Source organism: Malus domestica, chromosome 07, assembly GCF_042453785.1.
Source record: "Malus domestica chromosome 07, GDT2T_hap1".
NCBI lineage: Eukaryota > Viridiplantae > Streptophyta > Magnoliopsida > Rosales > Rosaceae > Malus > Malus domestica.
In genome coordinates this window covers 35,482,982-35,548,009 of record NC_091667.1, presented here as the reverse complement: position 1 = coordinate 35,548,009, position 65,028 = coordinate 35,482,982, and the positions used below count along the sequence as shown (strand labels likewise).

At 35.4% G+C, this 65,028-nt stretch overlaps 2 protein-coding genes and 2 long non-coding RNA genes across 7 annotated transcripts; 1 reads left to right on the top strand and 3 right to left on the bottom strand.

Annotated features, from left to right (window-relative positions):
• Positions 1-16,827: 16,827 nt before the first annotated feature.
• On the bottom strand, positions 16,828-20,851 carry LOC114826186 (uncharacterized). The gene is made up of 3 exons (XR_003775095.2): positions 20,640-20,851; positions 19,714-19,849; positions 16,828-19,603 (listed from the first exon to the last, which is right to left on the bottom strand). It is a non-coding gene; the product is annotated as an uncharacterized lncRNA (long non-coding RNA).
• Positions 20,852-24,336: 3,485 nt separating this feature from the next.
• LOC139197843 (uncharacterized) lies at positions 24,337-26,139 on the bottom strand. Its single transcript, XM_070825838.1, has one exon. The coding sequence runs from the start codon at positions 26,137-26,139 to the stop codon at positions 24,337-24,339; it is 1,803 nt and encodes a 600-aa protein (XP_070681939.1).
• A 15,376-nt stretch (positions 26,140-41,515) lies between these two features.
• On the bottom strand, positions 41,516-42,716 carry LOC139197902 (uncharacterized). The gene is made up of 2 exons (XR_011583282.1): positions 42,323-42,716; positions 41,516-42,228 (listed from the first exon to the last, which is right to left on the bottom strand). It is a non-coding gene; the product is annotated as an uncharacterized lncRNA (long non-coding RNA).
• Positions 42,717-49,341: 6,625 nt separating this feature from the next.
• LOC114819291 (cyclic nucleotide-gated ion channel 1-like) lies at positions 49,342-56,620 on the top strand. Of its 4 annotated transcripts, none has more exons than XM_029106218.2 (8): positions 49,342-49,512; positions 49,670-49,715; positions 50,357-50,822; positions 50,920-51,117; positions 54,790-55,094; positions 55,197-55,308; positions 55,436-55,699; positions 55,802-56,620. In XM_029106218.2, exons 2-8 carry the CDS (start codon positions 49,675-49,677, stop codon positions 56,261-56,263), a joined length of 1,848 nt encoding a protein of 615 aa, XP_028962051.2. In that variant the 5' UTR covers positions 49,342-49,512; positions 49,670-49,674; the 3' UTR covers positions 56,264-56,620. The 4 variants fall into 4 exon arrangements, with proteins under 4 accessions (XP_028962051.2, XP_028962050.2, XP_070681116.1 ...); XM_070825015.1 differs by having other exon boundaries at positions 49,393-49,524; positions 49,673-49,715; XM_070825014.1 differs by having other exon boundaries at positions 49,393-49,524.
• Positions 56,621-65,028: the final 8,408 nt, after the last annotated feature.

Sequence of the window (65,028 nt, the reverse complement as noted above, 5' to 3'; positions counted from 1 at the left end):
TGTTTGTTCCTAATGTTTTTACTTGATTTATTTACTATTATACAAAATCCACCTCGTGAAGATCTCTTTAGTTTAAGGAGAATCAAGTTTTTTTATTTGAAATGGTAAAAATCATTCCTTCTACTCATTGACATCATGTAACAAAATATATCCTTGAAGAGTTAACTAATGCTCCTAACAATTTCTTTCCATGTCCTTCTAGCTCATTAAGCACAACTCCATGCTCATTTACATTATGCACAACTTCATACATATGCCAAAGAGAAGAAACTACAACTTAAGCGAGAAAATTTAGATATTAAAGTAAATATTTAAATTTATAAAAATAAAATAAACAAAATCATTTTAGTGTGTCTATGAAATAAAAAAGCAATTTAATTTTTTCTTACTATTATATACTATATCAAATTTTATTAAAAAAAGTATATAAAATATTTGATTTGGGACAAGGGCATTTTAGTAATCATACTGGTTTATATTATGATTCTGTTGAATTAGTAAACAGCTTTATGAAATTCTATTCTGATTCCAAATAGTTTTAGTAAACAATTTCAACAGGAATCTGATTCTGATTCCGCCTTATTTCAATTCCTCCTCAATTCAATTTCTCTCAATTTGATTACGGATTAGTAAACGTGCCCTGAGGAGAGGCTGGGTTTGAATGGGGAAACACATAGAGATAGAAGGAAGCGAATGGGGAGAGAGTGAGGCGTAAAAATTGAGGAACACATTTTTTTTATGTTGTTTAAAACATTATTTTAAACAAAGGGCACAAAAAATCTACTTTTACTTTAAATATATTAAATTATAGGGCACAATAACATTTATGGTGTCATTGCAAATTAATAAAAAAAAATCCATTGCTGACATTAAAGGCACAAAAGTCATGGTTTTGTGCCCAATAATGTGTTTGTGTCTATTTTTTTTAACATTGTGCACAATATATGGTGCCCATTAGGAATGAACCCTATTGGCGTTCAAACACACACAAAGACCTCATTTGTGTCCCTAATTTTGTGCCAAAGGCCAGTTTTCTTGTAGTGCTATATATATAGATAGATATATAGATATATATATATATATATATATATATATATATATATTGTTGTACGGAAGAGTCAAATATGAAACCAATAAGCTATAACGGCAAAATATGACAAGACAAATAATCCAAAAAACACAAGGATTTATACTGGTTCAGCATAAGCCTACATCCAGTTCCGAGACGGCGAGGAAATTCCACTAATATCAAAAGGAGATTACAAATAGAGTTTTAACTCTCAAACCCAAATCCCATATACAACCAATAGCTCTCACTCAAACTAAGAACCAAATGGAGAAGAAGAAACACATATCAAAATCCTTCTCTCCCAAAAGCTACACAAGTAGCACCAACATCTTTGATTGAGTGATTACTAATAAAATGAGATTATTACAAATGGTGGGAATGAGCAACTCATATTCAAATGGGAGAGCCGAATGCTCTCCCTGGTTTTTCTCATCTGCCGCTCCCCTTCTCTCGGCTTCTCCTCAAACATATACCAGCTGCTGCCTTGAAAATACCAAAAGAAAAGCTCTTGACTTTTCTTCCCTAAGCCAACATCAAACAAATTTCATCATTGCTGCCTTTTCTCTTTTTTGCTTGCTTTCGGCTGCACTTTCTTTTCTGCTACCTTTCTGCTGCTTTTCTGCAGCTTACCTTCTGACCAAAAGGCATGAATTTCCTTATATAAGGCTGGTGCCTTTTTAATTAAACCCTAGCTGCCATGTGGCTTTCAAATGGGTAACAAAAGGCCAAACATATTTAGGCTTGAGACAAAAAACTAAAGGCCCAAGAAGTATTGAGCCACAAAATCCAACATATATATCTGTATATCTATATATCTATATATCTATCTATATATATAGATTTGCATCAATCAATCAGTTGCACAATAGACTTATCTCAAATAACAAAATTACAAAATGGAATAAATGTGATAATAGCGGAAAATACGATTTATCGAAAGAGCTGATGAGTTGATGAGTTGTAGAAGAAAGCAAACTGTTACTCAGCATATTCGAACTGTTTAGCAGCAGAGTTGGGCGGGAATGATTTTCAAAAGTCTGTGGCTTATCAAGATGCCATGGATCTTAGGGTGGGGTTATGAAGTCAATAACGAGTCGGATCATATTACCTATTAATTTTAACGGGTCGAGTTTGGGTAGGATCATATCATCTTTTTATTTTAACGAGTTTGACACGATCTGACCCCATTAAGATATTCATATGTTAAGAAAACAATACGAACACGGCAAATACGACACATTCACCAAGTCTAAGACAAGCACCTAGGTTTGTCTAGAAGCCCTTTATTTTTTTAAAACACGTAAAGATTAATCGTGACGGTGATCAACCGCCTTAAATGGAGCCTAAGCTGCGCTAGATGGAAAGAACACAAAATGCAACAAAATTTCTGGGACTGTTTCATTGTTTGATTGCTCACAAAAGCCAAGCAATTTTCTACACGAGGGACAAAAACATCAAATTAACATAAAAAATATTGATAATACGCTGGATTTTTTTTTTTCCGAAACTAATACGCTGGTTTGGTTTCACTTTTTTTTTATTTTTAATTTTTGTATTCGCTCCGAATATTAAAAATTGAAAGAGGTGTGAGAGAGATAAAAATAGGTATGTGTACTGGTTGCCCTAGGGGTTCTGTTATTTAAGCTTTCTTTTTCTAAAAAAAATGTCTCTTGGTTTGGAGGAATTTTCCATGGCTGTGATCCAACGGAGTTAAGTCCTCTTCCGCCGACAGGTCAGTGAGAAGAGGTGGGGAAAACAACAGAAATGCAACTATTTCACCGAATTCTAAGTGACGCAGACAGTCGTGCGCAATGGTGAACCAAAAAATTTGGTATCATTAAATTACGTGGCATAATTGAGAGCCATCAGATGTATTTCAGAGGCTAGGATTAAAAGCCTGGTATAGTGTTGCAGAGGGAAAAAAACATGCAGAGAATCCATATTCATAAAATAATTATTTTTGTGGATCCCACATACATGTCATAAATTTGTTTTTAAAGAGGAAAAAACTATCAATAAAATTCTAAATAAGGAAACCCTTGTTATGAATGTACTCGAAAAAAGAACTACATTGTGTACTGATAAGATTAAAAAATAATACTTACTAAAAATATACGATCCTTTCTTTACACTGTCATTTGTTGGGTATATTTTTGCTCATCATTCTCAAGTGGTTGTAATACTCACCATTCAATTTATTATTATTAAATGACTTTAAATTTTTAAGATTTGTGTCTATACATTACACAAATTTCAAAATTTAAATTATTAAATATTAATAAATAAGATGATGAATATCACCATTACTTGTAAGTGATTGAGAAAAATATTCCTTCATTAGCCAACTACTCCAACTTTTGTTTTTTGTCCAAAAGTGGAATATAGAAAAAAGGGCAGCCCCAGAAAATGGCTACAAACAAAGCAAGAAAAAAGATCAAACAGTGGTTAAAGAGGGTTAGAGATCCAAAAGGTATCGTACGGCTATATCCAACTTAGACCATCTCTAATTTTTGGGCTAAAAACTAAATTTTTTAGCTCGGAAAATTTAGATTTTAACCCAGAAACAGCTTTTCAGCTCCAACCCTTCTGGCCTAAAATTTTAGATCCATATTATTAAAGAATGAACTTAGGCTAATTTTTTTCTTAAATTTACTTATTTTTTTAAATAAAAATTATGTAGACTATCATAAATTAATTTTATGAACATTTTAATCTAAAAATATTTAAATTCTGATAAATATTGAGGAATCACCAAATCGATACATGAAACTCATGCAACACTATGGAAGAATATGAAAATCATGATAGAGATGTATAAACACAAAATACATAAAATACACATGACACACAGAACACATGTGAAGCACATACAAAACACATGTGAAGGACATGAATTGAGAGTGGAAGAATTGTCCTACTGCTTGGGCTTGCCAATTCAAGGGTCATCATAACAAGCCAACTATCGTGCTCGAGGCTGTGGCGTCTTACGACACATGGATTTGGCATGCATTCTTCGGCGCTTCTTGATCAAACAACGATATCAACGTTCTTTGGTCTTCTCCTCTATTCGATGATGTTGTCAATGGATGGGCACCCGAATTTCGGTACAAGGTAAATGGTAATAGGTATGAGCTAGGTTACTACCTAACTGATGGTATTTATCCTAGTTGGTATACCTTTGTCAAAAGTTTTTCTCATCCTGATAATGCAAAGAAGAAATTATTTTCGCATAGGCAAGAGTCTTACAGGAAAGATGTGGATAGAGCGTTCGGGATCCTACAAGCTCGATGGGCAATTATTATAGGGCCTACATGACTTTGGCATACCGAATACCTCCATTCAATCATGATGACGTGCATAATTTTGCACAACATGACTGTGGAAGATGAGTACATCGAAATTGAAGAAGATTCAAACGAATATGTGGATGATGACCAACCAATACATGCGAGAGCTATGACAAGAGATGTTGAATATATCGCTACAACCACATATGAGACCCAACAGGATAGGATCACATTGAGTGAGTATATGAGACGTTTAAATAGAATCCAAGCTCCTCGAGGTCATAACACACTTTGCAAGGATTTGGTTGAGCATGTATGGCACCAAGAAGGTGAACATTGATGATGTTGGTGTATTAATGTGTTCTTATGTTAAATTTAAGTGTGCTATGTTGTTATTTTATGTAATAATTTTAAGTGTACTATGTTGCTATTTTCTAGTAATAAATTGAAGTGTCTTCTTGTGCAAAGTCTTTTGTCTAGTACGTTGTCAAAATTATTGAATGCTGTTTGAATTATTGAAGGCATCTATTGTACATCAAAGTGTGCAATAATAAGCGCAATAATTAATAAGCCATAAATTTAATACACACGACAATTAATAAAGTACATAAACTTAATACAAAACTTAATACAAATGACAATTCATAAACCATATAAACCACATAAACTTAATACAATTGATAATTCATAAACTACATAAACTTAATAATGATATCCACCATCTTGACTTGATGGTGGACTTTGTGGTGGACTTGGGATATAGGGTTGAGATGATTCATCATCTTGAAATATACTCCTTGTGGCATACTTTTGCAAAATTTCCTTTTACTTACCACGTAAGAACTTCTTCATCTCTGGAGTGTATTTGTTGAGGTCATCCATCATGAAATTAATTTCGAACCCATCTTGCTCCCTATCCCCTTTTTCTTTCATTTGCAAACGTATTTGGGCCACTTCTTCTTGGTGAGCATTATGGGCTTCGCTCAATCTTGCAAATTCTGTAGCAATGTGTGCACTCATCGAATCTTGGGACTTCCCTTTTCTTTCTGCTTCATTTTGCTTATCTCTTCCCGGGGGTCTTGCAAACAAAGGAGTCATCGACACCTACATTGACACCTTCATTGATACCTTCATCTCTATCATTTGTCGGTGGGGCTTCACGTTGAAATAATCTTCCCCATTGTTTGTCTGCATCTGTTGCCCAGCTCGGACAATCCTTGAGGACGTCCCAAGCATGCTGCAACTTAAAAGGTTGTTTTTTTTTTGTTACTCTTGTCTTGTAAATTTCCATTGCTTTGTCACCCTATGCAAAAAATACATAAAAACAATTAGTTGCAAAATAATATTATGTACATGACAAATAAAATATCAACAAAAAAACTCACAATTTATACAGCGCTCTTTCCACTAGTCATGCCAACCACGGCTCTCTCCAAACTTCATTTCCATAAAGTGCATGCTTTATTGATAGTCTTCCATCGATCGTAAACACCACCACCTTCCCTCTAGCCGCTTTTGCAGTTTTCATGGAACTTTTCAATGATTTTATCCCACAAAACCTTTTTATTTTGATTCGTGCCAACTGCATCATCTTTGCTAACAGAAACCCATGCCAAGCATAAAGCAACATCTTCCTCACATGTCCAATTATGACCTCTAATATGCTCTCTTGCCATGTTGAACAATTTGGAAATGGAAAGAAATGGTAGAAAGAAAAATTAGAAGAATTGTAGGAGAAAAGTGAGTTTTGGGTGTATGTTTGAACAAATACATAGGTATTTATAGAGTTTTTGGGTGAATTTTGAGTTAAATATTTTTTAATTATTTTAGCCGTTGGATTTAAATTTGAGATGTTAGATCTTTTTTTTTTACTGTTAGATTTGATCATATTCGATCTCAGCCGTTGGATTCAATGTATTTTAAAATTACATTTTTTTAAAAAACAAAATTTGAATATGGACTGTTGGATCAACCAACGGTCCAAAACTCTCAGCCGTCGGATGATAAAAAGAGCCGTTAGGCTCATGATGGTGGCCGACAGCGACCCTGACAATGGGTCTCACCCTGTCGGGTGCTGAAGGCCTCAGCCTGCGTGGGGTGAGTTGGATGAGTGATCGAGCCAAAAGTGGGCTGGGTTTGGGCGAGTCCACGCGTTTATGGGCTAATTCTTGTGGTGGGGGGGGTATTTGGCTTTGGTTTGAGATTTGGCTTTTAGCCCAAAGATTTGGGTTGGGTTGGGTTGGGTTTGGGGGTGGGGGGGGGGGGGGAGGAAATAAATGGGGAAATTTGGCAAATAGCCCAAGGTTGGGTTTGGTCTTAAGGGTGGGAAATCTTAAATTTTAGCCCCGTATTTTCAACTATTCATCTTTACGTATGAGGTTAGGCACTTTTTTCCTTTAACGATAAGAAACCTATAATTTTTATCTCCAGCTTTATAATTTGTTAAATTTTTGTACTTTGTTCAAATTTTTATATTAGCACCCCACATATAGTTGAATACATATCACATAAAATTTATTATTAAATGACATATAGTTTTATATGAAATGACTAACTAGATCACAAAAACCAAATTAGTTGAAGTAAAACAACCAAATTGGTTGAAGGAATAAATTTCAAGAGCTAAAAGCTTTAAAAAATAACACTTTCACAATAATTCGAATCAAACCAATTCGGGAGGGTCTTTCAGTTAAAACCGCTGAAATGTCTGCAACAAGGGAAGGTTTGATGTTTACCTTTAATTTGGGTCTTAGAGATATTGTTCTCAAGCACGACGCAAAGGGAGTAGTGGTGGCTGATATTATGTCTATGGAGGAGTGTCGGGGTTCAGAGGGTTGTATCATGGAGAATATACAATGTTGGAAAAACTTTTCGAATGTTTGTTCATGAGCTTTGAATGCAATAACTCAGCATGCAGTTCGTGCTGATGATTTTAAATCTGGGATTGAAGAGGAGCCTAGTTGGCTCTCTCCTCTTTTATTGTCTGAGTTGCTTTGTTGATTTTTCATGTTAATGAAAGTCATATTTTCATAAAAAATAAAATAAAATAAAAGAAAATAAAAGATCTATAAATATAAACGCAAAAATGGATTGAAGGTGGACCAAGCTAGACTTGTACTGGTTTACTTGTCCTACAACTAACCTACGCAGCAGCCCAATTTTCCATAATCATATTACGTTTCTCCCATATTCTAACAACATGAAAGAAGTTTGGAATAACCACACAATTTCATCCATCCCTTGAAAACGTAACTCGAACGTTTTCAATGATGAAGATTAAGTATGTCGTGAATCAAGATCAATAAAAAGAAACTATGAAATTGATGGAAGACTAAACCTTCGAATCGACAAAACTAAATGTGCAGAAATTTGAATAGAGAATATAAAAAGGAAATCATAAATTTCACAAAGAGTGTGGGTGTAAGGGTAGTATTGGAAAATAAGTGAGGTGTATGAAAATAAATTTAATTTAAAATGTAAATGTGAGGTGCATTAAGCATGTAGGATAGAGTCAACAAAATGTAGTGTGTGTATAAAACAACTCTTTTTTTTGCTAATAATTTTGAAATCAGTTTTTGTATAATCTATCTTGTTTAATTTTTTGTGAACAATTTGATGTTAAAAAATTTGAATTCTGAACAAAAGCAATTGTTGAGAAAATTGAAATTTTTTTTTTTTATGGATTAGTGAACAAATGGATGGGTATTTATAGAGTTTGGGCGAGTTTTGGTGTTGGATGTGATTTGGATCAATTAATGATGTTATTTTGACCGTTGGATTTAAATTTAAGCTGCTGGATTGTTTTTTAATATCGTTAAAAATGATTAAATTGAATTTAAGCCTTCGAACTTAAAAGGGATGCAGCTGGTGTGCCACACCGGATCACAACCAAGGAGGAGCTACAGCCTTTGATTATCAACGGCGCGCCAATGTAAACTGTAGAACCCCTGCATGTCGTGCACTCGCCTGCAGACAATTCCTCTGTCCTGGGTTGCTGACTCGCGGGCTCCTTGCGTGGGCTGGTCTGGCCTTTGTTGCTGGTCATAACATGGGCTCCTGTCCACTTGCAACCTTATCCACGGGGAGGGAACCAATCCCAAAATCCTATTTCCAACCCAAAAATACACTTTTGGAGAGATCCATAGCTTGGAGATAACCGAACAAGACAAAAAGAGCAACTTCTGTCCAAAACCTAGACAATCCCCTAACCCGGTAAAACAAAAACAAAAACAAAAAAACACTGACCACCCGAACTTAATCCCAACAGCATCATCTCCGGATTTTTTGGTGAGAATTTTGGAGGTTTGTGAATTGTGTTTACTTACCGTACATTCTATAGTCAGTTTTTGTCAAGTACTGTTTATGTTTATTTTAAATAAAAATATTTAAATTGATTTCTAACCGTATAATATACAATGAACGAACACAATTTAAAAATTCTCGAAATCCTCACAAAAAGAATCCGACGAAGATCCGATATCAACTTAATCAAACACTTTTGTTTCATTTTCCACGTTGGTGGGTCACTCTGAACCCCTCAAATAATTAACCGATAAACCTGCATCTTCCACTTTGGTGGGTCACCCTGGACCTCTCAAATAATTAACAAATATATCTTCATGCTTTTCATTGTGCAGCTTTACTATTTGGTTCCAAGAAGTGATGAAACAAAAAGTTGAGAGTTGAACAATGTTTTTACGTTATCTTTAAGAAGATGATATGTAATTTTTTTTCTTTAAAATATATCTACATTACAAAGTAAAAGAATGAGTTAATTTTCACAATGAGTTAGTTATAATAATTTAGTTCAAGTTTGCCTTTGGCAATAACTAAACCTATAATCTCTCACTTAAAAATAAAGAGTGAGTTAAGTCTCACAATAAATTAACTGTAATAATTTGGTTCAAATTTTTCTTTAGCAAGAACTAAATTTAAAACCTCTCACTTAGCAATAAAAAAATAGATCTAGACCGTAATATTAAGTAGTGAACATATGTATTCTTAAAGAAGAAATTGGGTTCCCATCTTTTTTTTTTCAACTCCATTGATTGAAACCTTATTTCTTTTCAATTTTTAATCAAGGTCCCTTGGTTTTTTTAATAAACATTATTAATTATTTTAATAATATTTTTTTTACATATCAAGATAATTAAATTTTATTTTTAAATTATTCATTTAGTGTTAGAAACGTTATATTTGATATATTTATATTCATGGCTAAATTTTGAATCATATATTTTTATTTTTAGTTTGTACCCATTTTAATTTGCAACCTTTTTTTTTAAATTGTGCCACTTTTCTATTCAGTTTTGGTTTGTACCCATATATTAATTTCTTTTCGTGTTCATATTTTTCAAACTTTTATTTGTACTCATATTTTTTTGACATTTTATTTTTACCCATAATTTATTAATAATATACCCATTTGTCTTTAAAAAGTACCACTTTGTTATATGTAAAATGTACCCATTGTTTATTTTATATGAAATGTACCCATTATATAAAACGTATCACCTTTTTTTGTACAAAATGTACCAACTTTTTGTATGTAAAATGTCATTAATATAAGTAATGACAAATCATGGGTTTTATTTATGTATAATTTTTTTTTATATTTTCAACAAATTAATGATTTTATTTAAAATCTCATTAATATAAATAACTACAAATATCAATTGTAATTTAAAAAATTAGGTTAGTTTTATTAGCATCCCACATTAAAGTTTAATATTAAATGACATACGTATCCTATTATGTAATGACAATTTGGATCTTAATAGGTTTAGAAAAAATAAGAAATTTCTTAATACACCCAAATCACTTTTAACGTATTATTTATCTTTTTCAACTATCAAAGCTCCTCTCACTTCCACCATCCACTGTTAAACAAAACTCTAACGGATGTTTAAAAACCTTCACTGCACTTTCGTATATGCCCATGCCTCTTTACCCAAACCCTTTCTCTTATTATGGGTTATTAAACTTTATGAAAGTATCATATTTATCTTCTCGAACATATGTTAACGAGCATCTAACTATGAATCAAGATAAATTTTTTTCAATTTTTTTATAGAAGGCCCTTCTTTCTTCACAAATACCTGCATTCCCCAGGAAACCATACTACCCAATATTTATTTAAGGATGCGACTTGGAGTGCTACGAGTACTCGCAGAAATAGTCGCTAAAACAACCAAGTGGAGTTTAGAGATTCTGGAAGGAGCAATGGAGGACATGGTTTCCCAGTTCTCTGCGGAACAGGCCTTCACAAGTGAGGAGCAACAGGTGATTGTGGTTGATAAAAAGAAGGATTTACTGCTAGGAACTTCCAAATTTTTCTTAATGGGAAGGGTGCTAACGCGGAAAACTTTGAACAATGAGAGATTTTAGAAACAAATGAGTATTATAAGATTGAAGAATGTTGGAAGTATAGAAAATGTGGGGTGTATGTAGAAAATGTAATGTGTATGTTGAGAATGTGGAGTTTGAGGGTATTAGGGGGTATTAGGGTGTTAATATAATAAACCAAATATTATAATAACATACGTAGGAATGTATTATTGCATTAATTTCAAGGATTTTAATAAAAAATCGAAAACCAATAAGGTTTCAATTAAAGAATGTTGATAAATAGGGACGGAATCCAAAGTCACCCATTCTTAAATTACTATAAATATACAATAACGGGATTAAAAAAAATCATATGTTACCTATTATAAGTATTCTAATTTTCTCCCCTTCAGTCTTGTTCCCTCCTTTTATTATGAGCCGTTCAAAGCATTTTCAAGCTAATTCAAGGTTCAAGATTATGCTATAACTTACCATGAAAAAAAACCCACTAATAAGAAGGTAGGACCCACACTTTGATGAGAGGAGTTAATTAGTTATATAGTGTGTGTTTGATTTCAACCGATCCCTCTCTTTGCCGTTGTAAAAGTAAAAGAACCAGAAAAGTTTTCCTTTTACCTTTTTTTTTTTTTTTTGAGAACTAGGAGAAAAAACATCACAGGGCTAAGAAGCCAAACATAAGCAAGAAATCCTACACCGAGGCAAACCTAATGAAACTAAACACAAAGCAAGGCAGTGAGCAGGGATACAAACCATAAACACTTGAACTAAGTAGAAGTGTTACCCTAAACCCACCACAACTAGCTAATGAAGACATGGGAGACCATCACTATAAACATGAACTAACGAAGATGGGGGTCTGTCAACCCACACAAAATCACACATCTCTGTAAAACCAGCTGACGCAATAACATCTGCTGCCATATTGGCTGATCTTGGCACCCAAGACCAACGACAGTTCTAGAAAGCCTCACCCAACCTATGAGCCCTAGCCAAAATGGGGAAAGCCTCCCAATTGCCATTTTCAAGAGAACCATTTAAACAAGAAATAGCCTGAAGAGAATCAAATTCAATGATAACAGAGCTGAAACCCAACGAGGCACCCAATTCACATCCTCTAAGAATCGCAATTGACTCAGCCACTAAAGAAGACGGAGCCAAAAGAGAGGACCTCACCGCTGCCTTAAAAAGCCTGTTTTCCTGTCTAGCAACCACCCCCGCAAAACCCATCCGAGAACACTTAGACCAGCTAGCATCCACATTTATCTTAACAAAATGAGAAGAAGAAGGACACCACCTGACACTATCGGCCTCCTGAAGACCCATCACCGGTCGAGCAACACCAAGATTCGATACAACATGCAAAAAATTCCCGAAAGTTGTCGACAGAGCAAAAACAACCTTAAAGGGGTTGATAGATACATGATTAAACAAATAATCACATCAAGCTTTCCAAATGAACCAGCAAGTAAAAGCTACATAAGATTGGAACCACATTCTCTCAGCTGAAGATCCCAGTTTAGAAGACAACACAGCTTGCAACCACATAGTCCACGAATCGATACCGGCTGTGTCAACTTTATAATTAAGAGCACCACCATACCAAACAGCCTCCACCCAAGGACAGCGAAGAAAGACATGCTCCACAGATTCATCAGCACACCGACAAAGGGGATAGGAAGGTGAAGGGGATAATCTCCTTTTAAAAAGAGCCACACAAATAGGCAAGCCAAGATGCAACGATAACCATAAGAAATGCCCACTACTACAAAAGGGACTTATAGTGTCAGTGGATGGTGTCGGTTTAATATAATGTAGTGGCGCATAAGACAGTTGCGACACTAATGGAACATGACGTCGGATTTACTGTCGCTTATAAGCGTCATAAAATGTCTACGTCACTTTTAAACCGACGTAGACATTTAATGTCGCTTATAACCGACATATATTTTAATAATTTTAAATACTGGCGTCGCTTTAAACAAAACAGTGTCGTTTTTAAGCGACATAAAGTATTTGTGTCGCTTATAGGCGACACTAATTATATATATTAATTTAATAATTTAATAAATTTTATAATTTTAGAACCCTAAAAAAATACTATAATAATTATATATATTAATTTAACAATTTTATACCCTTAAAAACTATAATTATATATATATTAAATTAAATATTAAAAATTGGTGACCAATGGATTGGCTTGAATATACAAACCATTCAATTTCTTAAGTGTTATACGTACAAAATAAATAAATTTAAATCTACTTAATAAATATATATATACACACACCATTGAACTTGATGGGATACGAATCCTACGAAATTGATTTCAACGATCCAATCGTCAAACTTGCTTATATACGCTTCGAGATCGCATCAGCAAAAAATCACAAAAAACAAACATTCAGAGATCAAGTATCGGGACAAAACTTTTTGACGGTTATCAAAGAAAAATCATGATTTAACGGTTATTTTAACTCCGATTTTAATGATTTTTTACAGCTACACTCCTTAACGCTATATGAATACAATGAATGAACTCGATCTTCAATTTCAAATATTTATACTAGTGGATACCAATAAATCTTATGTTATACTTAATGAAAGTATGAATAAACTCTTAAGGGATAGTGAATCTATTGTTTTGATGGGATACACATTCTACAAAACTAGTTTCAACGATCCAACCGTCAAACATGTTTGTATATACTTCGAGATTGCATAGGCCAAAATTTGCAAAAAACAAACATTCAGAGATCAAGTAACGGAATAAAACTTTTCGACGGTTATCAACGAAAAATCACTATTTAATGGTTATTTTAACTCCGATTTTGATGATTTTTTACAGCTATACTCCTTGACCCTATATGAATATAATGAATGAACTCGATCTTCAATTTCAAATATTTACACTAGTGGATACCAATAAATCTTATGTTATACTTAATAAAGTATGAATAAACTCTTAAGTGTTAGTGAATCTATTCTTTTGATGGGATACGCATTCTACGAAACTAGTTTCAACAATCCAACCGTCAAACATGTTTGTATATACTTCGAGATCGCATAGGCCAAAAATTGCAAAAAACAAACATTCAGAGATCAAGTAACGAGACAAAACGTTTAGACGGTTATCAACGAAAAATCACGATTTAACGGTTATTTTAACTCCGATTTTGATGATTTTTTACAGCTACACTCCTTGACCCTATATGAATACAAAGAATGAACTCGATCTTCAACTTAAAATATTTACACTAGTGGATACCACAAAATCTTATGTTATACTTAATGAAAGTATGAATAAGCTCGTAGTGTTAGTGAATCTATTTTTTTGATGAGATTCGCATTCTACGAAACTAGTTTCAACAATCCAACCGTCAAACATGTTTGTATATACTTCGAGATTGCATACGCCAAAAATTACAAAAAACAAACATTCAAAGATCAAGTAACGGGACAAAACTTTTCGACGGTTATCAACGAAAAATCACGATTTAACGGTTATTTTAACTCTGATTTTGATGTTTTTTTACAGCTACACTCATTGACCCTATATGAATACAATGAATGAATTCAATCTTCAATTTAAAATATTTACACTAGTGGATACCACAAAATCTTATGTTATACTTAATGAAAGTATAAATAAACTTTAAGTGTTAGTGAAATGCTAAGAACCGTTAATGAAAGTATAAATATTTTAAAATGACGATCAAATTAGTTCATTGTATTCATATAGGATCAAGGAGTGTAGCTATAAAAAATAATCAAAAGCGGAGTTCAAAGAACCGTTAAATCGTGATTTTTCGTTTTATAACCGTCGGAAAGTTTTGTCCCTTTACTTGATCTCTGAATGTTTGTTTTTTGCGATTTTTGGCATATGCGATCTCGAAGCATATACAAAAAAGTTTGACGGTTGGATTGTGGAAATTAGTTTCGTAGGATGCGTATCCCATCAAAATGATAGATTTATTAACACAATAGAATCATTAAAATGTTATATGAGATACCCAAAAAAAAAAAAGACTCGTTATCTAACTCCGATTTTGATGACTTTTGACATCTACACTCCTTGACTCTATATGAATACAATGAATGAATTCGATTTCAATTTAAAACCAATATTAATTATTTTATAAATTTTAAGTATTAATTGGACTATGTTTCAATTAGTATGTGATGATATTTTATAATAAAATTATATTTATGTTTTTTATTACGTTTTTTATTTAAGTTAAATTTTATTTATTAAAATCTTAAAATGTTATATGAGATAATTTGAAACGGATGGATAAACATTAGGCGGGAAATAGATGGATAATTTGAAATATTAGGTGGGAAATTTTTCGCTGGAAATGTATTCTCAGACTTAGTGTCGGTTTTAACCGACGTTATCATCTTTTAATTCGACGCAAGTTTCATTAAACCGACACTACATGAATTTTAAAAAGTGTGTCAGAAGTTGGTGTCGGTTAAGACCGACACCAACATTAATTTAAACTGACGTAGTATTTTCAATAAAGAGTGTCAGAAAGTTGTCAGGTTGGCGTCGGTTAAAAGCGACGCCATGTAAAGTGTGTCAGGTTAGCGTCGGTTTAACGCGACGCCATGTAAAGTGTGTCAGGTTAGCATCGGTTAAAAGCGACACCATATAAAGTGTGTCAGGTTGGCGTCGGTTCATGTACATTTAATCCGACGTCAGTCAATTAATGTCGATTTAAACCGACGCCAACTAAGTACCTATATTTAAACCCCTCAAGTACCCATATTTAAACCCCTCTCTTACCCATTCATCCGTGCTTCTTTTCTCCCCCAATTTAAGTCTTTCTTCTTCTCCTTCCCCATTTCATCCTTACATCCATTTCTTCCTCCTTTTCTGTTTTCCTCTTATCCTTCCCAATTTTCTATGGATCACCATTTTGAAGATCAACATTATGAGGAACTCCAATTTGAAGAGGAAGAGCTCGAAGGTGGTTCATTTTTAAATTATTATGATTATTAATTTTAGTTTTAGTTTTGTATTCTAACTGGTTTCATGCTTAAATTGAAAATTTATTTTTGTTTCTTTGTTTTTAATTGTTTTTTCTGTATTTACAAGGATCAACTCAATGAAGATGATGACCCTCAATTTCGAATTGGAAAGAACAACCTTGTTCGTTTGATTCGTCTGGAAAATGCATTAGTGATAATTCTAGTGCTTTTTCGAAACATGTAGCGGCAGAGATTAGAGATTATAGAAATATCCCAATGGAGGCATACTGAAATAAAGAAAAAACAAAGGTAAATGTTTCATGATTTATTTTATTAAACCTTGAAATTTGTCTAATAATTTTTTTTTATTTTTCAGGAGATTGCAGAAAAACTTCGGGAATAATTTTTATGGGTTGTAAACTATGAACCATACAATCGGTTCAAAACCTTTTGCAAAGGTTCGGGAAGAATTTTTATGGGTTGTACATTTTTAGGAATTGTAATTAATTTTAAATTTAATATATATTTGGTAGAAATTTTATTTTTAATATGAAGTTTGCTTAAAACTGTTTGTTTTTTCATTGACATATGGTGAGATTTATTTTTATATAATTTTTAATTATTATTAATTAAAAACGGGAAAATATATTTTTTATTATTAATATATTTGGTGTCGCTTATGAACGACAGTAGCGGGACTATTTAATTTTTTTAACTCAGATGATGTCGGTTTAAACCGACAGTGGACGTGATTTTTTAATTTTTAATTTTTACTTAACGTCGGTTTAGACTGACAGTAGGTGTGATTTTTTAATTTTTAATTTTTACTTAGCGTCGCTTTTAAGCGCCATCATGTCAAATGTTAATGTCGCTTAAAAGTGACGTCAGATATTATGTCGCTTTTAAGCGACGCTATTGTTTATTTTTTTTATAATACTTTACTTCTTGGTGTCGGATTAAGGGGAATAAGCGACGTCATTGCCCTTTTGTGACGGTAGTATTGGTGTCGGTTCCTCAATCCGACATTGCTTTATTTAATGTCGGATTTTTACCAAATATCCGACGTTAACTAGTGTTTATTGTCGGTTTTAAAACGCCAGTAATATGCCCTTTTGTAGTAGTGGCCGAATTTTTGGAGGCACCTCCAACTTCCAAATAATAGCCCACAATTTTTTTGGAATCGAATGAACTACAGGCAGACGATGATCCCTGACATCTAAAGATTGAATTTGAAGCCACCTATAACCCGATTTAACAGAATATTTACCATTCCAGCTAGCAGCCCAAACAAGTCGGTATTTCCTCCTCGAGTCTCCAATAAGTGTTTCTTGAATAGCCCTTTGATTCACCATAGAGAGAAGCGGTCTCAAAAAATCAATATCCCATTGCCGGGAAGAAGAGTCAATGAGGGAGCTAACTCGTAAATTTTTTGTAACTTCAACCACACCAAGCGGCATAGGGTGCCGCGACTGTAATAATGGCAGCCACCTGTCCACCTAAGCCCTCACATCTTCCCCACCCATAATCTGCCAATGGGAACCGTTGGCAAGAAGCTCCCTGCCCGAGAGAAGACTGGACCAAGCCCACGACGCCCTTGCTCTTTTTTTAACCTCCCAAAAAGAACAATGCGGGAAGTACTGGGCCTTAATAACCCGAGCCCACAACAAATTCGGCTCCGTAATTAACCTACATCACTGCTTAGCTAGTAATGCATCATTAAAATCTTGAAAATTCCTGAAACCCATGCCACCCATATCCTAAGAAAGGCCAAAGACCTCATTGGACACCCAGTGAATCTTTCGGTCTTCCCCGTGGCTTACCCACCAAAACCTCGCAACCATGGCATCCAATTCCTATCAAACAACAGCAGGAAATTTAAAAATGCTCATAGGATAAGCAGGAATAGCTTGGACCACAGCCTTAATCAAAACTTCTCTTCCCACCCGCGACAAAGCACTCTGTTTCCACCCTTGGAGCTTTCCCAAGATTCTCCCCTTCACATAAGCAAGGCCACACTTCTCCCTTTCACATAAGCAATTATTTACATCTGCTCTCAGAAAAAGAAGAGTATTGTCCGCAAAAAACATGTAAGAAATGATAGGCCCCGAGACACCGAGCCGCATTCCTTCCAACCTTTTATCATCAACCGCTTCATGAATCATGCTCGAAAGAACCTCCCCAAGTAAAATAAACATATACAGAGATAATGGGTCTCCCTGCCTGAGACCCCTAGAAGGAGCAAACTTGTCACCTGGCTGCCCATTGATAAGGACCACAAATTTAACAGAAGAAACACATCCCATAACAAGCTTTCTCCACATACTACAGAAACCCATTCTCTTCATAACCGCATCGAGAAAATCTCATTCCACCCTATCATAGGCTTTCTGCATATCCAATTTAATACCCATTTCAAACTTACATTTCGATGTCCTCCATTTCAAAAAAGTGGAACATTTCATGAGCAATCCCAATATTATCTTGAATTTGTCGCCCCGCCACAAAAGCATTTTGGGAGGGAGAGATGATCTTTGGTAAAATAACCTTCAAACGGTTCACCAAAACCTTTAACAACACTTTGTAGGAGTAATTACAAAGACTACTAGGCCGGAACTGCGAAACCGACTCCGCGTGAGGAACCTTGGGGATCAAGACAATATGAGTAGAATTAAGAGTAGACGGACTACTCGTGCCCTGCATCAACTCCCTCACCAAAGCACTAACATCCCCTATAAACATGATCCCAATAAGATTGATAAAATATACCTTGAAATCCATCCGGTCCAGGAGCTTTAGACCGCCCATTTTGAAAACCGCGGCCTTAATTTCATCCTTAGTAACCGGCATTAATAGCTCCTGATTCATATCCCCAGTCACATACGGGCTAATACAGCCCAACATTGATCCCCAATTCCTAGCTTATCCTGATGTAAAAGTTTGCATAAAATGATCTTCCACCAACTTTCGAACACGACAAGGTTGCTCCACCCAATTCCCAAGCTCATCATTTATTTTGATAATCTGGTTTCGCCGTCTTCGATGCAAAGTTGAATTATGAAAGAATTTGGTGTTAGCATCCTCATCGCGAAGCCACTTAACTCTAGATCGCTGCATCCAGTAACTTTCCTCTTGAGCCCACAGATCATCAACAAACCGAGATTTCTGCTTAATATCTTCAATATTAGAGCGCCAATCTATTTAAAGCTCCTGCAACTGGTGAAGAAGTTCCTGAATCTGATGACCCCTCTTCTTGAATTTATTACGGTTCCACCGTATAAGACTGGATTTACAATCGTTAATTTTCTTCGTCCACCTCACCAAGATCTCACCAGGTTCTGGCCGATTCCAGCAAGAGCTCACAAACTGATTACACTCCTCCTCCTTAGCCCAGAATGCCTCAAATTTGAACGCCCTGCGTCCCCGCACACTCCCCGAATCAGATTGAATAATAATAGGACAATGATTAGACCCCAAAATCGTCCCATGCGTAACCATGGAATTAGGCCACATATACTGCCATAACCCGTTGATCAGAGCCCTATCAATCCGTTCCTCCACCAAATCTCCATGGCGCATACCACGCCAAGTGAAAGCATGACCATTAAAATCCAAATCCCACATATTAGTAGCATAAATAAATTCCTCCAGATACCTTGGCCTATTGTATAAGACCTCCACACCCCCTGACTTTTCATGATCCCAAAGAAACTCATTGAAGTCCCCGGTAGGGGTGGTTCGGTATGGGTTCCCATACCGAAACCCTTGTCCCGATTCCCAAACCGAAATTTTCGGGAATCCCAATTTCAATACCGATCCCAAACCAAATTTTCGGGAATCCCAATTTTCGGGAATCCCGAATTAGTTTCAGGATTTCGGGACAAATCGGGAATCCCAAAATAGTAGTTGAAAAACTTGGATCAACACCCTGCATTCACGAAATTTTAAGATGAAAATGTCAATGATGGAAGTTGGAACCATGAATAGATGTTACGACATTTTGATAGCAAATATAACACGAAAGTGACAGAAACTCACTCCACTGCGAACTTTCTTCACCAACTTAACTCCACCATCACGAAGCTTGCCATCTGGTGTAAAGAAAAGCCTCCATTGCTGAGCTGAAAGAGCATGTTTTCTTTTCCTGCGGGACCAAGGTGACTTAAGACGAACCCTGAAAATGAAACAATGAGTACAATTAGTAATGGTTAGATTAAGGAAGCATCAGCTATACAAAAAATATCAGTGTATAAATGAATGAAAATGTTAGGCCAATAAAAACATCTCAAAGTTTGAACCTTTCATATAAAAGAAAGGGTCTGGCAGTAGACGAAAACCAAATTAGACCGCTTCAAAATTCTGGATATTCTACATAAGCATGCACTCGAAGGGCCAAGTCAAAGCAAATTATCAACAATGATTAAAGTTAAACTGTAGATAAACGCAATAGCTTTGCAGCTTAATTAATTGACTTTGAATATCCAAAACACTTCAATCCATCTATCTGTTGAGAAGATTAGTAAAAATTAACATCAATTCGGGTTTATCAATCTTTGACTCATTAAACCACAGCATTGTTGCTCAATGGCAGCTTAATATACAAAATTCAAACACTTACAATATTAAAACATAAAGATCCTAACTTTACTAGAACCATGAGACCAAAACAACACAAATCTTCCAGAAGCAAATCGATGCGCAAAAGAAACAACCAATGCAGCTTGCCCAATACATCGAACCCACAATTTTTTAAGCAACTGAAAGAGTAACAATTTACAAGGAGGACCAAAATGCGAATGAAGAAGGTGACCCGAAAGAAGGGATCGAAGCGAAAACGCCATTAAAACAGTGGAACTGAGCTAAAATTGGTACTAAAAACATGAACTTGAAGCTTCCCGAGATCGGGATCTAAGAGAGGAAATTACCGAAAACAAAACTTTAGAGAGAGAGAGAGAGAGACTCACCGATCAAAGGAAGAACAATGAGCTGGTGAGGAAGAGGACACGAATAACAGAACCGAACACAAATGAATCCACGAAGACGACGACGATGACAGCGAAGACGGAGAATGAGATGACGTTGGTGAGGGACGACGTTGGTGAGGGCCGGAGGCTCAGGGGCTGCGCTTCGAAACAAATGAACGGAGGAACTACAAAAGTGAAATGTGATCTGACCTAAAAACAAATCAACGACACAGATTAAATCCAAAACAATGAACGGTTGAAATAATTCTCTTATAATTAAAAAATTATATATATAATTTTTTTTTTCGGTTCGGTATGGGAATACCGAAAAAATGAAATGCAATACTGAATCCCATACCGAAACTTTCGGTTTGGTTTGGGATTACATCCCGAAAATTTTGGGAATTTTGGTTTGGGATCGGGATTTTTTTGGTTTGGTTTGGGATTTTTGGGATTTTTTCCAGCCCTAGTCCCCGGCACACAGCCACGGAATATCAGATGGCGTAAAAAACTTCGTCATCCATTCCCAAAAAGCAGCTTTTTCCTCCCTGTACGAAGTTCCATAAACCCTAGTGATCCGGACCCAACTATGGTCTCCAACATTTCGCGAGATAACATCAATAATATGCTTAGACGAAAACAGAATTTGCACCTCCACAGAATCATCCCACCACAAACTTAGACCACATGCCCTTCCAATCGCAGAAACATTGAAACCATTCAAGAAACCCATACGTTGCCTAACCCCATTTAATCTTTGATCTTTCATTTTAGTTTCAGATAAAAAGATCATAGAGGGTCGCTTATTTCGGATAAGACCATGAAGGGCCCTTACTGCCGTGTCTGACCCTAGACCACGGCAGTTCCAAAACACCAAAATCATGGCGATCTTGCGGCTGTTGAGGGCCAGCCGCCACCATCCCGAGCCAGGTTGCCCGCACACTTATCCAAGACACTACTCTCTTCCTCTGCTGAGACTGCCTCCACAAGATCTCTCATATCACGGACTTCTATAGGAACTTCGTGTAACTTCTCGTCATCATAAATAACCCTATCAACCCTGAGACATCTTTCTGTAATGCTCATACCCCGCACCAATTCCACCATCTTACCTTTTCTATCCTCAGCCTTGTCATTTCCCCTAGTCTTTTTTTTCGGGGATGGGATTAAGTCCATACTCGGAGACTCCACTCCTCTCTTGAAACCACCAGCCTCTTTAAGCATAAGGCTTGGAATCATCCTTGAGTTACTAACCTCATTCCCTCTAAACCCCTCTAAAATAACACCTGGTAAATGAGCAGAAAATTCCTCACTGACCTCCCGAATCTGAACTGATTGTCTTCCTTCTCCACCCTGAAATACCGCCTGATTAAAATCTTGCGGGAAACCCCCACCTCCACAATCCCACCTGATCTGACGACTGATTTGAGGCACTACCACCTGAAATTGACTAGAAGGAAAGTTTTGGCGCTGTAATCTGTGCCATTTCTTCTTGTCACGAATTCGAGAACTGTGTTCCCCCTCACTGACAATAACCCCAGTTGCTTCATTCTCATGTTGAGCCTCACTGTGGTTCAGACGTTGCATCATCGACATGGGACTATCATTTCCCCGTACCATTCCAACCTTCCTCCTTTCACCTGCTCTCACACGCATCGGACGCATGGGCTCCACAAAATCAAGCACTAGGGGAGCTTTTATCCAATCTCCATAACTATCTGCCCCTCCCAAGTTCACTGCAAAAGAACACTCCGTATTAACATGACCAATACGCCTACAATGATAGCAAAAGTCTTGGAGCCTCTTGTATCTGAACTCTACCCAAGTTTCACGGTTCATCGCCCTTTTCAGCCAACATCCAATAACTAGCGGGTTCTCCGTATTTACTAATACTTTAACCCTTAAGAAGCCACGAGCTTTGGCTAGATCCTCCATCTCCAAAAAAGCTCCAGCATTCCTAGTAAGGCAAGTAACATTCTCCTTGGTAACCAAACATAACGAGACACCACAGATTTGAACCCAAAAAGGAACAGTCTTCATGTCGACTTCCTCCAAAGCAAGGTCTGGGGGCCATGTCTTCACTACAAAATTCTTCTTTATGACTGCCCAAGGCACCTGCTCAAGGATTTTGTTCGCCATACTTTGATCCTACACCGAAATAATAAACAAGTTCTCTCGAACCCATTTAATTCCCACTTCACCCATATCCTTCCAAACCGTGTTGAGAATGTTTCTAATGCTTTATCTATTCAGCGTTCTGTGTGCCAGAGCCATACCAACCATTTTAACACAAAGCTCTATAGCTGACAAATCCAGCAAACGATCCAGATGAACTACAAGCTCATCCACACCCTGATTCTCCATAATTATCTAACTCATCTCTTTCGAAAGCCCCGGTGATATCGCAGAGTACTTAATATGCACAGAAAAAACCTTTGGAAAACCAGCAAGTAACAGTCTCATACCTTTAACCAGTCGCAATTCTCCTTTAAAAACCAATGGAAGCACAATAAAATTTGCAATAAAAGCATATACTTGAACGTACCTACCACTTGGAGGCAAAAGGAACTGCGATCCTTTAAAGCTGCCAACCAAACCCTCAATAGACCCATAAATACAATTCATGCATTCAATTCGTTGAGAACTAATTATACCCATAGGTTATCCATCCTCAATAAACCCACGATTTTCTCGGACTACCTTTTCCACATCGAATAAGGAAGTACAGAGGAATAAAACCACAACCCCCAAACTGAATGACCAATACAACCCTAACCCCCAAATAAAAGAATGGGAGGAATAAATGCCCTGCCCACTCTCCTCCATACCAACCCCACCACACCCAGAAGAAACACAAACCCCAATCGAAGAAAACGAAGAAGAAATTAAAGCTACACCTACCCCACTCAGAGAAAACGCCCAAAATTGAGATCCACAACCACAGATGACGAACACCAATAAGGATAGAAGAGCGTAGACCCGCACCCAGTGGCGGATCCAGGAATCTTACCCCAAGGGGTCGCAGTGTAAAAGTTCAAATAAAAATTTAGGATGGAAAAACATATTGAAAATGAAATCATAGTACTTTCATTCATAATTCATAATGGAAACAATATTACAAACTATAATTGTCCACGACGAGGTTTCATATTTTGAAAACGAAGCATTATAGCTTCATTTTCAATACAAGCAAAAATATCTCTCTCAATATAAACAAGCAAGCTATCACTCAACCATTGATCTCCCATTTTGTTCCTAAGTGGACCCTTAACAATATTCATGACAGAAAATGCTCTCTCCACTGAAGCAGTTGCAACTGGTAAAACTAAAGACAATGTAATGAGCAAATATACATAATTGAATACTTGATGCATCCTTGTCTCCACCATTTTTTTTGCAAGATCACCAATCCCTTCCAATTGAGAGAAATCACTACTGGAACACACATAATGAATATAAATCTCAAGTTGATCTTCAAGTGCCAAACGATCTTCATCCGAAAAGTCTTGAGGATAAAATTGAGCAAGACGAAGTAACTTTGGTTGATCAAAAGCTACAAATGAATCTTTCGGACTCAAACATGCCATACAAATAAGCAACTCGGTATTTACCTCATTAAAGCGATCCTCTAACTCCGTAATTTGCTCATCAATAACATAAATAAAGAACTCCACACGATAATGATGACGATTTGTCTTTATTGGAGCATAACGCATTGACCTCCCTGGAAGTATAAATGCCTCTTCCATGTTAGGAACATCAATATGATGTTTTTCACAAAAGAAGATACTTCATCAACCAATGCATCGAACCCATTATTCCTCATCCAATATAGCTTTTCCTTGCATGATTTCACTAAAGCCATTGCATTCACAATTTCTTGATCTTTCCTTTGCAATGCTTGTGACAAATCATTTGTGAGTCCCAATATGACTTTCATCAAGAAAAGGTGAAACACAAACTCAAAAGTAAGTATCACTCTTATTAACGTATTTGCTTCACCCGCACTTTCATTGGGATTATTATCAATAACCATTTGAAGCACATGAACCACGGATGACAACATAGAAATGATGCTAATCAAGGTACCATAGTGTGAGTTCCATTGTGTGTCACCGGCACGTTTGAGACTTGTTTCTTGATTTAAGCCTCGCCCCGTTATAAGACAATCATTTTCAAAAGCTATCACAAGCTCTTCTTGAAGTTGCCCTCTAAGTGAATCACGCCGCTTACAAGATGCTCCAACATGATTAACCACATTATTAGCCGTTGCAAAAAAAGAAGCAATGTCTATATTATTCTTTGCTACGGCAACAAGAGCTAGTTGAAGTTGATGAGCAAAGCAATGAACATAATATGCACAAGGTTGTTCTCTCAATATCTTTGTTTTAAGGTCATTCAACTCACCTCTCATATTGCTAGCACCATCATAACCTTGTCCTCGTAGCTTGGAAATGCTCAAACCGTAGCGAGAAAACAATGTGTCAATAGCATCCTTTAGTGAACTTGAAGTAGTGTCGGTAACATGTTGGATACCCACAAATCTTTCAATTACATGCCCGTTGTCATCCACATAACGCAACACCATAGCCATTTGCTCTTTCACAGACACATCACGTGCTTCATCCACCAATATTGAAAAGAATATATCTTTTAGACCATCCATGATAGCATCAAGTGTTTCAAGGGCACATGAATTCACAATTTCTTTTTGAATGGAAGGAGCTAGTAATTTGAGATTCCCCGGAGCATTTTCCATCACAACTTCTCTAACTTTATCATTATTATCTGCAAGGAATTGCAATAACTCCAAGTAATTTCCCCTATTGCTTGAAGTGGCACTTTCATCATGGCCACGAAAAGGAAGACCTTGTCGCAATAAAAACTTAGTGCACTTGATTGAAGCAATCAAGCATGTGCGATAAGCCTTACGAGTTTGGTCAGAGTGTTTGCTCACTGCCGTTTCAATATGTGTAGCTTGATTCATCAAATTTGTAGCAGCTTCTCTAGCCTTATTATGAACACTCCCAACCGGGCCAACATGCATCTTAAATCTTTCTCTCCCTTTCTTCCAATTCTTAAATCCATCTCCAGTGAAAGCTTCACTACCCACTTGTTCAAAATTGGTTTTAAAGAGATAGCAATAGAGACAAAATGCCGCATCTTTAGATACACTATACTCCAACCAATCAAACTCATCAAACCATTGGGGAATGAAGCGTCGATTAATTCCCGACATATTAGTTATTGGGAAATTATGACCTCTAGGTTGACAAGGTCCTTTTTGTAGATATAATCTTCGGACCTCATCTCTCATATTAGCGTCATAATCTATTATTCGAGTTCTTAATCCAGGATCCGCTTGAAGATTACCCAAAACATCATCTAACTGACTTTGTCTTGAACTTGGAGTTCTTGAACTACCAACAGTATTTGAACTATCAACATTATTCGAACTACCCGAACCCGATGATGACTTTCTCTTAAAAAACTGTTCCATAATAATGCTTGCTACATATACAAAATATTCAAAATAAATACTCACAATATAAACAAACCATAAACATAATCAAAATAAATATGAATTGGATTTTCAATTAAATTAAATATCTCATCTTGCATTCTAATTTCTACATATACAAAATAATGAAAATAAAAACTCACAATATAAACAAACCATCAATATAATCAAAATAAATATGAATTGAATTTCAATTAAATTAAATATATTCTACATATACAAAATATTCAAAATAAATACTCACACAATATAAACAAACCATAAACATAATCAAAATAAATATGAATTGGATTTCAATTAAATTAAATATCTCATCTTGCATTCTACATCTACAAAATAATGAAAATAAAAAATCACAATATAAACAAACCATCAATAAAAACAAACCAATAAAAACTCACAATATAAACAAATCATCAATATAAACAAACCATCAATAAAAACTCACAATAAAAACTCACAAAATAAATATGAATTGAATTTCAATTAATTAAATATATTCTACATATACAAAATATTCAAAATAAATACTCACATCACAATATAAAAACCAAGGGAGGAGATGGAGTTGGAGCCGCCAGCAGAGGAGCATCAAGGGAGGAGATGGAGTTCACGTTGAGGGTTTGGGGGCAGTAGCAGCAAGGGAAGAGAGGAATTGAGGATTTGGGGGTATTGAGTTAGGGTTGAAGGATGAAAAATTGGGGCTTTTAATTGTATAGGGGTCGGGTAGGAAAGGCTGGGATGGGGGGGCACGGTGGGAATTTTTTTTTTTTCCGGCCTGGCCCAAAACGACGCCGTTTTGGCCAGGTCATTTAAAAAAAATTCCTGGGCCAAAACGACGCCGTTTTGCCCGTATGTTTTGAAAAAAAAGAAGCGCGCAGCTTCTTCTTCCTCTTCCTGCAGTGCCGAGCTTCGTTCAGGAGTTTTGTCGAACACTTGGCGTGCGACTTCGATCCCGACGACCCCAGCTCCAAGAGGTCGCGTATGGGAGCTTCAAGGTTGTTTCCATGGTTTCCAAGGGGTCGTGCGACCTCGACGACCCCACTGTGGATCCGCCCCTGCCCGCACCCACACGAAGACATGCACAACAGCGGATTCTCAGTGAGGAGAAAAAACTCTCACTTCGGAGAGAAAAAGATACTCCATTATTATTTTATTTTTTTAATTTTTAATTATAATTTTTTTTTCGTTTTCCTTTTACCTTTTATGTCTGTACACTTTGATGAGTTGGGCCTCTCATTATTCTCTAGTTACGGATTTGAGTTTCTATTGTAAAATTAAAAATTTTAATTTTATCATATTTTTAATACTATATTTATATAATTTTTTTAAAAAAATTGAGATTTACATGTGTTCGTGATGCCTATTCACTAAACTATTAGACCATGTGCATATTACAAAATGACTTACGTCATATAAAAGATCTACATCACATCATATTAAAAGACCTACGTCATATAAAAAGACAAACTTGAATTCAGTTGTCTTAAAGAGAAGGGCAACGCAGCTAGCAGCTTCAATCTCTCTGCCAAATTGGCGGCAATTTACCTAATATGTTAGGAGTTGATTATGTGATTCAAACTCTTACATGTTAGCAATTAAAAATATACCCCTACAATAACATTATCATTGTATAAAGCCTCGTTTATGAGAGTATTGAATATTTCCTAGGTTGAATAGAACCCTCACCCAAGTGAATCCCAACAAATTAGAGCCTCACGTGACAAGATAAAGGACAATCTCACTTGAAAGAATTGTGAGTCTTTTATGGATGAAAGGCAAGCCCAAAACCATTTATTCAGTAAATAATCAAGACCTTTTTTTAGAAATAATAAAAGATTCCATGCTATACTCATATAAATTAAGAGGAGAGTCATTTGAACAAAATCTTAAGTGTTAAAACAAATAATCTTAATCAGCTGACTTATAGAATACTTTTTAATAGTCTAAAGATTCTAAATTTCCATTATTTTTTTCATGTTTTTTATGTTTTGATTGATTTTATTATTGACGACTACGATAAGAGTTTGAGGTATGCTATCCACACACCTCTTTTTACTTCTCACACTCCTTGTTAATTTTTGTCCGTTGATCTTATTCAATTCATCCGATCCGACAGCCGAAAACCAAAAAGGTGTGGGAGAAATAAAAAGGGGTGTGTGGATATCACACCCCTAAGAGTTTACGTATGTTGAAGAAATTCATTTGTTGGTGTAGTGGAATGTTCGGCTTTTTTTTTTAGCAAACGATATTATCTATAGGGTAGGGGTGAGCTAAGTCTCACAATGGGCTAGCAATAATGTGGTTCAAATTCGCATTTGACGATAATCGAATCTAAGACCTCTCACTAACAAGTGAAGAGAAATCTAAGGTCACCTCTAACCGAGCCGGCCAAAGGGCTATAGGCCAAAACATAGCCTGTTTTGCACAAAACTCATCTCTAGTGGAAGGCTGGGCCAAAAAAATTTGGGACCCACCAGGCCAAAATATAGCCAAATGGTCAGAGGGCTGGGCAAACATAGCTAGCCAACCAATCTTGAAAGTTGGGCTCAGCTGTGTTACTAACTGACGTTATGTAGCCTTTTTTTTAAGACGAAATTAAGAAATTTTTTTTAAAATTCTAATTTTTTCCTATAAATACTTAAGTCATTTCTACACAATTTCTCACATCCTTTTCACCCTTCCATACTATTTTACCTCATTTTAATGTCTAAGTTGCTAACATGCAAGTAAAATTAAAATATTTAATAGCATGAAACTTAAAACAACATTTAGCGACAAGTGGACCTCAAAATATGTCCAGAAACCTTATTTTAATATAACAATTTAATTCAATTAACTGATAAAATTAAATAACAAACTTAAAATAATAAATTATTGAGGAAGCTAAAAAATAGCCCCCTTCAGTTGGAGATTGTATATAGATATGGTCTGACACTGTTCATTAAAAAATAATTTCTTACAAGACTATAATCTGGACGAGGGCTAAACGTAGCCCCTTTCTCCAACCGAAAGGGGGCCAAAGGACCATGTTTTGCTCTATAGCCCTGCAAGAAACTATTTTTTTTTTAATGAACAGTGTCAGACCATATTTTATAACATCTCCACCCAAGAGGGCCAAAGGGTCATAGGTCAAAACATAGCCCATTTGACAAAAAACCTATCTTCAACTGAATGGGCTATTTTTAGCCCCTTAATAATTTTTTATTTTAATTGAATTAATATAGTTGATTGAATTAAACTATCATATTAAAATAAGGCTTTCAGACATATTTTGAGTGACACTTGTCGCTAAATGAATAAGCCTTCAGATTTCTTATCTTTATATAATGAAAAGAATGTGAAAAAATAGTGAAGAATTGAAATAAAATGAGTTAAGATAGTATGAAATGGTGAAAAGGATGTGAGAAATGGTGTAAAATGGCTTAGGTATTTATAGGAATTAAATTAGAAATTTTTTTTTCCAAATTTTGTCTAAAAAAAAAAATCAAACCCAATAATAATTTGACGTCAACTAGCATGGGTTTCGGCTGGTGCCAACCGGCTGGTTGGCTGACTCATTTTGGCCACCTTGTTGGCTTGGTGGATGAATTATGGGCCCGTGGGGCCCATAAGCCATTTGGCCTAATCCTCGGTTGAAGACAATTTTCGTGTCAAAACATACTATATTTTGACCTATGGCTCTTTTGTCACCCCTCGAACCCAACATATGTCTAGGATTGACGTGTGACGTCATCCAACATCTGTATATTTAACAGATCTCGCCTCCAATATATGTACAAGGCATAACTCAAGATCCAACTACGTAATAATTTTTCGTAAGTTTTATGGTTGCATCTAACCTCCTCGTTAGACTGCCTACGTACCCTAAACAGGGATCAAGCCATTCGTAGTTCATCACTCACAAAATCAAATGTTTATGACATTCAATTCAAGCAGAAAAGTATAGCATACCTCCATCATTTATTATAACCTGACCGCATGAAATTCCTGGACTCAGGCTACATAACAAACCCCCATGAAAATCATGATTTCTCTTTCATCCAACATATAAATCATTATGTCTCATCACATTGCCATTCACAATATACATCATATTTAAGAACCGACGAAGCATAAAACCATTCTCTAGCCACATTAAATAATTAATCTGATCAAAATAATAACAATCATTCCCATATTTTCTAAATTCATACTTGAAGAAATCATAATCGAATCGTAGAAAATCCTGAAAGAGTCATCCAGACGTCTAACATCTTTTCTAACTCAATTCACAAGATTCTCGAAACCATTGTCGCAAATATATATAAACTAAGGCTAGAGTGGCACCGTTAGGCCAAGCCTACTTCTCCAGATAATGGGATTCCAGACCACTCTACAAAATCCAACAACCTCGGGTTCCGGACCACTCAACGGAACCAGACTAAATATGATTGCCAATCAAATGTATCCAGTACAATTAATCATCATCACCTCTAGAATACGTATGGTCCCCCATCGCGGATATACCAAGCATGACCACTAGTGACCCCCCAATGCAGTTTAACCAAGCAAGGTCACACTTAAGAAAGTAACCAAATAGGCAATGACCCCCAATGCAGATTAACCAAGCAGAGTCACTCCTACAGCTGTTAGGAAGTGATCACCCAATGCGGATTAACCAAGCATGATCACTCCTAAGCATACATAGCCATAAGGATCGCCCAACGCGGATTAACCAAGCGCAATCTATATATAGTAAGGTCCCCCAATGCGGATTAACCAAGCAGGACCATTTGTAACCCCCCAATGCGGATTAACCAAGCAGGGTCAAGATAATCAGGTAGGTAGTGATCACTCAACGCGGATATACTAAGCATGATCACTCCTAGAATGTGTATGGTCCCCCAATACGGATATACTAAGCAGGACCACCAATGTACATTGTTACATGGTGCAGTAACTTCAACACACAACTTATCCACACCTTAACCTCTATGAGTTACAACGTAGTCATCTACACCATCAACTTCTCAAGGCCATCCCTAATATGTCACACAAGTAAATAAGAACATACTACTAATAGGATTCTACGATCACATTGTCACAACATTTATCGGACTTGCCATTCACATTACTATAAAGATAATTAAACACACATATATCACAATCATCATCAGTACACAAGCCATATCATGTTTACTAGACATAAGTCTATGGCTAAATATATAAAAATCAATTTTCAATAGAAATCATATTTATAAGACCAATTCATATTCACAAATGATATTAATATAGGAAATTAAGGTAATAACCATATCACATATATTCAAGTCACTCTCTAACTAATGTACGCCCACTAGACTTCACTTAGTCTTCCGTAGTACTAATTCTATTATTTAGTACGTTTCAAGACATATTGACCACAAGTCAACTTTCGATGAAAGGTAGTCTCCACAACTCCAATTAATTTGATCCGGAAGATCCGCAAATCGGATTTCGAATTTGTAACTTCCCAAAGTCCACATTATGCTTCTAGAACAACATATTAAAATTTCAACGCGATCCGACGGTCGGATCTCCACCCATTGCTAGGATTAGGTGGCAGTTAACAATTAATTTTACTAACTTAGAAATCCAATTCAGGAAGATCCGTATGTCGGATTCCTGATCCGTTAGTTCCAGCTATCCTTAAATATTACATTCTATAATGCATTAAATTTTGGTGATGATCCAACGGTCAGATCGTCGATTCAAATATTTATCAAGTGGCGTATTGTATTGAAAATAGGTTCAAACAATCAAACCGCATCATACGTGTAACGTCCCGCCCCGAATTAATTCTTTAATTCCAAAAATAATATTATTATTATTGATAGGCCCAAACTAAACTCCACTTTATTTAGCAAATTTTATATCACAAATCTTTACCTTACCAAATTTATGTACTAAAATTTATTTCCTATACTTTATAAATATTTCCATTTTCTTTCAATTGACCAATGCTCTCAAAATAAGAACAATTTTCAATTAAAGTGAAATTCTCGATTATTTAAGGCTGTATCTAACACTGTTAGACTGCCTACGTACCTTTGAACGGGATCAAGCCTCTCGTAGTTCACATATTCCAAAATTAAACAAAATCTGAATATATTTCGTTAATCCAACATATACCAAAATCATATTAATATTCAAACCACATCAATTGGATCTAAAAAAAACATAATTAAGATAACGACATTCGCATAAAGAACAATTGTTGACTCCCTGGCCGTGTGCCGCCGCCACGGATGGTGGTCGGCCACCCCGACTCGCCGAAAATTTCAATTATTTCTAAAAATTCTCAAAACATACAGAAATGAAGATCTCAATTATTAGAGAAACTTTCATACCTGCGACCAAGGCCAATTTGGCCGGAAAACACCTCAAAATGGCCGCGAACCGTCGGAAACCCTTGTTTTTGGGTGTTCTTGATTCGTCTCCAAAACAACTCCGACGACCCAACCAATGAATGGGCTTTGTTCTAGACCTCAAGGGGAGTCTAATGGTGGTATTAATTTGATGGAATGGTTTCAGAATTGGGGAAACAAAGGCACGGGTTCATCGCACTCACCGGTGCGGTTTTACCAAATTCAAGGCTAAATTACAGGTTTGTGGGGTGTAATAGGAAGAGGGAATGATTGGGTTTGAAGTAAGGATCAATTTGGCACCCTTCCCGTCATCTAAGGTGGCCGGAATCAAAAGATCCGACCGGGTCGGGTCGTAAGTATAACCGGGTCGAAAGATCCGGTGCACTTCCTTCCTCTCCTTTCCCCTCCTTTCTCTCTTCTCTCATTGGTCACTCTCTCATTACCCCTTTTTTGATTGGCTCCTCTCTCCCACCTTTCTCTCCTTTATCTTCCATCTCCACCGCCTAACTTTTCCTACTTTTAATCTGGGCCACACACGTGGCCTTTTGGATTTGGCTCCAAAAATCTGGAGCATTCTAGAATTGATAAATTTACAATTTTATCTCCGACTTTAAATGTTAATAACTTTTTCGTTCTAACTCTGTTTCACGAACAGTTTGCGCCTACGCGTTTGTGAGATCGAGCTCTATTCAAAAATATAAATTTTGACCTCGAAAGGTCTACGTATTTTAAATAATTAAGGTCCAAACTTAAAACCTCGTAACTAGTTTAATTTAAAACTAAACTTACACAAATTATTATAAATTCTTGGAAAATCATATAAAAGCTCAATAATACAAATACGTTGATTATTATAATTTCCAGAAACAAAACTTTAAAATTTCTCGATTAAATTCTTCATAATCATAAATCGATTTATTTTTTATTTTCTCCACATATGCATAATTATGAATATATAATTCATATATTTAAATTTTTAGGGTATTACAATCACCCCCCGTTAAAATAAATCTCGTCCCCGAGATTTCAACCACTGTGTAAGGATAAGGCATTTTAATCAATCCGCAGTACCATTATTCTTGAACGAAAACAAAATCTATTCTAGGATTTTATTCATATTCTCATGTGAACCCAACTAGCCATCTCAATCATATAGCCATAAAATACGCTCGCGTCATCAATGCCGACGCAATAACGAATCCAAACAACAACAAACATAAATATGATGTTATACGTATCATGCACACAATTTGGAAATAGTCATCAAAGTGACACAAGAGCTAGGTCACAATTATCTATTTCATTCTTCCATCACCAAAAATTAAACCAAAAATAGGAGGGGATTTGAATTACTCCTACCATTCCTTTTATAATGAATAAAAGTATATCCCCGTTTATGAGTTTATTGCAATTCAAAATAAAAAAATCAACAAATAAATTCTCATAATTTCCACCCACCTTCACAATTTCTCAGCCACATTCATTGGCAGAATAATAATCCGACTCTCTAGCCAGACATCTTAATAAAATCATATCAAACGCCAAACTATCATTCTCGGTGGCTAATATAAATACCAAAACATCACCCTACTTCAACCATTTGCTAGATATATATACTAGCATAACGATTATCATAATTTCCAGCCATAATCATCTTCGGTCAATTTAAATATCAGCCATAATCACTAGTAGCTAAGTAAATATCAAAATTTCAACCAACCATTAAAATTTCCAATCACACCCACAGGGTGATGGAAAGAAGTTTAAAACCAAATATGCAATACCACAAACATTGAACGAAATCAATTTCATTCTATGATGTCATTTCCTATTCACCATTAAACTAAGTTACCCATAGTAAATTTAAAACCTTATCTTTTCTTTCTTTCAATTGGTTCTCTTTGAAATTGCTTTAAAATGTAACCACGGCTCGAATACTTTACGAGATACACTTCCCAAGCAGTACTCACACTTCATAATTCATAGGAGAGGAATTTATATATTATACAACTTTATTGGCCAACAAGAGTAATCCTTATTAATCACATAGTCATAAAATACGTGTCCTTCCTCAGGTTTGTTCGCAATATCAAATTTATCAATAATAACTCATGACTATGGTTGTCACAGCCCGTCCCGGAATTTTTCCGAGGACGTGAAAGTACTAAAATATCCCTAAACGTGACAAGGTGCGTAAAAATAATGTTGGATCTTATCTAAGTCATAGTTTTTGGTTAATTATTTTGTTATGTAGCTTAAGAACTTAGGCTTAGATTTTATTTTAGGTGTTAATATTATTGTATGGGTTAAGGTGGGATCCTCATACCCTCAAAACATTCCCTAAAACCCGTAACCTTTCCTTCTCTCTCTTCTTATTCCATTTCAGACTTTCACTCTCTCTCTCTTACTCTCGAACATACGGACTCACACACAACCTCAATCAAACCTCCACGAACGTCCAATTTAAGACTACCATCGTGATCCTGAGGACTTCACGAACACGGGGATACCAAATTCAGGTGAGTTTCACTTCGAAAAACCCTAGTTTTTAAAGCCCCGTGAAATGACACTTTTCATGATCTTCTAAATGGTTACGTTTTAGGTTAAAACAAGATCACAGCGAGTCTTAGGAAGTTCCAAGGATGCTCGGAGTGTAAAGTTTGGAAGTTTTGGACGTCGGGATCGTTGAGTTCGACGTTTGACCGATTTTTGGAATTTTTGGAAGGTATGATCCCGTGATTTTTAGTGTTTAAAACCCTTCCAACGTGATTGTACATGTTAAATGCTTTAATTTGGTATAAAATTCGAGAAAAATGGACGAAAAACGAGTGAGAATAGTTAAATAGAAAATTTTCCCAGTTTTCCGGTGACCGGAGTCCGGCGAGGGTGAATCGGAGAAGACGACGGCATATTCCGTTATTTTTAACGGAATATGCTAACGCCGTTAGTTAACTTTAACGGAAACCGTTAGTTTTAACGGAATATTCCGGGAATATTCCTAACTGCCGTTACTATGCCGTCAGCATGCATGTCACGTGGCCGCGCGTGGGGGGCGCGTAGGTCCGTGCCATTTCAGGCGCGTGGGGGCGCGTGAAGGGTCCAAAAATTATTTTAAAAATATGGGGATGATCCTGAGATTGTGTAGGTCACCGTGGTATATTCATATACCCAATTTGAGCATCGTATGAAGAATTAATTACCTAGTTTGGTTTAGGTGTGTTAATTGTGCGTTAAATGACGTTTTTAGTTATTTCACTTCTAGGTGGGACTTATAACGAGGACAAGCACATCCAGGGGCGTCAAGGGGGTTACGACCCGGCGACATACCAGTGAGTGGGCATTTGTTTTTATATATACCTATATACTCGATTTCCCCAGAAATCAAATTTAAATGAAAAGTATATTGAAATGAAATGAAATATGATTTGATTGCCATGCATAGAATGTTATGAATATTATGAACTGTCGTATGATGCATATATGTAAGATGGTGTTGTGGGCGCACAGGTGAGTATTTAATTACTGTTATGATGATGATGATATATATTGAGCTCATATCCTGCACCATGGTTTAGTGCTTATAGTATTCACCGCATCGCACGCTCGCCTTGGATCCAAGTAGATGCTAGTCGTACATACCACGCGGAGTGGGTGCGACAGGCCAGTCGTATAGAGATTTAGAGAGGTTCCGACTGGTGGGTGACCTTAGATTATGTGTACAGATGATTGATGAGAAAAGCACTAGAGCGTAATATTAACCATTAAGTCGTACAGACTACATTAGGTGGTTCCGACTTATGTGCAGAAGGCCGGACAGGTCACAGAGGTGATTCCGGCAGAGTGAGAGTGATAGATTTTGAACTCTAGGTTCAATCGTTCAGGGCCATTAGAGAGCTTCCGATTGATTACTTTCTTTTACCTGATTTATATTATGTCAATGCATTCATACTAAACTGTTGAATTTGGCATGGTACATTCTTTATTGAATATGTTATAAGATTGATGATCGAGATGGTTGAGATATATATATGCTATATACTATTTTTTGGGAAAGTATACAGGTTTTCAAAAAGGGGTTATAAATGTGGATTTATGAAATGATTTGGAAAAGCTTTATTTTCGCCCACTCACGTTTTTTGTTTTTCGCCCCTCCAGGTTCTAGTTGATAGTTGAGGCGTTGGTGGCCTACGAGGACTACTTCGGCGTTCTGACAGACTAAATAAATGTAGGATTTCACCCGAGGGTGTTGTAAATTAGTTATGGTCCTACTTGACTGCACATAGACGCTTATGCTCTGTTTATGTGTGTTTAGTACACTCTTATGCACATAGAATGCTAGGTTGTTAATAACTGCAATTAGTGGTTTTCGTTGACTCGTATTTTATTATTTAATCATTTCCGCTTGCGTTTATGGTTATGTCACGCTCACGTGACGGCTAGCACGTCCTAGTCTTTGGGTTAGGGTGTGTCAATGGTAACCAAACCAATCCATTATGCATTTACAAGCTCTCTCCTACAATTATCTTCATCAACAGTTAACATACAATTGAGAAGTCATTTATATCAAACGAACTCGATGTTTCATTCCATAATCTCATTTTCACTATTTCAATTTTAATAACCAAATCAGAACCTCATTTTATGAGTTCATTCTTACCCGATAAATTTTCCATCACAATTATTGATAACACCCCTTTCCATCACTTTTGGCAACACTAATATTTGAGCTTAAGGTCATAAACAATATTAACACAAATTAAATATCAAATGTCAAGCTATGACTACCGTGGCTAATAAATACTAGAATTTCACACCATAATTCGTTAACGGCAAACCAAATCAATCAAAGTTATAATTTATGAACCTTTTCCGACAATTCTCCTCATCAACGCAACAAAAAAAAAAAAACTCATCTGGAAAACATTTATATTAAATGAACTTAGGACCATTCCATGTTTAAATGAAGAAACCTTATGATCTTTTCACCATCCCAAACATAATAATCAACCATACTCACATTTTACAATTTTATTCTCCGATGGTAGGCCCGACCTAAAATCATGGTTAATTTATTTTCATTAGTCACATTGCTTCCCATTAAATTCATGCCCAACTTTACTTCCCAAACCATAAGATTCATACTCATTTTATTTACCAAACTTTTTTCTTCTTCTTTTTTTTTTTTTCGAGTACAATCTTTCAAACAAGGATTTTAAACCCAATCATTTACTACCCTTTTTCATGTTCAAAAGTTGTAATATATCAATGACCAGTAGACTGGAAGAAATTGTAATATACCTGGCCACACATCACACTCTTTTTACTCTCTTTTTTTATATATATTTTTTTATTTATTTATTTTTTCATTCTCGCAGCCCGCACAAGGAGCTTTTCTTCCAGAACACTGGGTCTTTGTACCCATTCATTTCTCACACCCACGGGCCTTTTTCGCCCAATTCACATCCATAGGCTTTTTTTTTCCGCCCAATTCACATATCCATGGGCCATTGTGCCCAATTTCACATTTACGGGTCATTGTGCCCAATTTCACATCTACAGACTTTTTTCGCCCAATTCGCATATCCACAGGCCATTGTGCCCAACTTCACATCTACGGGTCATTGTGCCCAATTTCACATCTAGGGTCATTGTGCCAAATTTCACATCCATGGGCCTTTTTCGCCCATTTCACATTTCTCACTGGCGCAGGTATAATACAATTCTTCCACCCACTTGTCACCATTCACCCTCACTTTAACGTTCAAATTTTCCATAATGTATATCATAATATCAACTCAATTAAAGATTAATCCAAACTTTAATCAAATACTCATCTTCAAAGCTATAACATTAATACGATAATTTAAAATTTCCTACTCTCATTCACTTCAATTCAAAACATCATAATTCAAAATATATGCATTCAATATAAATTCCTTCATACTCATAAATCTTATAAAATAATGCAACATAAACGCAAATCACAATTACCAAGGAAATTGCATCACAATTACAATACAATTTCTCTATATGTATTTCACATATAAAACATGCATGCCACTTTATTCCTAATAATATAAATTAATGCATCCACACCGCATGTCATAATTCACACTAACAAGACTCAAAAATAGTGCATCTCGTAGAATAGGATCATTTGCTCTTATACCATTTGTAACGCTCCGCCCCGAATTAATTCTTTAATTCCAAAAATAATATTATTATTATTGATAGGCCCAAACTAAACTCCACTTTATTTAGCAAATTTTATATCACAAATCTTTATTTAAATAACTCATTCACATACGAAACCATCAATATTAATTAAATATCAAAACGTATAGTTACCTTACCAAATTTATGTACTAAAATTTATTTCCTATACTTTATAAATATTTTCATTTTCTTTCAATTGACCAATGCTCTCAAAATAAGAACAATTTTCAATTAAAGTGAAATTTTCGATTATTTAAGGCTGCATCTAACACTGTTAGACTGCCTACGTATCCTTGAACGGGATCAAGCCTCTCGTAGTTCACATATTCCAAAATTAAACAAAATCTGAATATATTTCGTTAATCCAACATATACCAAAATCGTATTAATATTCAAACCGCAGCAATTTGATCTAAAAAAAACATAATTAGGATAACGACATTCGCATAAAGAACAATTGTCGGCTCCCTGGCCGTGCGCCACCGCACCCGCCGCCGCGGATGGTGGTCTGCCGCCCCGACTCGCCGAAAAATTCAATTATTTCTAAAAATTTTCAAAAAAATACATATATGAAGATCTCAATGATTAGAGCAACTTTCATACCTGCGACCAAGGCCAATTTGACAGGGAAACACCTCAAAATGGCCACGAACCGTTGGAAACCCTTGTTTTTGGGTGTTCTTGATTCGTCTCCAAAACAACTCCAACGACCCAAAGGCACGGGTTCATCGCACTCGCCGGTGCGGTTTTACCAAATTCAAGGCCAAATTACAGGGTTTTTGGGGTGTAATAGGAAGAGGGAATGATTGGGTTTGAAGTAAGGATCAATTTGGCACCCTTCCCATCGTCTAAAGTGGCCGGAATCAAAAGATCCGATCGGGTCAGGTCGTAAGTATAACCGGGTCGAAGGATCCGGTGCACTTCCTTCCTCTCATTTCCCTTCCTTTCTCTCTTCTCTCATTGGTCACTATCTCATTACCCCTTTTCTAATTGGCTCATCTCTCCCTCATTTCTCTCATTTATCTTCCATCTCCACCGCCTAACTTTTCCCACTTTTAATCTGGGCCACACACGTGGCCTTCCGGATTTGGCTCAAAAAATCTTGAGCACTCTATAATTGATAAATTTACAATTTTATCCCCGACTTTAAACGTTAATAACTTCTTCGTTCTAACTCTATTTCATGAACGGTTTGCGCCTACGCGTTCGTGAGGTTGAGCTCTATTCAAAAATATAAATTTTGACCTCGAAAGGTCTACGTATTTTAAATAATTAAGGTCTAAACTTTAAACCTCGTAACTAGTTTAATTTAAAACTAAACTTACACAAATTATTATAAATTCTTGGAAAATCATATAAAAGCTCAATAATACAAATACGTTGATTATTATAATTTCCGGAAACAAAACTTTAAAATTTCTAGATTAAATTCTTCATAATCATAAATCGATTTATTTTTTATTTTCTCCACATATGCATAATTATGAATATATAATTCATATATTTAAATTTTCAGGGTATTACAATACGGATATCAATTATGAAATTAGGGCATCTAATTGAACTTAAAAGGACATCGTTGGCCCACTGGTCAGGCCGCGAGTGGCAGTGGGCCGCCCCGCCTTGCCGGAAAAATCAACTATTGCAAAAAATTACCAAAATTTACAGAAATGAAGATCTCAATGAGTAGAGAAAATTTTATACATGTGGCCAAGTCCAATTTGGCCGGAAAAAGCCTCAATTTCCCTTAAGTCCGCCTGAAACCCTATAAATGGGTGATTTCGATCCTTCACCTCCGGTGTTCCACCGCCCCTTTAGTTGTTTGGGCTTTGTTTCTGACATCAAGGGAAGTGTTTTAGTGGAGGTAATTGTATGAAATTGCTTCACAATCAAAGGATTTTGGGCAAAGTCTCCCGCGGCACCCATGGTGGGTTTTCCACCAAGTTTCAACTAAATTTCTTCTAATTTTGGATGGTAATGGTGGAGGGAAGGTTGGGTAAGTAGTCCCAAGTGAGGGAGGGCGGAAATCCACCGTGAAATGTCGTCGTTGGAGTCGGGTTGTGGTCGTCGGGTCGGGTCGGGATGAACACCCGCACCTTTTTTTTTTTTCTTCTTTTCCTCATTTTCCCTTTTTTTCCAGCATTAGGCTGCTCCTCACCCTTTTTTTCTAATTTCTGATCCCCCCCCCCTTTCCCACTATGTGGGAGTTTTAAAATAAACTAAAATCTATAGTTTAGTAACACAACTTCAAACATTCGTAATTATACCGTTAAAACCTGAACTCGCAAACGGCTTTCGCCTATGCGTTCGTGATCTTGAAATCTAATCAACAATATAAATTGTGACCTCGAAAGGTCTACGAATTTTAAATAATTAATTTCCAAACTTCAAACTTCGTAACTAATCTAATTAAAATTTAATTCAAACAAATTAATATAAATTCCCAAAAATAATATAAAACCTCAATAATACGAATATGTAGATTATAACAATGAAATCCAGGAACAAGATTTCACACCTTTGATCGGGTCAGTTAGGCCATCTCCAACTAAATGTGGTCCAGATGGCTCCCTTTAGCCCTATAGCCCTCCAAGAAGTTAATATTTTAATGAACAATGTCAGACCATATTTCTTACCTTGTCCAACCGAGGGGCCATAAGCCAAACATAATTTATTATTTTAATTAAATTAATATGGTTACTTAAATTAAACTACCTTATTAAAATAAGATTTTCAGACATATTAAAAACTACAACAACTTCAATTTAAAGATTCAACTACTTCATTTTAAAAACTACAACTTAAATTTAAAAACTACAAGTTCAATTTAAAGACTACAACAACTTAAATTTAAAAACTCCAACTTAAATATTAAAGACAACAACAACTTCAATTTAAAGACTATAATCATCATCTCCATCCGTCATTGTAGGGTATAGTCAGATGTAAGCAACTCTTGTCGGGCCATAATTTTTCTCTTTTTCCTATCAAAATATGCCTTACTCATTGGAGTGTAATCCGAAGTGTTCCTTTGCATGTTTCTATCATTCATCTCTTCTTGTATTTGTTTTGCCCATTCTTTGTGCCTACGGTTCCTTTCTTCAACAACAAAGGCATTTTGCTCCGCTAATAATAGCAATGAAGATGCCATTTCCTGTTGAAAGACGTAATCATCCTTTGCCTTGCCCTTTTCCTTCAATTTTCGGGCCTTGTTTCGTCCCGTAGCTCTAGGTATGGAACCTTCACCCGCAGAACGATTTTCTACCCTTGTTTTTTGAATGGTAGGAGATCCATGTTCATTCCCAAGTGCATTTGAGGAAACATTTCTGAACACATGTGTAGGACCAACTCTTTCTTGAGGTGGATCTTCAAATAACGCCCACATTTTACAAATTTCCCAACAAACTTGATGGCTAAAGGGTTTCGAGTTGTCCTCCATATACAATTCCTCCGCTTGGCGTACCTATAAAATATAATTACAAAAATTAAAGGAAATTAATTTATGAAATTAAATGTAATATAATTAAATATTTAAAATAACTTGTGAAAATACTTACTTCGTCGTAGTAATTAACTCCGCTTTCATGTCTGCTTCCGACCTTTACCACTGCTTGATGCCATTTATTCAAACTTGGATGAAGATATTTTTTCCATCTTGAAGAACAACTCTCGTGGTTTCGGGAATTCGGTGGAGTGGTGTCTTCGCATAACTCATAGTACTTTTTGGACGTACGAGTTCAAACACCTTCACTTGTTTGAGAACTACCCTTCACACTATCTTTCGAGACCCATCTATAAGCCTTGCAAAGAGCTTCATCTTCTTTTTGGGTCCAAGCCCTACCTTTCATTGCAGATGTGGCCATTTGAAAATTATTGAAAAATTTGAAGGAAAGATTATTGGAAGAAGTAAGAGAATAGAATGTGAAGAATTGAAATAAAATGAAGTAAGATAGTATGGAATGATGAAAATTATGTGAGAAATGGTGTAGGAATGGCTTAGGTATTTATAGGAAAAAAATTAGCAATTTTTTTTTATTTTTAAATTTTGTCTTCAAAATAAATTTCAAATGCAATGGTAACCTGACATCAGCCGTTGGCTTTTGAATATTGGGTGGGCCTGGGGCTGGCTAGCTGGCTCCTTTGGGCCAACTGGTTGGTCTGATTTCCTATTTTTGGCCTAGTGGGGCCCACAAGCTCTTTGACCTAGTCCTTAGTTGAAGACGGTTTTTGTGTCATTTCGAGTTAGCCGAGTCGGTTAAAAATCGCCTAAGAGCTTAAATTTGCCTTTTGCTTGGCTTTTTTGTTAAAAAAAAAAGAAAAAAAAAAGATGGAGTTTACGTTGAAGTCTTAACTTTTATTTTATAAATAGTTGACGACTTGACTTAGATAGCTATTATATTGCTATGATACAGCTGGCGGTAGCGAATTGTGAAACCAACCAATCGAGCATGAATCATTATTTTTCTGATGTTAATTTGATGTTATTGTCCTTTGGGTAGAAAATTGCTTAGCTGTTTCCACAGGTAAGCAATTAAACCAATGAAACAGACTCAGATATTTTTGATGCACTTGAGGTGACAAATGTGCAGCCAACAACCAAGTACCAACATTGTAGAGATATATACACACACCAAGAGATGCCTTTGTGTGGACAAAATTTGATTTCGCTCTCTATTCCTACCAAATGACTTGCGTCAAAAAAAAAAACCTACGTCATGTCATAGTCAAAGACCTACGTCGTATAAAAGGACAAGCTTGAATTCAGTTGTCTTAAAGAAAATGACAAGGCAGCCACCGGTCCCTACCAAATTGGCGGCAATTTATCTGATATGTCACCATAGCTGAGTAATTATGAGTTAATTATGTGTCTCAAACTTTTACGTAGCTATTTGTCAACGGTTTTGAATATACCGTTACGATAACATTATTATTGCATCGAAGTTCTTGTCTAAAAGAGTATTGAGTATTTCCTAGGCTGAACAGAACCCTCATCCAAGTGGATCCCAATAGATTAGAGCTAGTGTTATCCAATGGCGAAACCAAAAATTTTCAGGGGAAGAGGCGAAATTAAAAAACGTAAATGGTTCAAAGAAATGTAGCTTACCTTTTAGATAATATACAATATTAATGTCGTTCATTATTTATCAATACAAATAAGTTACAATTGTTGTTATTGATGTTTCATGCTACGAAAATGTCACATCTAGGCTCATTACCAATAAAAGAAAAAACATCTCTCTCAATTAAATCTTGAGGATGAAATTTAGTGAAACAAACTATTTTTTGTTATTGGTCAAAAAATGCAAAATTATTCACCGGGCTCAAACATGCCCTACAAAGAAGCAACTCGATGTTTACCTCATTGAAGCAATCATTCAATTCTTTGAGTTGCATATGAAGGACCTGAAAATAGAGATCCACACAATAGTAATGGAAGTTTGCAAGTCTTGGAGCTTTATGTTTTGATTTTCTGGGTATAAAATGCAAATCCTCCATATTAGGAACACTAATATTATTTTTCTCACAAATTTTTATACATTATAAAACAAGTCCTCAAAGTAATCATCTCTCAATGATTGAAAAAAAAGAAGAAATAATTTAAATTCTAGAAAAATAACAAGAATTAAAAAAGACCAATAGTAAGCATCAACATCTTGTTTTTCTTTAGCCCAAAATTAGGTCGTCTTCTTCCTTGAAAGCATTAAAATCCAACAGTGCAAGCCCAAATACCAGTGGGTTCAGAAGATCGTAGCAGTGGAATCCTCCCTCTTAATGGCGATTTATGATGACTGTAGAGGCTGGAGTTTCCAGCGAGGGGAAGGGCTGAACCTGCGCTCCAGCTGTGTTTTCTTGCGAGGGGAGGGGCGGCCGCCACTCCTCACCCTCACGTGGCTTCACCATTGGTGCCATCCAGTGGCAGATCCAAGAAATAAAATTAGGAGGGTCAGTAAGAATAACGCACAAAGCGTGCAATTTTTTTTATACCAGAAATAGCATGCATATTACCATTTCATGGAGTCTTAGTAGGCTTGAAGTCATTTGGAAAAGCATACTGCACACCTGTTAATGCCTCATTTGTGAGGGTAACTAACATGTTCCAAAGCTGCTCCCATATGAATGCTTAACAAAGAAACACACTTATCTTGAACACACTAACAATGTTTGATATCATTGGATCCTATTAATATGTTTGTCCAATAATGATGATGTTTTATTATTTACTAAGACCACCATTTCATTCACTCTTCTTTCAGATATTTTATCAAACAATTGGAGGGCATGTATGAAGCCAACTTTAATCTTCAAAAGGGCAGCACCGAAGGTATCCATGCGTATTCACCGAAATTCGAAGAATCAGCACTTAAGATATCTATAGACGTTTACTGAAGTTCGAGAGATCAGCTGACCCTCCCTGCCTCTCAATGCATCTGCCACTGGTGCCATCTCACGTAACAGGATAAAGGACAATCTCAATTGAAAGAATTGTGAGTCTTTCGTGGATCAAAGTCAAAGTCCAAAACCATTTATTCAGTAAATAATCAAGGACTTATTTTTTTCTTTTTTTTTCACAAATAATAAAAGAATCCATATATGCTCATTTGTAGGGATATCAACGATTCAGTTTGGGAACGAAAATGCTATATCCATAACCACAAAAATTAACCATATTCATAACCACAAAATAACCATCGAGTATTATCCATAACTATACCCACCAGATAACGGATTCTCCACCGGTTAACAGTTATATCTATCTTCGTCAATACAAAAAATATATTCATTCAATTGACACCTTATAATTTAGTATATATTATTTCGTCATCAAATATTTGATGTATAAAATGTTTCAATGAATGAATCTTATAGAGTATAAAAATTAAAGCTAAACATTGATGATGTTGGCTGATCTTTGATAGTACCATTGAATTCTCATTGGTTTGATTCAAAACTCTTGAATTTTTTCACAAAATGTAGCTTTTGTATTCTCAAAGTAATATATATATATATATATATATATATATATATATTTAATACCATTATATTATATATTATTTGGGTCGAATTGGGGGTCTTATAATCATAACCGAATAATATTCACAATTATTTCCAATATTCAAAATATATCCAAATTTTCTTACTCAAATTCAATCTATTCATATGATTATTCATGGTTATCAAGTTTAACGATTATAATTGTCAATTGTACTTATTTAATTAACAAGAGAGTCATTTAAACAAAACCACGAGTGTAAAAAGAAATAATTTTAAACAACTTAGTTACAAAATACTTTTTAATAATCTAAAGATTCAAAATTTCCATTATTTTTTCATGTTTTGATTAATTTTTTCATTGACGATTATTTGGTGGATAAGAGTTTACGTCGACGACGACTTTTCTTTACTTTGGAAACAGTTCACGACTTGCCTTAGGTAGTTATTATGTTGCTATGATACAGTTGGCGGTAGCTAAGCGTGAAACCAACCAAACGAGCATAAGTCCATATTTTTTCTAGAGTAGGATTCTCTCCCTTTTTATTCTCACCCCTCTTTCCTCCCCTCCTCTTACATATTACTGTTTGTCTTATTGTCTTTATAAAAAAAATCAATATAAGATGTTGACGTGGCCGTAACCGTTCAAATAGCAGGGGAGAGAAGAGGAAAGAGAAGGGAGAGAATCCTTCTCCATTTTTTCTGATGTTGATTTGATGTTATTATCCAGCGTAGAACATTGCTTGGCTGTTCCCACAGGTGAGCAATTAAACCAATGAAAGAGATTCAGATATTTTGATGCACTTGAGGTGACAAATGTGCATCCAAGTACCTACAATGTAGATAACCAAGAGATTTCTTTGTGTGAATAAAATTTGAATTCACCCAACACTTGGTTTTCCTACATGTAGAGGGGACTTTCTTGGATGTTCTTAATCGTTAAATTTTTGTTAAACATATCAAATTTAAGATTTATTGGTTAAAACATCTAGAATACTGAGTATTTTGGAGCACTTAAGAATTTTTGCATGTAGACATATATACACCAAGAAGAGATGTCTCTGTTCTTAGTCTATTTATAACTTTAAAGGAAAATTGGGTGTGTGAGAATCTTTAAAGATGTAATTGAGATATTTGTGGTTCATATTCAATACTCTATGGATTTTTATCGCAAACTAAATGATATATCACCAATGAAAATGAGCACGTTTATCAACGCTTAAGTAATAAACTAATCATCAACTTCCACGTCTTTTAATTTTTAAAATTTAGTCTCCCTAACATTCTCTAGGAACTTAAAATGCTCGTCTAAACGAAACACTAATTCGTCCAGAGTCTGCATGTTAATAAGTAGAACTTTGATTTGTTTACGAAAAGGGGTTTCATGAATCGACTAGCCTTCATGCAAGCGCTCACGCACGTCTAGAAGATATTTTTTGAATCACGGCGTGTTACGCTCGACTTACATGTTTTAAATGTATTTATATGTGTAAATTGATAAAAGGAAAATCAAATATTTGAAGTAAATGAATCATCTTAGATCATGATAGAAGAAACCCCTCATAAACCAATTAAAGTAGCTGAATACACATAATAAAATTGGTCTCTATAAAATTTAAGTTAACAATAGAGAAAATAATATTTAATAAATAATTGATTCAATCGCATTATTGCTAGCCCATTGTGAAGCTAAGCCCACCCTTCCCCCTTAGTGTAGATAATATCGTTTGTTAAAAAAAAAAAAACAATCATTTGACAACTAATTTAATCACATTATTATCTGCGTGCGAAAGACCTTTATTAACTGACATTACATGCCTCTTAAGATGTTTTGAACGTATTTAAAATAGAGAAAATAATATTTAATAAACAACTGATTGAATCACATTATTGCTAGCCCATTGTGAGGCTAAGCTCACCCATCCTCCCCCTTAGTGTATATAATATCGTTTGTAAAAAAAAAATCATTTGACAACTAATTTAATCACATTATTATTCGTGTGCAAAAAACCTTTTCTATAACTGTCATTACACGTCTCTTAAGATGTTTTGAACATGTTTTAAAATAGAGAAATTGAATCACATTATTGTTAACCTATTGTGAGGTACTAATTAAAAAAAACACAAAAAACTAATTAAAATGACAAAGGCATTTTTTGAATCACGGCGTGCTACACGCGACTTACATATTTTAAATGTATTTATATACGTAAATTGACAAAAAGAAAGTCAAATATTTGAAGTAAATGAATAATCTTATATCATGCAAGAAGAAACCTCTCATAAACCAATTAAAGCAGTTGAATTTACATAATAAAATCAGTCTCTATAAAATTTACATTAACAACAGAGAAAATAATATTTAATAAACAATTGATTGAATCATATTATTGCTAGCCCATTGTGAGGCTAAGCCCACCCCTCCCTCTTAGTGTAGATAATATCGTTTGTTAAAAAAAAAAGGGTAAAAGACTGTTTACCACCCTCATGTTTCGTGGTTTTCAACATTTAGTACATCAAGTTTTTTTCGTCCCAGAGTCATACCTAACGTGTAGATTTTGGAACAGTTTCATACATCTGTTAGTCAAACTGTTAGTTCTCCCGTTAAGTGATGACGTGGCGCTCTGATTGGACGCCACGTGTCATTAAAAAAATAAAATATATATTTAAATAAAAATATTAAAATATTAAAATAATAATAAAATATTTTTTTTCTTCTTCTCTTAATAATAAAATATTAAGAAGAAGAAGAAAAAAAAGAAGAAGAGGAGAAGAAGGAAAAAAAATATATTTTATTATTATTTTAATATTATTTTTATTTAAATAAATTTTTTATTTTTTAATGACACGTGGCGTCCAATCAGGGTGCCACGTCATCACTTAACGGGAGAACTAACAGTTTGACTAACAGATGTATGAGACTGTCCCAAAATTTACACTTTAGGTATGACTCTGGGACGAAAAAAACTTGATGTACTAAATGTTGAAAACCACGAAACATGAGGGTGGTAAACAGTATTTTACCCAAAAAAAAAACTATCATTTGACAACTAATTTAATCACATTATTATCCGCGTGCGAAATACTTTTTTTTTATAATCGGCATTACACGCCTCTTAAGATGTTTTGAACGTGTTTAAAAATAGAGAAGATAATATTTAATAAACAACTGATTGAATCACATTATTGCTAGCCTATTGTGAGGCTATGTCCACCCCTCTCCCTTAGTGTAGATAATATTGTTTGTTAAAAATAAAAACAATCATTTGACAACAAATATAATCACATTATTATCCGCGTGCGAAATATTTTTTTTATAACCGGCATTACATGCCTCTTAAGATGTTTTGGACGTGTTTAAAAATAGAGAAATTGAATCACATTATTACTAGCATATTGTGATGTACTAATTTGAAAAAAAACACAAAAAAATTAATTATTAAAAAAATACTTTTAAAATGACGAAAGTGCCTCTGCCTTATTGAGGCATTATTTTGAAATGCTTTTGAAGTTTTTTGTCTTAGAGGTATTTTTGTCCAAATATTTGTGTTAAAGTTTAGTGACACTAAAATCACTATTCACCTTTTTCATTGGCTTTATATATAGATAACATCTTCATCTGCATGAAACAACTAGCTGTTTGCTGCAGAGAATGCTACCAAACTTCGGTTTCTGCCACTCGAATCTGCTCTCTCTCTACTTGATCCACATTGTAAACTGAAAGCCTCCCAAACTTAGCCATTCAGGCATCGTTGCTGTAAGCTTCCATGTAGCTAAACTCTCTCTCTCTCTCTCTCTCTCTCTCTCTCTCTCTCTTTCACACACACACACACACGCACAATTTCTTTTTATTGTCAAGCTAGCAGGGAATACTGAATTACTGATCATCACGGTGTATCATAAACTCGATTCAGTAGTTATGGCTAGAAGAGAAGCTTTAGATGTGGAGAACCAGGAAAGGTTAGCACTTCTTTACATTAAGACAGCAATTTTTTGTCTGTAATTTTTTCAGATACAACTTTGTATCAAACACTGGGACTTATATATCTGTACTGGCTTTGGCTGGCCAAATACTTCATCCATTGTATGGCTGTAACTTGTGATTATGATCCAAAGAAAGTTAAGGTTTCATCATAAAATCAATTGTTTATATAGGGAGTAGTCTAACTTACTCATAAGTTCATGCAAGGTCTCTCCTCTCATTAATATAGGGTTCATTCTCAACATGCTCCTTCACATGTGGCGAATTTTCAAGTCTAACACGTGACAACACAATGGGGTGATGCATAGCGCATGTGGCCATTTCGCTTCACATGTGACAACACGCCCCCTTACGCTTTCAAATGCCGAGCATTTAGTTTTCTTCATTTCATTTGTCTGCCTGTTTTTTCTCATGAACACACATATGCATATCCTTCTACATCGCACAGCCCTTATGCATGCTTCACACTAAAGAATGCTCATAGTAGCTTACATACAATCCACTAGTTTATGTATACCTCATAAACTCTATCTCCGAACAGCACTTTGCTGGATCTTTTTATGTTTCTTCATGATTTTGATCGGTGCAATTTGTTTTTTTTTTTTTGTGTCGTTTCAAGATCTGTTATAGGACAGTGCAAATCAACGATTACAATGGCATTAGATGCCCTAATAAAGGGGATGCAGGATGGACAGTGGAAATTACATCCCAAGCGGAGTATGATATTTGTTATGCTATGTGTGTTTGCCATCTCAATAGATCCTTTGTTCTTTTACATTTTAATCATTGATCAAGATTACAAGTGCCTTCAAATGGACAAAAAGCTGAGAACTACTGTTCTTGTGTTGCGATCACTCACGGATATCATTTTCGCCGTGCCTTTTATATATAAAATTTACGTTGGTGTTCAAGCTCAAATGCACAAAAATTCGGGGACTAATGAGGCTGCAAATACCATGACAAATTTGTATCGGGAATCAAAAAGGGAAGAGTTGATTGAAGTTGGCAAGAAAATTGATCAGAAGATGTCGTGGTTATATTTCTCCATCATAAATGATTTTCTCGCTCTTCTTCCTGTCCCACAAGTAAGTGAAACTTAACTCTAATTTTTGTGTGCAGCTATTCTTAACCAGTTAGTTGTAATTAGTGGATTTCTAACTCCTTTTTATTTCTCCTCTTTAGCTGCTAATAGTAGTTACTTTTTACCATATGAGAGGCGCTGAATATGTGGAGCATAGAACGATCATGAATGTCTTCATTGTTGGTCAATATCTACCAAGGATATATCGAATTCACCGGTCCTCTGAGGAACTTCGAAAGAATGCTGGAATTTGGGTTAAAGGTCTATTATATTTTTTTCTCTACATGGTTGCCAGTCACGTAAGTTTCACTCCTATTGTCATTTCATTATAGTATTATGTAAAGAAAACTAATAAAAAATATAATATTATGTAAAGAAAACTAATAAAAAGATATTCGAAATGAATTGACTGGAACTTTAATAAAAATGGCAAAAGTTAAAAAAAAAAGGAGTTGATATTAGTTAAAATACAAATAAAACAATGAGAGCATTCTTCAGGCATATTAGTTAAAAGACATCACCGAAAAAGATGGAGATTATGATATTGGATTAATATCTGGCGCTGATTTTGCCTTTGCCTTTGCAAATTGTTGCTGCTTTGCTCTTTTGCTAGCTCTTTAGCTTGTGTTCCTCCAAATTTATTCTGTACAGAGGTGAGAATAAATTTACTAAAAGACAGGTACATAACTCAAAAAATTATCAAATGGGTTAAAGAGGCATAAAAATATAAGTTTATAAGCTCAGCATCTCTCTTCCGTTTTCCTTCCTTTAAAAAAGCGAAACCCATTCCCTTCGGCCTCAAATTTATTTATTTATTTTTATTTACAGATACCCACATCCGAATCAAAACGAGGATTCTTTTCGGGATTCATATTTACGAATCTGGAATGCATATTTCTTCTGTTTGTTAATTTAAAAAAAAATACAATTATGTAAATTATTTATATAGAAGTGGTGTACAATTTTTAAAAATAGTGTCACTGATTGTAGAAATAATGTCTATTTAGAAATAATGTCTATTGTTTCTTGAAATAGTGTCATTGTTTAGGATAGGGCTGGGTTCAGTTCCATTCGGTTCGTTTTTTGCCAATACCGAAAATCGAGCCGAAGTGACTATTTAGTCCTGTTCGGTTTGTTTTTTTGTCCCTTTTTTGGTTCGGTTTTTTCCGGTTCAGTTCAGTTCGGTTCAGATTTTTTTTAAATAATACAAATAATGCCGAATACAATGAAAATTGAAGAAACTGGAAGAAAAAAAAACAAATCTTTAATGAAAATATAACACTCAAATCCATTCAAATCTAACAGAATTTTTAAAATAAAAAAAAAAACCAAATTCCATATCAATAAAATTGCAGACCCAAGTCACTCGTATCTATCAAAATTAAGCCATATCCAAGAATAAAATCGACATTAATTATATACAATTTGCTCCATACTTAGTCGAATCTTCCATATCAAAGCTCAGTGACCGAGGAGAACAAGTCAATCAGAACAGTTGCGGTGAAAGGTGGCTAGATTTGGTGCATGTCAACATAGGCAAGCGAGAACCACCTTGTTGTCGACGATGGCGGAAGCCATGGCTGACTTCGACGGAGGTATAAGTTGGACAGTGGGATAAAGAGAGATGCAGTAGGGGAGAAAAAAAAGAAGGGGAATGAAATGGGTGGGAGGGAGATGAGAGAACAAAAGAAGAAAAAAGCAAGAGAGAAATGGGAGAGAGGAAGGTGGCGGTATGAGAGGGAAAAAACAAAGAAAAAAATGGAGAGAAGGAACACAGCTGGGGAGAAGAAAATAAGGAATAATTAGTATGCTAGGGTTTCTAACTTTCTAATAGGAGGCCTAACATTCTATTTGGACTTAAGGTTTGGGCTTGGAATTAGTCTGGAAATATATACCCCATTATATATAATAATTAAAATTTTATATAAAACTAATATATATTTATTCGGTTTGATTCGGTTTTTGAACCCCAAAAATCGAAACCGAATCAAACCATTTCAGTTTGGTTTCAATTCGATTTTTTTTTTCGGTTGCGGTTCGATTTTTAGTCCCTTTTTTTTCACTTTTTTTTTTTCAACCCACCCCTAGTTTAGGATATAGCCAGGGTTTAGCATTTAAGATTTCTCAAAATAGTGTCACCGTCTATCAAGGCTGTCTTTGAGATTTCAAGAGCCCGTGTGAAATTTATAAAGAGGGTCTTCTTAAGATAGTCCTCCCAAATTTCTTTTACAAAATGCTTGAAAGCAATAACAAAAAGTGAAACAAATTATAAAACTCATGCTAATTATCAGTTTCCAAATATAATTACATAATAAGTAAAGATAGCTACAAAAATAACTATTACTAAATATACAATCAGTTCAATCTTAAGAAACCAAATGAACAAAACTTTCAAAAAGTACATTGAAATTTCACTTAGAGATGATTCTTCATGTTCTTTGCTGAAAAATCATCAATTAAATTGTGGTGGTGGGGGACTAAAATATTATTAAATTGCTAAAAAAATCTTAAATGATATAAACCATATATCATAATCGATATAACTATTTTTTGTAAAAGATTTTATGTAAACCAATTATCTTCTTCCTGATATGCTCTCTTAAAATATAAGCATTTTTTTTAACAAACTATATTATCTATATTAAAGGGAAGGGGTGGGCTTAGCCTCACAATGAGCTAGTAATAATGTGATTCAAACTCGCATTTGGTGAGAAACAAACCTAGGACCTCTCACTTACAAGTGAAAAGGAATATCACTAAACCATACCATATTATAGGTTGATCAATGCAATAGATATAATTTGGAGGCCTTTTTAAGGCAAGGGGCTCTGTGCGACCGCATATTTTGCTCCCCTCAAAGTCGGCATTCTAGAAATGGTGATCATTGTTTCTAAAAATAACAATATTGTTTAGAAGTAGTGACTATTACTAGAAATGGTGACCACCGCTATTAGAAATAGTATCACTCTTTGTATAAATAGTGACCATTGTTTCTAGAAATTTATTGTTAAAAAAAAACAATATTTCTTCTTAATAAAACCTTATTAAGTGTTTTTATTAAAAATATTTTGATAATAATTTTGATGAATTTTTGCATGTGATTAATAATTCATATTATTATGTTTAAAAAAATCATGACTAATTTTAAACTTTATACATAACAAAAATAAAATAAAAAATGAGAGGAGGAAGAAGTGCTATGAGAGAGAAGATGGAGAAAATGATGGTGATAATAAGTGAAAGATAAGAGAGTAGAGAGATGATGATGGAGATGGGTGAAAGGAAAAAGAGATGATGGAGATGGGTGAAAGGAAAAAGAGATGATGGAGATGATGGTGATAGGTGAAAAGTGAAGGGAATAGCGAAGGAGAGTAAGAGAGAGAAAGCAAGGGATGAGCGGGACCCACGCGTCTATAGTTTTAGGTTTCTTTTGTTCTTATTATATTAAAATTTTATTTTATTTCGTTAAAGTTTAAACTATTTTTATTAAAGAAAACTAATAAAAAATATTTGAAAATTTTGAATTTTAACGATAAAAACAAAATCAAAGGTAAAATGAATAGTACTAAGATTGAATTTTTAGTGTAAAAATATGATTTTTCATTAAAATGAACAATATCACGGGTTTTTCGTTAAAACTCAATTTTTATTAAGTAAAGTTATTAAATTATTTTTTGTTAAGAAAAAGTTTAGAGAACTCCTTTTTACTAAAGCTTCCTTTTATGCATTCACTAATGCCAGACGAAGCTTTCTTTTAGAAACGTTTGACTAACATTCAATTTTGTTTGCCCGTTTCGGATTATATGTACCCTCAAATTTACGTTCATAATCAATTACTACCAGGCAGCTTTTTGTTTGTTTGATTTAGTTAACGTAAAAACTCACAGCTTTGCGCTACACAATTTTTACTTAATGCATTACACATTCCTTAATTGATAAATCGTTTGCTTACGAATTTGTTATTTTTGTAGATACTTGGAGCTTTATGGTATTTCTTTTCTATTCAACAAGAGACATTATGCTGGCACAATGCCTGTGCAAAACATAGTCCAGATCCTATTGGATGTATGAATACTTTCTACTGTGGACGTCGAACTACTACTTCGAGAAATATAACGCTTCTTAATGAGTATTGCCCGTTAGATACTCCAGATGGTGCCTTACCACCATTTAATTTCGGAATATTTCTCGATTCCCTTAAGAACCATAACTTAGAGAATATAAAGTTCGAAAAGAAGTTCTTTTACTCTTTCTGGTGGGGCTTGCGAAATCTAAGGTTCACAATATATCTATTGACAATCAACAATTTTTAGAAAATATGTAAGGAATAGAATTTTTAGGATTATCTAATTCGGCAACATCGTCTAATATTTTGCAGTAATTTTGGGACGAATCTGACAACAAGTACATATGTGATGGAAAACTTGTTTGCGATTCTCATTTCTGCCTTGGGCTTGCTACTATTTCTATATCTCATTGGAAACGTGCAGGTTGGTATATTGAATCTCTCTGTACTTTAACCTTCAACAATTTTCTCGTGTTTGGGAGTTGGGAATTGGGACTCTGGAGATCATTCTTCGAGTATATTAGGTAACCGTTTGATTTGTGGCGAGACAGACTTTTATACAGATGGAAGCTACAAAAAAAGAGGAGATGAGAGGCGGAAAGATATATGAGAAGAGGCAATGGGTACGCATCCAGGTAGACATCTGGATGCAGGAACATAAATTCCCTGATGATATCAAGAACGAAATCAGGAATAGCATAGAGCAAGCATTGAAAAGTAACAAAGATGTTGATGTCAACAACCCATTCCTTATTCTTTATCCGAAAACCAAAATATCTATAAAACGCTTTCTTTTCATGGATACACTTAGAACAGTATGTTCTTCAAAGCTCAATCTCTCTGCATTTATTAATTGCATACATTTTCACTGCAATGTTGTTCTGATGATATATCTGTGCGTGCGCATATGTGCATAGGTAAATATACTTAAAGACACAAATCAAAGAGTGTTGGAGTTGATGTGCGACTATCTGAAGCCAGTGACATACAGTTTTAACAGTTTCGTTTTTCGAATTGGAGATCCACTCGACTGCATGCTGTTCATTATCGAAGGGACAATGTGGACCTACACGTCGAGTGATAGTCATGCTGGGCAAGGAATCTCATCAATGGCCATCAAGCCCCTCAGGAAAGGTGACTTTTACGGGGAAGAGCTTCTCGATTGGGCATCAGACAGTTTCACCGAACTTCCAGTCTCCAGCAAATATGTCAAAAGTCAGACAAAAGTAGAAGCATTTGTACTCATGGCCAAGGACTTGGAAACCGTAGTCTCCAGATGCAAAAACTATTGGGGCTTGTACAATCCCGAAGAGGTGGCACTTTCAACTGTTCGTCGTATCCGTAGAAGGGCAACAACGTCCGCGCCCGTCCCCGGCTGAAATATGGAATGACATTGGTGAGATCTTGCCATCCACAGCAAGCAATTAGTATCTTCATAAACGTCGTAGTCGAGATGCTCTATTTATGCCCAAGAGTTCTATACACAACCCTAGCTGAGTACATTCTGTATAAGCTCTGGCCTTAAAACAATACTATTATTGGTTGATAATTAGCCCGTACGTTTCAATAATTCAGCAGTGGTAGCCACAATCTCATTTCTCTTAGGGATATGTTTATGTTGGTCATGTTCTGAAACATTTGCAGTTATGAGGTTTAAGTTATTAGGCATAGAAAGCTCTAAACCTTATATATCGTGCTGCTTTATGTTATATATGGTAATTCACTATTTCGATGCCGATACGGTAGTTCACTGTTCAAGGCAGTTTTTGAGTTTTTAATGGCCTAGGGCGATAAACAAATGGGGCTATTTTCTACACTTTATTTTCACAAGAAAATAAAATGCAAAATTTTTTTCCATATATCCCGTTCTCTGCGCTTAAAACATATTAATTTGACCACAATAAATATAAAAGAATCTTCTTCTAGTATTTATAGTGTCAAAATCTTGAGGCACACATTTTTAAAATCAAGCTTTTACCTCTTTTATCCATTGGTTTCTTAAACTTATTTGAGGTATGTTACTAGTTTTTCATTAAGATTGTTTTGATCCTCTTCGAGTGGGTCGAGTTATTAACTTTCTCATTGCACAAGATTGTCAATCTATTTAACTTTTCACGTGTCTAATCGACTTAAAGTAACTTTTAACTACTTTAGTCGAATCACCTATTTCTTAGCTCTTTAGAAGAACATACTAGAAGAGAGATTGAGAAGGAGAGAATTGAAAGAAAGAAAAAGGAGGAATATTGTTTGCACAATAGTTTTGGTCAAGAGATATAATTAACCTTTTTTCATTCTGTCAATATATTGTTCATTTGAGCTCCTCTACCATACTAGAGTTGTATTTTTTAACGCTGATATTAAATATAGGGGTGTGCTATCCACACACCCCATTTTACTTCTCACACACCTCTTGATAATTTCTGTCCGTTGATCTTCTTCAATTCATCCGATCCGACGGCTGAAAATTAAAAAGGTGTGTGAGAAGTAAAATGAGATGTGTGGATATCACACCCCTAAATATATACCATTTTTTGTTCATATATGTATTTACCAATATATAAAAAAACATGGGGCCCCTTTGATGCGGGCCCTAACCAGTCGACCTTCCCACCTTTACTCAAGAATGGCCATGTCACTGTTCAAGAGTTGAGGTTTTTTTTTTTCCGGTCAAATTCAAGAGGTGAGGTTTGACTTAGTCAAAATGGGTCATGAGATTGTTACCTTTGTTCTTTTGCATTCCATTCACCTGATCAAGACAAGAAGTGCCTTGGAATGGACAAAACGGTGAAGACTGCAACTCTTCTTTTGCGACTCCTCACGGATCTCATTTTTGTAGTGCATATTATTCATCAAATTCGCTTGTCAGGCCATTAAATCTGTCAACTCACAGGAAATGGCAGTAGCCGGGAAGTTGTCGTGGCGCTCGATCATTACTGACATTCTTGCTGTTCTTCCAGTCCCACAAGTAAGGCAATTAGAATTAAAGTTTAATCAATTTTTGGATGTTGTTATTGGAACTCCAGAAAAATGGTTATGCACTCTTCCAAGTTATTTCTCTCTTATATTTACATGTTTAAAGTGTAGAGTAACTTTTTGGAAGCAGTAATAACAACTTCCTAATGTCTTTTGTAAAATATATGAGTAGCTATAGGTTTAACTAGCTCTGTTTGTTTGTTTTGCCCAGGTGCTTTTAGTAGGTGTTTTCTTCAAGATGATCGGTCCTGGATATTTGGAAAATAGAAAGGCTTCGTTCTTGTTGCCTAATTTCTTCCAAGGATTTACCGAGTTCACCTCTCCTCTTTTACAACCTTCCACAAACTGGAATATGGGCCAAAGGAGCATTCAATTTTTTCTTTTACATCCTTGCAAGTCATGTAAGTTTTTTTTCCATTGTCAATTTATTTTAGTCATTAAATTTCTTTGCTTCGCTTACTCCTAAACCTAACTTACTCCTACCCAGCACCCTACTCACCCTTACCATTCGACTAACTCGAGTGGTAATTAACTTTAGTCTTTAGTTTGACTTAAACATTTGTAATACAGTGAAAGAAGACAGTAGCAGTGAAGGAATAAATGGCTTTGTGAATCATGAATTGAATTAAGTTAACCATAAGTGAGTGTACGTGTTGAATATATAGCTTTACATCAATCAATCAGTTACAAGATAGACTTATCTCAGATAACAAATTTACAAAATTAAATACATGTGATAATAGTGAAAATAAGATTAAACCAAAGAGTATCTGTTGAAGAGTTGTAGAAGAATGCAAACTGTTGCTCAGCATATTCGAACTGTTTGGAAGCAGAGTTGGGCGGGATGGTTTTCAAAAGTCTGTGGCTTATCAAGATTTCCTTTTCTTTTACATTTATGGCCAAATACAAGGTGCCATGTGCCATGGATCTTAAAGTGGGGATATGAAGTCAGTGACGGATCCGGTCATATTACATGTTAATTTTAATGGGTCAAGTTCGAGTCTGATCATATTATCCGTTCATTTTAACGAGTTTGATATGACACAACCTATTAAGATATCGTGTATGTCACGAAAACTACACGAACAAAGCAAACACGACACGATTGCAAGGTCTAAGGCATTCGCCTAGGCAGTTATAGCATCCTTTCTTAATTAAAACATAAAAAAATGAAAGAAAAAAAATGAGAATGATGTCATCAAAATAAAAAAATGAAATTGGATATGGATAGCACCACCTAAAAATAATTGAAATTCCGATCTCCTTTGGTTTAATATTATGGCTGCAAGTGTGAGAAATGCCTTACACTTCGACGCTATGTGTATTGGTTGTCCTAGGGGTTCTATTATTTAAGCTTTTTTTTCTTCTAAGGAAAAAAAAATAAATAAAAAGCTCTTGGTTTGAAGGAATTTCCATGTCCGCGTGTGAGAAGAGGGAGGGAAAAGAACCGGAGGATAACCATGGCACTGAATTCAAAATGATGCAGACAGTCGTGGGCAGTGGTGAAGGGGTGATAAAATTAAGACAAATTACGTGGCATAATTGAGAGCCAACAGATGAATTTTATTGGCTAGGATTAAAAGCCTTGTATAGTGTTGCAGGGGAAAAAAACATGCAGAGGATCCAAATTCAGAAAATAATTAGTCTTGTGAGTTCCACACATGCGTGCCGCATGTGTCGTTTTTATGGTCGAAAAGGGGAATATATTAAAAAGGGTAAAATCCAGCCGAGAACAACAAAGAAGGCTAAAAAGCACCAGCCCCAGGAAGGGACCACAAACAAAGCAAGAAGAAAGACCAAACTTTGATCAAAAAGGGTTAGATGTCCGAAAAGGGATTTTAACAGGACATAATCAAAGGTCTTTCGAGGATCCTTTCCTCCTAATCTACTAAATCAGAGAATTCGTGCCATTGAAATTTGATCCAAATGTTACAATTAGGGGTTCACTCTAAAAGTTATAATAACTTCAACTGTTGGATTATATTTCAATAACACGGATTTCCTAATTTGATGAATTAGGAGGAAAAAATCTGGAGATGATCCATTTCTATAGTAAAATACATTTGTTTCATTTTCCATGTTGGTGGGTCATCCTGAATCGCTCAATAATTAATCAATAATGCTTGCACAGTGCATCTATACTATTTTGTTCTAGGACGTGATAAAACTGAAAGTTGACAGTTGAACAATGTTTCACAACAAATTCCCTGATGATATCAAGAACGATATCAGGAATAGCATAGAGAAAGCATTGAAAAAATACCCAGATGCTGAAGTCCACAACCCATTACTTATCCTTTCTTGGCAAAGCAAAAGATCTATAAAACGCTTTCTTTTCATGGATACACTTAAAAAAGTATGTTATTCAAAACTCGATTTCTCTCCATCTATTAATGCCATCCATTTTCACTGCAATGTTTTTCTGATGATATATGTCTGCGCGCTCATGTGTTAGTATAGGTAAATATGCTTAAGGACAGGGATGAAAAAGTGTTGACGTTGATATGCGACTATCTGAAGCCAGTGACGTGCAGTGAGAACACCTTCGTTTTTCGAATGGGAGATCCACTCGATTGCATGTTGTTCATTATCAAAGGAACAATGTGGGCCTACGCGTCATCGAGTGATGGTCATGCTGGGCAAGGAATCTCATCAATGTCCATCAAGCCCCTCGGGAAAGGTAACTTTTACGGGGAAGAACTTCTCGATTGGGCATCAAACTGTTTCACCAAAGTTCCAGTCTCCCGCAAACATGTTAAAACTGTTAAAGTCCCTCATTAGTGGTGTGAAAGAAAATCAAGGGGTTTAAATATGATTACCTCACTTTAACTAATACCGAGATATTTTGTGGTAAAATCTCACCCTTGACGGATTAGGCAAGTGGTAAAGTTAGAAATAATATCGGTGTCGTTAGAGTGAGAATGAGCTTGGTGATTTGAAAATCCAACAAAAACTCGGACAAAAGTAGAAGCATTTGTGTCCCAGGACTTGGAAACTGTAGTCTCCCGATGCAAACCATGTTGGGAATGTAACAATCCTGAAGAGGTGGCACTTGCTACCATCCGTCGTTTCCGTATCAAGCCACACCAACGCCTGCCCCTCTCCCCGGCTGGAATAGCGGATGTCAATGGTGGGAGCTTGCCATCGACAGCAGGCAATTAGTATATTCAGAAACGTCAAAGTCGAGACGCTCAAATCATGGGCCAAGAGTTCCATACACAACTCTAGCTGAGTACATATTGTATAGCTCTGGCCGCGAATCAATATTGTTGATATTTAGCCAGGGTAGCGTTTCTATGTTTATATATTGATCATGTGCAATCTAAACCTTATATAGATAGAGTGCTTGATGTTAGATATGTTCTGGGAAGCAAACAACAACAAGACAGTAGCACAAGTGGTTCAAGTAATTAAGTCAACTGCAAGTGTTTTATTGATAGTTTTTGAATAAAAATAACATATCGTACAAGCTCAACAATCCAATAATATTGGGCATTTTTCGGTTCCACATCTCGTTGGAATTGTTTCGGCATGTTAATAAATCTAAGAGTTGTTGACAGTTTTGCTTCTGTGGTTATGACTAGCGAAATTAACTTATACCATTGTTTCTGCCATTAATTTTGTTCTTAGCTTATACAACCAAGTGCCTTCGCCCATGAGCAGTAGGTCTCGGGTTCGAGACTTGGGAGCAGCCTCTCCATAAAATGGGGGTAAGGCTAGCCGACATTCACCTCTCCCAGACCCTGCGTAAAGCGGGAGCCTTGTGCACTGGGTACAACCTTAGCTTATACAACCAAGTACCAAGATCAACTCTATCCCACAAAGTCAGGGATAGATTAGAAGCTGAATATATGATTTGATTGTAATTGATAGTAGTTGACTTTTTTACATTATATTTACTTGATTGTAATCCCTGATCATAGGAGCACAGTTGTGTAGATATGTATTCCAACCCAATGAATGAAATCGTATATATCTTGTTCAGTCATTCTTTACATCAATCAGTTAGAAGATAGAGTTATCTAAAATAACAAATTTACAAAATTGAATACATGTGATAATAGTGGAAAATAAGATTAATCCGAAGTGTTTATCAGTTGAAGAGTTGTTGAAGAATGCAAACTGTTCCTCAGCATATTCCAACTGTTTGGCAGTAGAGTTGGGCAGGAGTGATTTTCAAAAGTCTCTGGCTTATCAAGATTCCCTCTTCTTATACATTTCATGGCGAATTACAAGGTGCCATGGATCTTAAAGTAGAGATATGAAGTCAGTACCAGGTGGCTCATATAATCTGTTCATTTTAATGGGTTGAGTTTGGATCGGGTCATATTACATGTTTATTTTAAAGAGTTTAAGACGTCATGATCCGTTAAGATTTCGAGTATGTCACGAAAATGATTCGAACATGCAAACACAATACAATCGCCAACTCTAAGGCAGACAACTAGGCAAGGTCTAGTCATCATTTCTTAATTTTTAAACACCTAAAGATTAATCTTGATGATAGCGCTTAAGCCAGCATTAGATGTGAATTTTTAGAACATTGAGTGCAACATAATACCTAAGACTCTTTCATTGTTTGATTGCTCACCTGTGGGACAAGCCAAGCAATTTTCTCCACCAGGGACAAAAACATCAAATTAACATCAGAAAAATGTTGGCTTGTACGCTCACTTGGTTTCACACTTAGCAAACGAGCAATCTTCTACCTATAGTCAAACAATTTTCTACATTATGGCTATATAATAACTATCCAAATCAAATCGTCAACTGTTTTCAAAAACTAGTCAAGTCGTCAACCAATACTCTTATCTTATCCACCAGGTTAAGTTTTCAATGATAAAATTAATCAACACATAAAAAAATGAAAAATAAGGGTAGTGTTATCCACGTACATTTGTTACTTTTGTTTATTATTTTTTCTCAATTCTTTTAATTTGAGGTAAAAAATTAAAAAATGTATAAGAAGTAGGCGTGTAAATAGTAACAACCCAAAAATAATTGAAATTCCGAGATCCCCTTCGTTTAATATTTGTGGCTGTGGCTGCAAGTGTGAAAAATGCCTTACACGTTGACGCTATGTGTACTACCACTGGTTAGTGTGATTTGTACCGGTTAGTGGATGGAGGGAAAAACTGCAGGAGGGCAACCATGGCACTGAATTCTAAGTGATGCAGACAGTCGTGGGTAGTGATGATGGGACCAGGATCCTCTCCTGAGCTAAGGATGAGGATCCTCCTGATCAATGCTTGTGGGCCGTTGGATGAAAATCCAACAATTACAAACATATGATCCCTTTAAAGTTATAATAATTGTAGCCGTTGGATTTTCATCCAACGGCCCACACGCATTGATGAGGAGGATCCTCATCCTTAGCTCAGGAGAGGATCCTGGTCCGTGATGATGGGGTGATAAAATTAAAAAGAAAACTAATGAAAAGAATATAAAAAACTTTAAGTTTTAACAATAAGCATAAAATAAAGGGTAAAATGAATATTACTATGATTGATTTTTTAGTGTAAAAATATATTTTTTCGTTAAAGTGAACAGTACAAGAAGTTTTTTTTTAAAGTTCCCAAAATTAAAACCAAGTAAATTTGGTATCATTAAATTACGTAGCATAATTGAGAGCAATTAGATGAATTTTGGTGGCTATGATCAAAAGCCTTGTATAGTGTTTTTTTATTACAACGATATATTTTACAGTAAGACAGTAAGAAGATGGGAGAGTTTGCCTAGGTCACAAAATGACAACCTAATTTGGTATCGAATTCGTCATTCACGAGATTCGAACCTAAGACATCTTACTTACAAGTGAATAACAATATCACAAGACCGTATTACTTAGTAATAAAGCCTTATATAATGTTAAAAGAAAAAAACATGCAAAATATCCAAATTCATAAAATAAATAGTTTTAAGGGTCCCACACATGTGTCACACATCATTATTAGTTGGGTGCATTTTTGCTTTCACATTCAAGTAGTTGTAATAGTCACCATCTACTTAACTATTGAATGAATTTAAATTTTAAGATTTGTATTTATCTCTTACACATATCTAAAGAAAATTCATCTAACAATGATAAAACACATTACCATCATTTAAAAGTGATGAATAAAAGTATTTCCGAGCCAGCTGCTTCAACTTTTTTTGGGTCCAAAAGGAGAATGTATTAAAAAGGGTAAAACCACAACAAAGGAGGCTACAAAGTAGTCTAGCCCAGGAAAAAGCTATAAACAAAGCAAGGACAAAGTCCAAACAATGGGTAAAAGGGTGAGAGTTCCGAAAGAGATTATAACAAGACATAAAACGCAACTTCTGTCCAAACCCCAGACATCCCTCTAATCCAGAAAAATTAAAAAAAGACAGCTAGTTACTCCAACATGATGAACACCTTTGCTTCATTTTCCAGGTTGGTGGGTTACCCAGAGCCCCTCAAATAATTAACAGATCATCCAACGTTTTTCACATTGGTGGGTTACCCTGAACATCTCAATAATTAACAAATAAACTTGCATGCTTTCATAAATCATGAAATTTAAACTTATTTAATATTGATAAATATCACCATTATTATTTTTTCTTTAGGTTTTTATGTTTTGATTAATTTTATCATTGACGACTACTTAGTGGATAAGAGTTTACATATATTGAAGAAATTCATTTGTTGGTGTAGTGGAGTGTTCGGCCTTTTTTTTTATGTTTTTTGTTTGTACCATACTTGACCAATCCCGAAACTACCGAGCACCGGCCAACGCTATACTGTCAAGGACCCAGAAGAGTTCCCCTCCGACCAGGAGGCCAATCACTACTCGACACGTGTCAAGATTAGAAGCCAATCAGAGCGCAGCACGTGTCAACATCAAGAACCAATCATAGCATGACACATGTCAATGTGACAAAGCTACAAGTTTTTCTATAAATAGGGGTCATTCCCCCACAATATTGCCTAATGCCATTTTGTGTTAAATCATTCACAAGAACTCACTAAATTGAGAGCTTGATCCTTTGTACTTGTGTAAGCCCTTCACTACTAATAAGAACTCATCTACTCCGTGGACGTAGCCAATCTGGGTGAACCACGTACATCCTGTGTTTGCTTCTCTGTCTCTATTCATTTACGTACTTATCCTCACTAGTGACCGAAGCAACCAAGCGAAGGTCACAA

What these genes read in the sequence shown, in the direction of transcription:
- LOC139197843 (XM_070825838.1), bottom strand. Translation starts at nt 26,139, where the DNA reads ATGGAACAGTTTTTTAAGAGAAAGTCATCATCGGGTTCGGGTAGTTCG.
- LOC114819291 (XM_029106218.2), top strand. Translation starts at nt 49,675, where the DNA reads ATGGCTAGAAGAGAAGCTTTAGATGTGGAGAACCAGGAAAG. An exon ending in CTCTTCTTCCTGTCCCACAA is followed by an intron (nt 50,823 to 50,919) that starts GTAAGTGAAACT and finishes TCTCCTCTTTAG; the next exon opens with CTGCTAATAGTAGTTACTTT. An exon ending in TGGGGCTTGCGAAATCTAAG is followed by an intron (nt 55,095 to 55,196) that starts GTTCACAATATA and finishes AATATTTTGCAG; the next exon opens with TAATTTTGGGACGAATCTGA.